The sequence below is a fragment of the Balaenoptera borealis genome, assembly GCF_965194805.1.
Source record: "Balaenoptera borealis genome assembly, chromosome: 3".
Classification (NCBI taxonomy): Eukaryota; Metazoa; Chordata; class Mammalia; order Artiodactyla; family Balaenopteridae; genus Balaenoptera; species Balaenoptera borealis.
Window position 1 is genome coordinate 121,666,218 of NC_138866.1, and position 69,250 is coordinate 121,735,467.

General features: G+C 53.3%; 3 protein-coding genes across 5 annotated transcripts in view; 1 reads left to right on the plus strand and 2 right to left on the minus strand.

The window, feature by feature from the left end:
- Positions 1-8,947: 8,947 nt before the first annotated feature.
- SEMA7A (semaphorin 7A (JohnMiltonHagen blood group)) lies at positions 8,948-33,349 on the minus strand. Its single transcript, XM_082386769.1, has 14 exons — positions 33,144-33,349; positions 18,839-18,990; positions 18,283-18,324; positions 17,846-17,938; positions 17,547-17,631; positions 17,286-17,396; positions 16,489-16,628; positions 15,673-15,857; positions 14,638-14,746; positions 14,355-14,553; positions 11,593-11,720; positions 11,235-11,389; positions 10,974-11,035; positions 8,948-10,651 (listed from the first exon to the last, which is right to left on the minus strand). The coding sequence occupies exons 1-14, from the start codon at positions 33,310-33,312 to the stop codon at positions 10,290-10,292; spliced, it is 1,992 nt and encodes a 663-aa protein (XP_082242895.1). The 5' UTR covers positions 33,313-33,349; the 3' UTR covers positions 8,948-10,289.
- A 10,566-nt stretch (positions 33,350-43,915) lies between these two features.
- Positions 43,916-57,346, minus strand: UBL7 (ubiquitin like 7). Of its 3 annotated transcripts, none has more exons than XM_082386770.1 (11): positions 57,248-57,346; positions 55,415-55,627; positions 53,859-53,978; positions 50,344-50,426; positions 49,494-49,578; positions 48,885-48,942; positions 48,019-48,152; positions 47,709-47,758; positions 47,295-47,462; positions 46,577-46,699; positions 43,916-44,165 (listed from the first exon to the last, which is right to left on the minus strand). In XM_082386770.1, the coding sequence occupies exons 2-11, from the start codon at positions 55,596-55,598 to the stop codon at positions 44,028-44,030; spliced, it is 1,143 nt and encodes a 380-aa protein (XP_082242896.1). In that variant the 5' UTR covers positions 55,599-55,627; positions 57,248-57,346; the 3' UTR covers positions 43,916-44,027. The 3 variants fall into 3 exon arrangements, with proteins under 3 accessions (XP_082242896.1, XP_082242897.1, XP_082242898.1); XM_082386771.1 differs by having other exon boundaries at positions 57,158-57,248; XM_082386772.1 differs by lacking the exon at positions 55,415-55,627 and having other exon boundaries at positions 57,248-57,309.
- A 7,880-nt stretch (positions 57,347-65,226) lies between these two features.
- The window catches only part of LOC309626252 (ubiquitin-like protein 7), a 5,988-nt gene continuing 1,964 nt past the window's right edge, over positions 65,227-69,250 (plus strand). Inside the window, exons 1-4 of the mRNA XM_082386773.1 lie at positions 65,227-65,308; positions 65,569-65,618; positions 65,865-66,032; positions 66,628-66,750. Of these exons, the coding sequence (XP_082242899.1) occupies positions 65,278-65,308; positions 65,569-65,618; positions 65,865-66,032; positions 66,628-66,750 (372 nt within the window). The 5' untranslated portion in view covers positions 65,227-65,277. The remainder of the gene's footprint in view (positions 65,309-65,568; positions 65,619-65,864; positions 66,033-66,627; positions 66,751-69,250) is intronic.

Consider the following 69,250-nt stretch of genomic DNA (forward strand, 5'->3'; position numbering starts at 1 on the left):
AGGAATCTGCTTCACAGGGTAGGATGAGGTATGACAGAGCCTGAGACTGGGGCACCATTCCAAAGCCCTCTCCCTTGGCTTGCATTCCAGCAGTGTATGGACCAGCAGTTGGGAAGCACTTCCTTTGGTCTGACTGCTGTAACCGGCTTGGAGACGCTAGTGGGCAGAGGTTTCCACTGAGTCAGCCTGATTCAGCCTTACTCAGCTTTGGGTGCCCATGGAGGTCCCTGTGCTCAAATGCTCACTTCATGTTGATGAAGCAGGATGTGGGCTCCCCCCAGCCCCCAAATCAGCTGTTCCCTGAAATGGTTGCAGCCAAGAGAAGGCTGATCTCCTCCCCACCCTCCTGCGGCAGCCCTCTAGCCAGAACAGAGGGGTTGGGACCCCACGAAACCTGCCTCTAGTCCCTCAGAGGGTAGGTTGGCAGGTGGCCCTCCCCTCACTGAGCCTTTTAGAATGAGTGGTCCCATTATCTTCCTCTGATGTCCAAGCATCAGGTCTGAACGGATGGCGTGAGACGAGCCCTGGTCCCCTGGGGCTGAGTCTGCCCCAGGCCTGATCTCTTTCATTTTGCCAGATTGACCCGTCCACCTACCAGTATGCTCACCTCTGCCTCATATATCCCATATGTCAACCACAAGCCCAGCAAAGAAGAGGAGCTTAATAAATAACTACACAATGAGTGAATGAGATCAGATAAAACAGCCCAAAAGCCCAGTTTTTTGAGGACAAGGATTAATTGCATTTTTTTTTGTTGTGAAGTTTTGGTAAACCGCTTACCCTCTCTGTGCTTGAGTTCCTTTAATAAAATGGAGACAATGATAGTATCAACCTCATAGGGCTGGTGAGAAAATTGACTAAGATGATTCATATAAAACTTCCAGAACAGTCCCAGGCATATGTGTGATGATCTATGGTGTACAGTCACTATTATCACTATTTGTAATATTGCCCTCATAGTCTTGCCCTTTGAAGACCAGCCGGGTGGCTGGCTGACCGACGCCTTTTTCTGGCAAAGAGAGTGGAGATCAGTGACACCTTTCAGGAGATCTCTGGGCTCCTGCTGGGTCAGCCCCAGTCCCTGGAGGACCGTTAGCTCTTGCCCCAGTGGTGGTATGTGCCCCCTCCCAGGTGCCCGGCCCCGGCTCCTTCTGCCCCTCACAAGCCTCCTGCACGCAGAGCCTGCACTCAGGTGCTCAGTAAGTGGGCTGCTCTGAACAGAGGGCCGGTCATGGGCTGAGGGTGGTGGACAAGGGGGCTCCAGGGACCACCTGAGCCCGGATGCCAGGGCAGGGCAGGCCCTCGGTGTCTCCAGGGGCTTCCTGCCTGCACAACCCCCCTCTTCCAGTGAGATCACTTCAACCCTGGGAGACCAGGAAGTTTGGTTATTCCAGGGAAATCCTGACCCACCCAGGAAACCCAAGTACCTGGCGTGGCCTCATCTGGCCCATTGTCCTGAAAGGGTGGGAACAGAAGCCTCTGTCACCAGGACCCCCTTCCCGACCGCCAGGGACATCCAGCCCCAGCTCTCTGTGGGCAGGATACACGCAGAGTCAGCCTTCCTCCCTGCAGCTACCTCCCCCTGGGGCTTCCTGTGGTCCAATTGTCCTCTGTCTCCAGCTCCCAGATGGGTCATAGAACATCTCGGCAGGACCACAGGCAGCGTCTAAAACACCCTCTGGGCCAGGGCATCAACTCCACATGGCACCTTCCTGTTCCACCTCCCCTGCTCACCTCCTTGGAGCCCTCTCTCTCCCTATCTTTCTCTCTCTACAGGTCCTGTTGGCCCAGGGAGTCCCCACTAAATTCCCCAGATATCAGTGGGGGTCCTAGCCTAGGTCTTCAAGCTCCCAGTTGCCAGTTCCAGGGAGGCAGGGACAGCTGGGGAATTAGACGTGGGTCTGCCCTGAGCGTGCGGACACACAAAAAGAGAGCTTCACAACCCCCCCGCTCTCTGAGTATGTAGGCAGGACCCTAGGAGAGGGTTCTGTGGGTGGGTGCACATGTGCACATATGTGCATGTCTGCGTGTGTGTACATGTGAGCAGGTAATGTATGTGGTCCCATGTGCCTGTTATGTGTATACATGAAAGGCATAGAGGTAAAGAATCCCGCAATTCCATCGTCCCTGGTGAGGGCTGTCAGGGACATGACTCTTCTCTCATTACACTGACACTCTGCCTGTGTTTCTACTCATGACCTGGGGTAGGGGTGGGGGTGTCTCCAGGGGAGGTGAGTAAGCAGCAGGTGGAGTTCAGGAAAAGGTGTATCAGGGCTAGGATGTCAGCAATCCCACACCTCCTCACTCACGGGGCCAGTCTTGGCCTTCTCCAAGGACTGTAGTTTCCTCAAGCTGAGAAATGGGTCTAAGGTCCCAAGGATGCTATCCAGGGCACAGAAGAGCTCCAGGTGGCTCTGGGTTCCTGAGGTGGCTGGGGGAGGGGAGCACCTCTGACAGGCCCCAGAACCAGGAACAAATGTCCTAAAACTGTCTGACACTTCAAGGTGGCCTATGGCCACAGAGAAGGGCTTCCACCTTCTGGGAAATGAGGGGAGCAGTAGGGGGTGAGAAAACCTCAAACATATAAATAGCTCCTTCAACACCTTCACCTTGGCCAAGAAGCATCTAGATGACACCCACCCCTGCTTCCTTGGGGGAGGGTGTTGTGTGGGAGCAGGAAGAGGTAAGAATCCGGGGTTTTAGGCCAGGCTCTGATAGGCCAGGTAGCTCTGGCTCCCTCCCCCTGGCCTCACCAGCCCATCTCTCTGCCGGGGGAAGCTAATGCCCACACAGGCTGTCTGCCTCTCAGGGCTGTGGCCAGGCTACTGGAAGATGTCAGGGCAAGAAGGGGCTTTGGTAATAGGACCCCTGGCACCAGCTGGGGAAAGAACTGCTCCATGACCTCAGCATTTCCCCCACATTCGCCCCCCACCAGAAGACGAAAGTGACTGTGACATCCGCTGGCCCCACTTCCTGCAGCTGGGACCCTGCTCAGCTCAAGCGGGGAAACCGTCATGGGCGAACAGTGTCACCTGCATTCTCACTATTGCCACCAGGAAGGCCCCCCACAGAGGGGGGCCCCAAACCCCATTCTTTAGACTCAGACCAGGGTGTGCCCCCAACAGTGATTACCCAGCCTCAGAGTGAGGGGATAGGTCCCAGCTGGGCATCAGGGTTCAGAGATTCTGGTTCCAACTCTGCCAGATGCTCCAGATTGCCTTGAGTACCTCCTCCCTCTTCGCCTCAGTGGAGAGCCCCCGCTGCCCACCTGCAGCCCTGATGAGTAGGCAGGGACCCCAGAAGCTCAGATCTGGAAGGCACCAGGGCTTCCCACAAATCATAGATATGGAAGGCCCATATGGGGGAACAGGGCCCTGACACTGAGCGCTCCCCCTGGGCTCTACACACGGTAGGGACAGAATGGCAACAGCCCTATCATGGGCTGCCAGATGTAAGAGGGACAGCCCCCTCCCCATGGGGCAGGACAGAGACACCTGAGGGACCCATGCCTGGGAGGGAGGGAGGCAGCAGATCTGCCCTACTACCTTCCAGCCCCACCGCTCCATCTTGTTCAACCAGCCCTTCCAAACAGTTCACCCTTTCCCGTGGTCTCTCATACCACTTGGTTTCACATGTGCTGGTTCCACTGCCTGGAACACCCTCACCTGCCTCTGTGTCTGGCCAGCATCCCCTCAAGAACAGGAGAGTGAACAGAGCACGGAGTCTGGAGGTCCAGGGGTCCAGGGTCCTGTCTGCTAGGGCGGGCAGAGCAGTCGGCAAACCCTCACCAGGCCTGACAGTGGGCACACTGAGCTCAGGGTCCCCAGGGGCCAAGACAGACCAAGGCCAAGGAGACAGGGGTTGGTAGCTGGGACAGACCTTGCAGACAGTCTGGGTTGCGGAGGAGCTGGTGGGCACAGGGCCCAGCTTCGCGCGGTTGGCTGTGAGGGAGGCTGGAACTGCAGACTATTTTTAGGCTCCTGTTGGATTGGAGAGACAAGGATGCTCCAGGCTACAGCCCTTGCTCACTGGGGAGAGACTAAAGTGGGCCCGGTTCCCCTTGTAGCTTAAGGTCTCCAGAGCTTTCTCTTTTGTCCTTAGAGACCAGGAGCTGGGGTCAGGAAGTGAACCAGAATCATATCCAGTACCCCCAGACATGCAAACACCCACGAGGGATTTCCGTATCATTTGCACACTGCCCTGCTTCCTCATCAGAAGGAACAGAAAGGTCCCTTTCAGAGGACCGTTGGTGGAGAAGCACACTCACCCGAGTCCACTTCCAGCTGCCCCTCCTGGGTATCAGGAAAGTCAGGAGAGGGTGATGAAGCTCTAAAATCAGAAAGCACAAACAGGGGATTTTAGCAGGGTAACAAATATGTTCCATCTGATCACTCAGTGGTAGCTCCCTGAAGAACAATGTTGACAAGGATTCATTCATTCAATCCACAGATAATCATTTGAGTATCTACTGTGTGCCAGACACTATTCTAGGTGATGGAGATTTAGCTGTGAGCAAAAATGACAAAATGCCCTCACGAAGCAGGAATTCTACAGCAGTGTGGCCCACAGGTAATTTTAACTTTTCTAACAGCCACGTTAAATAGGAGTTAAAAGGAACAGGGGAGATGAACTTTTACAATATATATATATATATATATATATATATATATTTTTTTTTTTTTTTTTTTTAATTTGGCTGCGTTGGGTCTTTGTTGCGTGGCTTCTCTTGTTGTGGAGCATGGGCTGTAGGCACGTGGGCTTCAGTAGTTGTGGCATGCGGTCTCAGTAGTTGTGGCTCGTGGGCTCTAGAGCGCAGGCTCAGTAGTTGTGGTGCACGGGCTTAGTTGCTCCGCGGCATGTGGGATCTTCCCGGCCCAGGGCTTGAACCCGTGTCCCCTGCATTGGCAAGCGGATTCTTAACCACTGTGCCACCAGGGAAGTCCCTACAATATATTTTATATAACCCAATCTATCCAAAACGTTTTCATTTCTATGTGTAATCAATATGATAATTTATTAATAAGATAAATTATTTTTTATATTACATCTTCAAAATCCAGTATGTCTTTTATACTTCCCGCACATCTCAATTCACTTGAGTTACATTTCAAGTTCTCAGTAGCCCTTGGAGAATGCAATTCTAGAGGAAATTCCTCATCTGAGCGCAGGAGAAAGGAATGCCACAATTGATTAGTGATGTCTGCTATGGACCTGGGCCGGTCCCCTGAGCTGGATAAAATTGCAGGCCATGTGTTGGCCTCTGTGTTATAGGCCCAACCCCAAGCACGTGTTCATCTCTACCTAGCCCTTTTGAGCCCATTCACTTTGCCCAACCTGAGAAAACTGCCATCTGACTTCTGGGACTTTAATCAGGTGTAGGTCCAGTAGTTCTGGCATGGGCACCATCCTACCAAATGGCACCAGCACATCAACAGGACGAGGGCCTCCTGGGTGTGGTCCTGTGCTCTTTCCTCTTGTGTGGGCTGGTTTGTGGCCACTGGTGACACTGGGAATGCGGGTTTTGCTTTTGTTTTTTCCCCAAGTCCTCTTCCTCCCAAAGCTAAATAATATCAACATAAAAGTGTTTCCTGAGCCTGAATTAGCCATTTCAGGGCCACTCTACCAGCCCACACCCACAGACCTCCTGACCAGAACCCTAGCTGGGAAAGCCCATCCCAGACTCTCCACTTGCTTTTCCAGACAATGAGAAGCTAAAATTGGGCCATGGAGACAGCTGGAAATGCCTGGGGATTGGGGGAGGGGGGAAGGGGGGGAGGGGGGCAGGGGGCAGTGGTGAGGTTGGAGTGAGGGAGGCAAGGATAAGGTATGAGAAAAACTGGATCTCAGGTCCACATCATCCTTACCATCATTACCGTCATCATCCACCCCACCCCTGTTCAAAATCCTTCAATGACTCCCTAGAACCTACGGGATAAAGATCTAGGGCCTTGGCCCCAGGAACTGGCACTGATGGGGTAATTTAATCTTACTTCAAGAACCTCTCCCCCCTTTCACCTTATTCATTCATCCAACAAGAATGTATCATAGGCACTGTTCTAGGTGCTAGAGATGCAGCTGTGACCAAAACTGACAAGTGTCTCTCTGCCTTCCTGGAGCTCACATCACTGCAACTAATCCTATAACACCCCAAGTCTTCGCACACCCCTAGGCCTTTGCAAATGCTGTTCCCTCTTCCATTCTTCGGTGACTTCTCTACCTGGGGGGGCATCTACTCATCATCCAAGGCCCACTCCATGCTTTCCCTGACACCTCCCCCAAAATGGGTTGGTTCCCCTCCCACCTAGGACCCTCACAAGTATGGTCACCATCCAGCCCCACATCTGCCTCCCCTACCAGGATGCAAGGGCTTGAGGGCAGGGCCTGTGCCTTCTCTCACCAGGACCCCAGGACCCAATTCTGGGTGCACTCCCCCTAAAGCTCCATCTTCCCCACAGCTCGGGACTGAGCAGGAGAGACATGGAGTCCAGGTGGGGTCTAGGACTCCTCTGAAGAATTCAACGTCATTCTGAAACCTCTGCCTGGGACCATCTTACTCCTGGCATTCCAGGGCAGAGACTTGGAGGAGCAAAGGCATAGACTGTTTCCAGCAAAGGAAGGTGGAGGACTAAGGGGAGACAGGGATAGAGAAGACCAGGGCACTCAGGACTGTGCATGCTGGGAGCTGTTAAAGGGTTTCAAGCAGCAGAGAGATGAGATGGCAGTGGCCTTCCCCCAAGCAAGACAGGATGGCAGGACACTGACAGATGAGGGTAAACCTCAGTGGCCCTTAGGATTATGAAGTAGAGGGAGGCCTAACAGAATGCCCCATCCCCTGCCAGCTTCTCCAGGAGAGCTGAGCTTCGGTATTTCACAGTCTTGTTCTCTCTTTTGTGCCCCGCTGGGGAGGGATGCACAAGACAGAAGACAGAAGGACACGCTTGGTTCCTGTCCCCGGCGTGGCCCCCAAGAGACTGGTGTTGGTGCCGTGATACTCTGTGGATCTCCATGCCCCCCAAGGCCCAACTTAATGGTCCTCCCACCCACCACCCCCAAGGCCCACTGTGCTGCTTACCTGTCAGGGGAAAACAAGGCAGCAGCCTTGTGCCCGGCCTGCCCCCTCCCCGCCGGCTCATTTACATGGGATTTACACGGGCTCATTTCATGCCTCGATGCACACGGCTTCCCGCCCGCCTGCCCGCCAGGCCTCTCCCGGTGCCTCCATGCAGACAAAGGAGTATGTTCTGTCCCGCATGTCCCCTGCCGTAGGCCCAGAGGGGCACCGAGAGAGTCCCCTTAGGAAAGAGGGGACTTCCTGGGGTCCAGAGAGAGGGCAGGGACCTCACTGGAGGCTGCCCAGCGATCCAGGCAGGGCCAGGACTTGAGCCCCACTTTCTCCACTAGCGGCTCCCAGAACCCACGCCTTCTTGCCCTTTCCCCCACCATCGAGGGGCTTGTGGAGGGGGCCGCTGCTGCCGCTGCTGCCCAGCTGTGATCTGGAAAAACTGATTGACCAAGTCATTGACTCTGAGCTCCTTCCAAAGACCAAATTAGTCTTCGAACTCAGTACAGTGTGCAAGAAGGGGCCTCTCAGAAGCCCGGCCAAGCCTCTTCCTCTTCCACATGAGGAGAATGAGGCTCAGGAAGGGCCAGGTCTGCCCAGGATCACGAAGGGTCATGGTGGCCCCAGGTCTCTGCCCCCAGCCCAGAGATCACTGGGGTCCCCCAAACTCTCAGACTCCTGGCCTGAGCACCTGCTGCCACCTTGGTCACCCTGGGAAGGCAGGGTGTGGGAGAGGAAAGAACCAAGGAGAACCTTCAGCGTGGGGTTGGCCCAGGAGAGCACAGGGCAGCCTGAATAGGAGGGAGCGATTCCACGGCTGGGGGCGATTCCAGCCCTGTGGGGTCTGCAAGCCAGCCAGAAGCTCGGCTCAGATTCAGAGAGGGGAACTGTCCCAAGTCTGCCACATCCCTCTCCCCAGTAGTTACTGCTTGGGAAAATCTCCCAGCAAATCTCAAAAGGCCTGGATCCCTGCACAAGGGGCAGGAGAGAGGGGAACAAAGGGGAAGGGAGAGAAGAAAGTCTGGGTTTCCCTCTGCATCTCCCCACAGGATGCCCCACCCTCCATCCCTGGTCCTGTCCTAGTTCTGTCCACCATCCCCCGAAGAGCCTCAAGCTCCCCTCCCCACCTCCCACACCTACGTCAGGGCTCCTTTTCACACACCTTTTGGGATTCTAAATCTATTTGATTTGCTTTACCTTGGAGGGAGCTCAAGAGTTTCTAAGGCACAAATCCCACCTCAGCCCTGTCACTGCCCTGCGGGTTGAAAAGCCAAGCTCTGGGACTAGCACACAAAGCCTGCCCACTGGTCCCTCCTTGCTCTCCAGCTGTTCCCTCTGCACGCACACTGACCCCTGCCCTGCCTGCTGGCCCTACCTGGAATAAGGACCTCATCTCCACTCAGGCACCACCACCTCCCCTGCCCTCTAGCCTCCTGCCCACACACTTCCATCGCCACAGGTTTATCCCGCAGGGTCTTATTTGATCAGCTTTCCCTCCCAGAATGGACCCCTTGAAGGCAGGGAGGCCCAAGGCTGTTTCTAGCATGGCCAGGCCTACCAGGGGAAATGGTCACGGGGTGGAGGCTGGGAAGGGGGAAAGGCCCGCTCTTGAGGTGTGAGGAAAGGCGGGGTGCAGGAGCTGTCTGGGCTCCAGGGTCATTGCTTGGCAGGCAGAGCACTGCTCAGGAGCTGTGGGTTTAGATCCCACTCCTGCCTCTCACTAACTGGGAGCCCTGCTGTGTGTTTCCTTAGCTCTAAGGCTCTAAGCAGAGGGCCAGTGAGAGTGTGTGATGCTCACAGGGGCAGCAGGTGCCGAGTCTTGAACAGGAACCCCTTCACCCTCACCCCCTGACCAGAAGGGCTTTAAAGGCAAGCAGCAGACACAGGTAAATAAATAGCTTGTTTATTAGTAATATGTTACATTATTAAAGTGCATTGAGAAGAGATGCAGGGGCCGAAGCTGGAAGGCCACTAGCCCCAGGCCCTGCCCCAGGCTGGCTGGACACAGCCAGAGAAGGGCCCAGCTCTCTGCTGAAATTCATGGACAGGACTGGGGGCAGAGCCGCCCACCTGGAGAGCTTGGCCCAGGCTGTCCCTACAGGAATTCACAGTTTAGCCTAAGTTATAACATGTCCTGAGCTGAAGGTGGGAGGCTAGGAGCATGGAAGCACAGCCCCTGGGGAAGGGGGCTGAGGGGAGGGGAGGGGAGGGTGGCCCCCACCCCCCCGCCCCCCAACCCCCAATGCCAAGGGCAGAGTCCCAGAACCTCCCCCTGAGGACCTGGCTCCTCCTTCAAAATGAACACGGTGAACCTAGCGCTCTGTTTTCTCCTTCATTCTACCCTGTCTCCCTCATCCCACCCCCTCCCATAACCACCCCACATCAGGGGCTTGGACGACGTCCCCTTCAGACTGGGCTCCCAGGGCAGAGCCAGCTCATGCCACTCTCGCCAAACCCACGCCCATCCCTGGACTCTTATCCCATCCCCGGGAGCCGCAGACTGGGAGCCCCCCGCCCGTGACCCATCCCTTCCCCAGCCCCTCCCTCCCCACCCCAACCCAGCACGCAGTTTTGGTATTTCATACGGATGCAGTCAGAAGTAGCTATACATGAAATAAGCCTAACATAAAAATAGAGCTTTTTCCGTCCTTCCGTCCGGAAAGCAAACATCCTTCAATAAACATGCAAGGCAGCTGCCTAGTGAGACCCAGGGCTGGTGAGGGGGCCACAGAGGGCAGCCCTGGGCCTGCGGGAACACTAGCCACCCCCAGCCATGGCAGGAGGGAGGATGAGGGGGCAATTTGGGTATAGAGAGTCCAGAAGGACTCAGGCCTCAGCCCAAAGGTCCAGAGATGGGGTCCCAACTCCCCTTTTTAAACCCCAGTCTCTGGGCCACAGGCTCTTAGGCCAAGAGCATCACTGCATTTAGTCAGTTTGAGGAGGAGTTTTTGAAAAATAGTCTCCAAAAGATAAAGTCTTGGGTCAGCAAAGCCCCAGCTTCATAGTCGGAGCCTTCACTCTCTGGCCCACACCCCCCCGCTGCCCCACCGGGGCCCAGCAGCCGCCTGCGGCTGGCCATCTCCAGGCCTGGCGTCCCCCGTCGGGTTATGCAGTCCCCCTGGAAGAAGTGGTGGGCAAGGAGCTCCCGGGCCCAGCCGGTTCTGGGAGTGAGACTTTTCTAGTGCCTTGGGGCTGCAGAAGCCCGCAGCATGCCCAGCCCCAGGAGGCCCTAATGGACCAGCAGGCCGAGAGTAAGCGTGGGCAGGACACCCAGCCAGAGGGAGGCGGCCAGGGCGCGGGCGCGGCCCAGCAGGTGCGAGGTCACGGCGCCATCCTCGCGCAGTAGCTCCCAGTGCTGAGCCTCACGGAGGTAGGAACCCTCCTGGGCCTCGCAGTAGTAGTGGCCGTACTGGAGGTCCGTGAGGTTCTCGATGAACAGGATGCAGTTGGGGCTCTGGTGGCCGGGCTCACAGCTCTGCTCCACACTGTTCTCGTGGCGCCACGAGTAGGTGGCGTGGCGGGACTCCATGGGGCAGCTCAGGTAGTAGCGAGAGTTCTGGGCCAGGGAAACCTTCTGCAGTGGGGCTTGTTCTGGGGAGGGATGGGGAGACAGCCATGAGGAGGGGCTGAGGGCTCCCAGGGCAGGCTGTGTCCTCCCCCACTGATAGGTCGCCAAGGCCAAGGCTTCTAAATGAACGCGGGGAAACCAGCGCCCAGTCTCCTCTTGACTCTCCCCTGCTGCCCTCACCCCACTCCTCTCACAACCACCCCACACCGAGGGGGCTCCCTCCACAGGACTGTCCTGCCCCATCTGTCTGGAGCCCCCAGGACCAGACCAGGCCTCCCTCAGACAGGGCAATCGGGGCACGGCGGTACCACCCTAATGGGACGGGGGGAGGGCGAGGTCAGGTACCTGGCTTTGGGTTGGGGCACCCCTTGTGTGGCTCGGCTGGATTGATGGACTGCAGCACTGGCCTGGAGTTGGAAGGAGGAGAGAGGCTAAGCAGACAGGAGGCCACGGGCCTGGCCCCTTCCCTGTCCTCCTCCCCACCCAGCATCAGCAGTGGTGCCCACCCAGAGGAGGGTCTGGCCAGAAGGGCCGCCTCCTGTAGCCCACCAACCCCCACTGCTGTGTTCGCTCTCTCCTAGCGACAAGGGATCCCGGCCAACATACTCTGGGGAGCTGTAGATGGAGACGCAGCGGTCCTGGTTCCAGCCGCAGTAGGGGTCTCGGGCCATGAGGCAGCCATGGCAGCCCCCACTGTAGACCTCACACAGGTCCAGGGGCACCTGGCTCACCTCCCACTGGGAGTTCACATACAGTTTCCGCTGGAAAGAGAAAAGGACTGAGTCAGGTCAGGGCCCCCAGCCCAACTGAGTTCTCAGCCCCTAAGCTGTGGTCCAGCTGCCTGGCAGACCCTGGGGCCCAGAGACCCTGCAAAGGACATGCAAATCACACGCAGAGGAGCTCTGTCCTCACCTGGCCATCCCTGGGCAGCCCCACAGGGCAGGGGTTGCGGGGGGAGGCTCACCCGTTCAGCGTCCAGTGACATGGCCTGGATTGTGGCCGGACGGCGAAAGGGTTGGATCTCCAAGATGCTGAAGACAAGGCTGTGTTCCCGTTTCCCCGACTCCACCACCTTGTGGATGGTGCCCTTGTCTGTAGGTGAAAGGCAGAGGGTCAGCAGGCGGGAGTCCCACCACAGAGCCAGGCAGCCTCCCTCTGGGCTGAGCTGACCAGGAAAGATGCCGGTGGGGAGGGCTGGAAAGTCATGGCTCAGGCAAGGGTCATAGGACTGGGGTGGGATGGGGAGAGGACAGCATGACTGGGGAGGGTCTTAAGAGCCCAAAGGCATCGCAGGAAGTTTCCAAGGCTGGGCCAGGGAGGCCATCCCAGGAGGCCCTGGGCTCCCCAAGGCCACAGGGGAAGCTGGAGCATGGATAACAGAACCAGCAGTCCCACGTGCCCAAGCACTGCTAAGCCTCCAGCTACATGCATTAGCATTACTTCGTTTAATCCTCCACACTGCTGGGAGGGGGATATTATCATCCCCACTTCGAAGATAAGGAAGTGAGGCTCAGAAAGGCTAAGCAACTTGCTCAAGGTCACACAGCTGGTGACTGGAACCCAGAGGGGTCAGAACTCTACCCCTCAACTTCTTCTATAAACCCCTCTGCTTCCTGGACTCTTTGGGATTTGTTGTCTTTAAAATAAACTTTTTATTCTGAAATAATTTCAGATTTACAGAAAAGTTACAAAGATAGTACAAAGAGTTCCCGTATACCCTTCGCCCAGTTTCCCCTAATGTTTCCTCTCAGATAACTGTGATCTTTGTCACAGCTGAGCAGTTGTCACTGGTACATAATTATTAACTCGACTACAGACTTTACTGGGATTTCACGGGTTTTTCCACTAATGTCCTTCATCTGTTCCAGGATCCAATCCAGGATCCCACATTGCAAGTAGTCTTCGGGGATTTTTTAATTTTTATAAAATCTTAGATCTGAAAAGGACCTTAGGTTCAGCATAGGGGAACCCAAGGTCACATTCTAGGCTGCCTGCCTCAGAGGCCAGTGCTCTCTCCATTCACACTTGTCGGGGACTAACGGGCATCCTGTCCCCTGGGTCCTCCCAATCCCACCTCACAGGCTGTTCCAGTTTCTAGAATAGCCTACCTCCCTTTCGCTCCCTTCCCAATTTCCCAGGGTATCACTTGCCCCAAAAAAGCAGTCAGAAGATCAGATGATTGCCTGCCTAGGACCCTTCCTCTATGTGTCCGTGACCCCCCTCTGCAGGCTCTGGGATGTGGCCCCTTGCGCCTCTGGCCTGACAAGCTCCCAGCCCAGTCACTACCTTCATAAACACACTGCCCTTCACCTCCTCCACACAGCGTGGTGACAGCCTCCCATCGCTTCTCCCAGCCGTGAGAGCTTCCCATTCTCTGCAGAGGGCTCAGAAAGTTCTATTTCATATCTAGCCCCAATCCTTCCTGCTTCAGACTCCAGAATAGTATCTCTCTGATGGCCCTCAGGGAGAACAGAGACCAATGCCCTCATCACTCAAGTGCACTTGGCTCTCAGGTCTGCAGAAAGGGAGCCCACAGTTCCCCCAGCCCAGGCCCAGGCTGCCTTGTCCTGGTTCCTGCTCCCAGTCCCATATCATGTGACCCCCTCCTGCACCCGAGTGCTCTGTTGTCCCCGTGGCTGGCCACAACAGCTAGGCCAGCCGCTGCTGGAGCAGAGCAAGGACAGGGGCCAGTGGGTGGAGCCAGGATGAATGAAGGAGTGAAGAGGCGGATCTCAGGCCTCACAAACCAGACCTGTTAATGGGAAATTACTCTCCCCAAGACTCCCAGAAGCCAAAAAACCTATAAGGTCACCATGACCCTGAGAACACCCCAAGGTGAAGCAAGAGCAGGAAGTTACATGGGTCAGTGTGAACAATTAAGGGCAAAACCTGAGGCCTGGCCTATGTAAGCCCAGAGGTGCAGGCACCTGGGGGAGACAGTCTTCCTGATGGCACCACCACCCAGTCTTAAGGAAGGCCTTAAGCACTCCCGTCCCCCAACGCTGATCTCCACGCCCGCTCCCAGAGCTATCTCTGCCCACAGCCTGGGACAAGGAAGTTGTTATAAAGCCAGCACAGGGCTGGCTCCTCCATGGCCAGTGACTTTCTGGGATGCAGGCGCCTCTTTCAGAACATTCCACTCAGCTGCCGGGGTCAGCTAGACCCTGATCCCCAAGGGGAGCCCCTCTAGGGAAGAGGAGGTGCTCCGGCAGTCCTCTGCAAGACCTGCAAAGACCCTGCCATGTGGAAGTCCTTCCTCACATCTCACTAAATTCTTTGCATTCCACATCAAAAGTTTCCGCTCATCTGCATAATTCCAAAGACAGGGAGAGGGTCCAGTTTCCTCGCTCTGCCTGGCAGAGGCCCACAGGACACCCTGGACCAGGTCCTTCCTCCTGACTTCCACATCTTTTCCTACCATCTTCAGGAGTCAGACAGCTGGACCAAAGCTATACCCAGCTTTGCTCAGACTTACAACATTTCTGCCTCTGAATCCTGGCACCTTCTAGCCTATGATGCCTTTCCCTCTCCCCTCTGCCCCACCTCCTCTGGGAAGCTCTCACTGCCTGACTCTTCCACAGCCACACATATTAACTCCTGACAGCTCTTAGTACTCAGTTCTCCCAACCAGATGTTAACTACATTATTCTTTATACCCATTTTTACAAAGCAGACCAGGGGCGAGGCGGGGGGTGCTGGAGGGGTTGGTCCCGGGTAGCCCCTCACCTGTGGTTAGGTAAAGCACATGGAAGGTCTCCCCGTTGCTGGCGTGCATGCGCTGGACAACCACTTTCTGGTAGTGGTACTTAGAGTGGAACAGTGGCGTCTTCAGAGGCCCCACGGGCTCCACCCTCTGCACCACCTCAGGGTGACTGTCGGCCACCTGGAAGGTCTCTGTGGGTATCGGCTGCCGGTCTGGGAGGCACTGGGCAAGGAGAACAGGTCCAGATCAGTGGGGTGGCTGGGCGATGGGGTCGGGGCCTGGGCCATGGTGGGTGTCACCGCTCACCTTGCCAGGCCGTGGGTTGGGAAGGTCTGAGTAGTAGCCCTTGAGTGAGGAAGTGCGGAAGACCTTGTCAATGTCACCGAGGGAGTACACGCAGACGGCAGAGTAGTTCCTGGGGGACACACAGGCCACCTCAGTGGGATGCCCAGGACCCACCCACCTCCACTCACCCAGGCGAGCCCAGCACCAAATGGGGTACAACTGCAGCCTTCCGACCAAGCTCCCTGGCCTTTGAGCTCCATGAGGGCAGGGACTATCCTGGGGGCCAAGGCCAGTGCCAGAGTATTACCAAATACCATTGAAGGAAGGAGGGAGGGAGGACGGGAAGAGGGAGGGAGGGAAGTGCAACCTAATTTCTTTATGTTGCAATGTAAAACCACAACCTGTATTCTGTCACAGAATCACTGAGTTCAGAGGCCAACCCCAGGGCAGGAGAAATCCCAACACGTGCATCCTTGGAATGCTGATGCCCAAGGAGGCCAGACCTCCATTCCCTTCCCAGACTGCTGGGTCCATGCACACACGAGCCCCAGAGCAGGGTCTTGGCTTCCCTACCCTGCCACCCACCTCTCCCCACACACACCTGACACTTTTGCCTGCCTTGTTTTCAATCAATGAGAGTGATTAAGAGGTGTGAATTATCAGGCGCAGGCAGTGCCTGAGCGGGTGTGATAGCACCCGGCACCCGGCACCCGGCACCCGGCACCCAGCACCCCGGAGGCCGCAGCAGCCTTTTCCCAGGGCCCAGCACCCGCTCTGAGTACACAGCTGGCAGGCACACAGGCACAGGTGCAGCCATGAGCATGCATATGGCGCATGCGCACACACCCATGTGTACAGACTCACAAACACACCAGCACACACATCCCCCTGAGCACTGTGTGTCCGCCCACCCCAGGACCAGCAACAGCCTTGTCCCTTGAGCCGGGGTCCCTGCTCTTGCCACACCAGCCATCCCTTGGGCAGGGCTCAAACCCTCTGATCCCCACTGGACACTTAACTAATGCCAGCCCCAGCACCAGGACAAGGGCCACTCACCAGGGGTTGGAGAAAACGCCATAGACCCTAGTGTCCCTCCACTGGCCATTAGGGTCAGGGAGCAGGAAGACATCCTGCAGCCTGTTGAAGTTCTTGTTGCTGGTGGCGTCACTGCACACCAGCATGGCTTTCAGGAAGGTGTTCCACTTGGAGACCGACAGTGAACTCTCGCCACCCTGGTCCCCCTGGAAGGGTGGAGGGGAGAGGAGGCCCCTCAGCACCTGCCTGGGCTGCCCCACACACCCGGGGCACCTGCTGCCGGGAATGCCAGCACCCAGGCTTCTGAGGAGGAAGGGAGGCCCTGAAAGGGGTCGGGACCTGCGAGGGGACGAGGCTGAGGTACCCCACCACTCAGGCCAGGTTCTTGGGCCAGGCTCCAGGAGGCAGGCCTGGCTGACCCAGGGCACAGGGCTCACAGTGGAGACCTGCAGGGTGCGGGTACCAGGCCCCCACAGAGCACACCGGCTCAGACGCACGTCTGCCCACTCTCACACGTTCACGCTCACACACACGACACAGACCTGCACAACCCAGCACCTCCACACAGGGGAAACACACACACGTCAATGCACTCTCATTCTCACGCACACGCTCACGCACACTCTCCACGAATACACACATTTGCACACTATCACACATGCACGTGAGCCCAACCATCTTTACCCACTCACAGGTGCAGGGACCCTCCTGTGCACGCACACTTCCTCCCACAATCCCATACAGACTCGCTTGCACATTTGCACACAGGCAGTCACACACTCACTCGCTCCTGTTTAGGCACAGACACACACTCTTGCCCACTCAGCACTTGCTCACCCTGCACAGCTGGGCCACTCGGGACACGTTGAGAGGGGCCTCGGGATTCTTGTCAGGGTTGTCCTCTCGGAAGAAGTAGTAGATCTTGTCATCGTAGGCCTGGTCTTGGTGCACAATGGTGGCCTTGATGAACTGCGGGTCTACCGGGGACAGAAGTGAAAGGGTGTGAGGTGGGGAGCCTCTCAGAGGACCCACCCACACCCTGCCCACCCCCTGAGTCTGCACAAACAAACCCGACTCAAATCACACCTGGAATAAACTTCAGAAAAACAGGTCCAACACCCCAAGGGGCCTGAGACTCTGCACTCCCACCCCACACCTGTTTTGACCTCTCTTACAAAGATGTCATTGGCCCAGGAGCAATGACTTCAGGCCTAGGGACTGGGGGGAGAGCCCCAGGGGCCCCTATGTCACTCTGCCTAATTGGCAGAGCCCTAACGAGGAGGGAGTGGGTGTTGCCCCCGCGTGAGCTCAGCAGAGGGATACGCTGTGGCACCCGGGGACTCCACACTGGGTCTGGGGTTTCCTCTGATTTGTTCCCAGAGGGTGTTGGGCCCATCCTGCCTCCACATCTTTCTCTCTGCTCTTCCCCTGCTCCCTGCCAGGCCAACCTCCTCAGCTCTGTCTTCACAGGGCTGTACCAAGCTCCCGCTTTCCTGACTGGCCTGTGGCCCTAGCGGCCCTAGGGGAGCCTCCCCATAAACATGAGGATCCCACCTGCCGCCCTGAGCATTCACACCGCCTCATCCAGCCCAGCCCAGCCCAGCCCAGCCCAGCCCAGCTGGAGCCTGACTCACTTTGCATGACAGTATCACTGGTGTACAGCTCAATCTCACCCTTGATACGGCGGAACCGAGGGATCTTCCCATTGTATTCCTGCTTCCGGATGGTGGAGTACACCTCAGAGCCTGGGCACAGTGGGAGGGGCACGGGTAAGGGCACACAGGCCCTGGAAGTCCCTCCCCCGGGCCTGGGTCACCAGGCACAGAGCTGACCACCCTCCCCCAGCCCAGGGCAGCAGCCCTCTGGGAAGCCTCCTGCGCCAGCCACAGCCCTACCGTCAAACAGAACCAGGGAGTTCTCATCCGGGCTGAAGGGGGCATAGCCTCTCCTCTCACCAAGCAACTCTGCAGTGTCATTCACCTGGGGGAGACCAAGGGGGTCAGACTGCCATGTGACCCCACGGTCACTGCCTCCCATGGGTGCCAGCTGCCCAGCCAGGGTCCCCCTCCTCCCAGGAACTCTGTACAAGGTGAGGCCAGCCCCAGAGTCCCCCCACCTCCTTCCCACCATGGGGAGCAGAAGCCCACCCAGACAAGTGTGAGCTGACCAGGCGCACGGGGAGGGGCCTTCTCACCAGGGTCCAGCAGCTGGGGCGCCGGGCATTGGTGCCGCAGACCAGCAGCCCCTCACCCTGCTTCTCCAGGAGCGTGATGTAGTTCTCACAGCCCTGCTCGGGAGAAGGGGAAGGAGAGAGGTTGGTTGGTGGGAGGCCCTGGCAGGCCTAGCACTGGGACCCTCGGTCTTGGGGAAGAAGGCATCAGAAGTCTGAGCACAGAAGGCAGCCTCTAAGGAGGGCCCAGAGCGGGTGCAGCTGACTCCAACCCCTCCAAGAACAGAGGAAGGGCCTCAGGGAAGGAGTGTCTCCTCCTCAGACTGGGAACCCTGGGGCAGGGCTACTTCTCTCCTCCCAGACTGGGGCTCCCAAGACAGGGCCAGGCCTCCTTCCTCAGACTCTCAGGAACCTCTCGAAGGGGCCCAGCCTCCCCTCTGCACTCCCTCTCCCCCACTCACCTGCTTGTCCCGGCAGGACCCCTTCGTGGAGCCAATGTTCACCTGGGGGGAACAGGGGGAGCATCAGTCCACTCTGCCAGGGGCCAGATGCCCCCGTAAGTGCTTTCCATGCATCCTCAGGATAGGCTCATTTGACAGATGAGTAACTAGGGCTCTGAGAGGAGTGATTTACCCAACATCACACAGGCTGCTCAGCCTGATACCCGGAGCCAAAGCCCAGAGCTCACGAGCCAGCCCAGAGATCTCAGAAGACAGCGGCCATGGGGTTCTGGAGCCCAGCTTCCCGCTAGGCCTCCGCAGTCAGCGCTACCCGCCCAGCCAGGCGTGTTAGCTCCGCGCTTCTCTCCACACTGCCCCAACACCCACGCCAGTTGGGACCACCCTCAGGGAGCCTCCCCCAGGGACCATTTATGGGATATAATAGGGGGTTGACCAGTTCTGGAAGAAATGCCAGTTCCCCCGGATTCCCTGAGGCTCCTCTCCAAGGCCAGAGGGGAGATAAGAAAATGGGGAAGGGGGAAGAGAAAAGGGGGTCGGGAGAGGGGTCCAGGCTCACTGTGCGCATGGAGGCATTCCTGTCCTTGGAGAAGTCGAAGACATAGACCTTGCTGCGTCCACCCACCCACACGGAGGAGCTGCCCGGCTCGTGGAAAAGCACCGTGTGCGGCTCGGCCGGGCCAAAGTCCACATGGTCCTGCCCTGCATGGCCTAAGGAAGAGACAATTGGCAGAAACGTTGAGGCTGGACCCTGGGCTGGAAGATCCTGGCCCGCCCCCCACATGCATACCGGCATCCCCCAAGCAACTAGTGCTTGGATCTGGCTAGGGCGACGCCTGGACTCAGAGCCGTGAGCGGGAGAAGACAGGGGTCCTCTGGCGGCGTCCAGCAACCAGATGTCCTCACCCCAAAGTCATGACCCCTACCCTACAATATGTGTGACCTCAGAGTGGGGGCAGAACTTAGGGACCCCTGGGGAGAACAGACCCCCCCCCACCACCACCACACACACACACACACACACACACACACACACACACACACACACACACACACACACACACTGCTGTTCCTAAGGGGCTGGGCTTGGGCAGGAGGGACCAGGGCCCCCAATTCTGCTCTGAGGCTCTCTGCTATCTAGGCCAGAGCAAGCAGCCACCTCCACCCCCTGCAGGTAGCAAGGCCTCTAAGAACCCCACGTACAGTTCAGGTTCCCAGGAATCACTTTGCTCAGAACCCTATACCCTCCTTCAGGAAGCCCTCTCTGACCCTTCCCAGCCCACTCCATCCCCTTAGTGAGCAGGTCAGTATAGATCAGAGCTGGAAAGGAATCTTACTGTCCACTCTCTCCCATTTTACAGATGGAAAAACAAAGGTCCAGAGAGGGGCAGCCCAAGCTCACATGGTCAGTAGCAGGCCAGGAACCAGAGCTCCTGCCCCCAAGCTGGACTCTGCATCCTGGCCTGCCCTGGCCTGGTTTCACAGAGATCCCAGCTCACCCCGGGGGGAAAGATCAGCCCTCCCTCCCCAGCAACTCTGGGACAGGGGGCCCTTCACAGAGCACAGCCTGGGCCTTTAAGTAGAAGGGCTGACCGGGACAATTTTGCCCAAAAAAGAAACTGTCTGCAGCCACTGCCTCCGGGGAGAAGATGTCTCATCTCCGGTGACATTGCTGAGGTTGTCCTGGTTGCAGGGCTAAATTACAGGAATGGGACAGCCTGTGGCTGTGCCCCCAGCAATCAGCCATCTTCCTACCTCGGACCAGCCTGGGTCCTCAGCCTGACCACTGTTTACTCAGCTGCAGCAAACTCAGGGGCAGCCAACTTAGCAGTGCCATCCCAGCAGGACACCCTCCAAGCCCAGAGAGAACAGAATTGCCATGTCCTTGAGTTTGCCCCCAATTCCCCTTGGTGCCACTTGAGCCATTCCTACTGATGCTGCATTCAGCAGGGACGAAGAGCACTACCTACCATGCGACCCCCACCTTCATTCCCTTTCCTTAAGATACATCCCCGCATGGCCAGGTCATCCCTGCAAGTGGGCTATTCTTACTCTCCATCTCAGCTGTGGCCCAGCTCACTGTACAGAGGCAGAAACTGAGGGCCTTCAGGGATACTCTAGCCCAAGGTCACACTAGGAGGCAGGAGAGACTGGCTCATCCAGACTGAGTAATGGTTCTCAGGTACGTTCAGGGAGATGCCAGCACCGCAGGCCACAGAGAAGTGCTGAGCTCACTGCCCTCGGGTTCACCTGGGTCTCCTCCGGTGCTCCGCAAATAGCCTGACAGCTTAGGATGTCAGGCCTCCCAGGACCCCAAGTCTGCGCAAGGTGGGAGCTGAGAGCCCACTTCCTGCTGGGTGGTAGGGGTGTGGTGCTGGCCAAGGCTCGGGCAGGGCTGGCAGGTCTCAGGCCCCAGGCTCCCCCTCCCCACCAGCTGGGATAAAATTAGAGTGCTGGGGACAGACACAAGGCCTTCCTGACTCAGCTCCATGGCTCCAGCTCCCCTTTCACCCGCAGCCTGAGCAGCGGCCACTGTCCCCACAGCCTAGCCCGGAATCTAGACAGTCTGTAGCCCCAGCTCCCCACCTACTCCCCCAGACAGCCAGGCGGCTGGGAAAAGCTATATGTCTGTGTCTGAAGATGTTGGGCTGGGGCCTGAGATCTGAAGCCCTCCAGAGGCCACAGGGGAGGAGCCCCACGGCTCAGGTCATGCTGGCCACCTCCAAACAGTCACCTCGGCTCACATCAAGGCCACAACCCCAGGCCTCAGAAGAGGGGCCTGCACAGCCAATGCACAGCTCTAGTGGTGGAGAAAGGGGTACATGAAGGGGCCCTGAGGGAGCCCTTGTCTGGGGTCACCGGGCCGTCAAAGTGAGGAGGAGATGCAGTCCTGCCCTGGGAAGTCTAGTCTGATGGGAGAGACTCAGCCTGGCCCCGGAGAGCAAGGCCTGAGGGGGAGGCCCGGCCCTACCGTGGAATCCAGTTGGAGGGGTGAAACAGCCACACCAAAGCAAGCCTCCGTACCACTCAAGCAAAACTGTGTTGGTACAGACTCCAGAGCTGCTCACAAAGTATTGCTGAGAACACAAAGGGAGGGTGAGGGCTGCCTGCTGCCAGGTGCAGCATGGGGGGCTGCCCGACCAGGACAGTCCTGCACAGCTCTGCAAGTTTGAGCCCTGTTCCCCTCAAATCCTGGCTGTGGCTGCCAGGGTCAGGATTTGGAGGGAGGAAGGGACTGCTCACCTCATTTTGCAGAAGAACAAACAGGAGCCCAGGAGCATTGCCTCCCTCGACCCCAAAGAACCTGCCCCTCCCGGCTCTGTGCCTGGTGATGTGCGTGGGGGAGATGGCACCAGCTCGGCCCCAGGACAAGGCCTTGGCCCGTTCTCTACCCCAGCCCCAGCCCGGCTCCCGTACTGCCTCAGGCCCTCAAAGGGCCTGATTGTGCAGGGGAAGTGTCAGAGCGGCAGCAGCTCAATGAATACATGAAAGGAAGCTTTGTTCAGGTCACAGGAGCCCGGGGCTGGGGGCTCAGGGGCAGGAGGGCTGCCTGGAAGTGAAGGCAGAACCAAGCCTTCGCGGCCAGGATCTGTGGCCCCTTGGCACCAAGAGGGGAGGTGGTGGCATTCAAGGCTCCACCCACGCAGAGGCTGAGCAAGGCTGGGGGCTGCTCCTAAAGAGGCCCAGCCAAGGGAGCAAGTGCCGCATCCCTAAATGCGTCTTTTTGCTTCCTTAGGAATCCAAAAGGATGGGGAAGGCGGACCAAAGCAAGATGGGTCAGAAACAGGCAGGAAGAGAATTCTGGGCAGTGGAAACAGCCTGAGCAATGGTGGGGAAGCTGGGGAAGCTGACCGTACAGTGGGTACAGAGACCTAATGAGAGAAGAATCAGGAAGGCAGGCTGAAGCCCCGAGTGTGATGGGGGAAGGGAGCTGCAGCGGCCCAAGGATACACCAACCCACTGCCTGTCAGTCTGCGGAGCTGCCCTCTCCTATCTATGAGCAGGGCCAGGATCCAGAAAGCCTCCTCTCCTCCAGCATCACCCCCCAGGTCCCCCTGCCTGACCAGCCCCCTCTGCTTCCCATCCTGGATGTCTAAAAGGAGCACCGTCTGGCACCGTGTCTCCCCCCTCACTCCCCGGCCTGACGCATTAGTGGCTGACTAAGTGGGAGCTAAAAGCTCCCAGAATAACCAGGGGTTCAGGCAGGGGAGGGGGCTAGGGACACATGGGGTGGGCATGGCCCCAGGGGCGGGCCAGGCACAAGCTTCCACCCCACCCCCATGTGATTCTGAGCCAATCCTGGCTCCTTCTGGACCAAGAAAGGGCACAATCAGGCTGCCCCGTACCCAGCTAGACTCCATGGCCCCCGAAGCCCCCCACCTTCCTCACAGTGGCAGGACCAACAAGGCCCAGCCCCAGGCCCGCCAGAAATGAGGGTCAAGAAGATGGCTGGGTGTGAGGGGCTGTCCTCCCCTATCACAGGCCCCCAGCCAGGCCATCCATGGGGCTCTGATCCTGTTGGAACGAATCAGACCTTCCTCTCGTGCCCCCCACCCTCCCAGCACAATCCCAGCAACCGACTGGCTGGGACAAGTGTGAACTTCTGTGGAGTGGGTTTTCCTAAAGCAGGCCTGCCTGGTGGGGCATCATTCCTCCTCATCCACTCTGGGTGCTGTCCCCATCTGGTCCCCGCCAACCCCATATCCTCATTACTTGTGAAAGAGGGCTGCTCATGGGGAGGGTGGAGTGGTGGCTAGGATGGGGGGCAGTGTCGTCATCTGTGAAGGGAGCAACAAGGGACGGGCCCCATAGTCTGCTCTGGGCAGGGACAGCCTTCCAAGCTGACCCAGTGACCTGACGGGCCTTGAATGCTAACCTCAAGGAGCCCTTTTTTTTTTTTTTACATCTTTATTGGAGTATAATTGCTTTACAATGGTGTGTTAGTTTCTGCTTTATAACAAGGTGAATCAGTTATACATATACATATGTTCCCATATCTCTTCCCTCTTGCGTCTCCCTCCCTCCCACCCTCCCTACCCCACCCCTCTAGGTGGTCACAAAGCACCGAGCTGATCTCCCTGTGCTATGCGGCTGCTTCCCACTAGCTATCTATTTTACATTTGGTAGTGTATATATGTCCATGACACTCTCTTACCCTGTCACCTCTCACCCCACCCCCTCCCCATATCCTCAAGTCCATTCTCTAGTAGGTCTGTGTCTTTATTCCCGTCGTGCCACTAGGTTCTTCATGACCTTTTTTTTTTTCCTTAGATTCCATATATATGTGTTAGTATACTGTATTTGTTTTTCTCTGGTGAGGCGGGCTCTGAGAAGGGCAGGAATGCGGTGCCCAGCAGGGAGTGCCTGAGTCAGGCAGCCAGGGAGGCCCGGGCATGGGGCAGGAGCCAGGCCAGCCTCAGACTGGAGGCCCAACCACATCAGGCAGGAGTCTCCTCCCACAGTCGTGCCCCACCTGAATCACCAGTGCCCCCTCACAGCCTCGCCAGAGGAAGAAGAGGGAAGGCCCGTGCGGGGCCCCAGGAATTAGCCTGCAGCCTCGCCACCCTTTGGAACCCCACAGGTCAAGGTGGAAGGGAAGGGAATAGTCACTAAGCTGAGGGAGGCACGGAGGCCAGAGAGACCGTGCCCCTGGCCCAAGGCACAGAACAAGGGAGACAGGGGAGTTCCCTGGTAGCCTGGTGGTTAGGATTCCAGGCTTTCACTGCCGTGGCCCGGGTTCAATCCCTGGTCGGGGAACTGAGATCCTGCAAGCCACACGGTGCAGCCAAAAAAAAAAGAACAAGGGGGACAGAAGCTGAGCGAGGCAGCAGCTCAGGCAGGGTTTCTGGTGCCCATCACCCGGCTCCAGACCAGGACCACAGCCGGGACTTCCCTGAGAGCCTCCTGATCTTCAAAAAGCTGTACATCACCTTCTCTCTACTTCCCTGTGTCATCTCCTGCTCTCCACCCTATGCTTTCTTGCAGGCCAGGGGATAAGTCACTGACCTGATAACTGAAGGGAATCAACCACCCACCAATCTTCCAGGTAGGACTCTGATCTCCAGGAGCCTTTAGCAATCAAAGCCTTAAACTCAAAGGAATGACTAAGTGTGGAACTCTGCGTGTGTCAGATCGGTGGACGGAAACCTTTCACTGGAGGCGGGGGGGGGGGGGGGGGCAAAGGAACAAATGTTTCATCGATGTTGCCTCTCGCAGTACGGCCAGGCATGAGGGCACGAGCAGCCGCTCCTCATATCCAGAAGCCCAGTTTCCGGGGTGGCACGGGCCTGTGCTAAGGAAGGGCTGTGCTTGCTGTTGGGGTGCTGGCGACACTCAGCAGGGCAAGGCTCCAGACACAGCTGCCTGACGGGCAGAGCCGGTGTGCTGGGGCAGGTGGCGGGTCCTTGAGGTGGTACTTAGCTCATGGGGGTGTGGGAGGTGTGTCTCTCTTTATCAGCCATGGGAACAGTGAGCTGTGCGCTGGGCTGAGGGGGAGCATCTTCCCGCCCAGCAAGGTCAGCCGTGGGTGGGAGGGGAGCATATCTCAGGTGTGGGCTCAGCCCTGGTTCTAAAAAGCTTTGTGCTCCCTCTCTCAGCCAAGTGGCTGGTTGGCTGTGACTGTGACCAAGAGCTGGGCTTTCCTGAGTTTAGCTTCCTCCTCTGTGGACTGGAGGGGCTAAGGTCTAGGTTTTATGACCCACCATGACTCTTGGAACAAAACAATCAGGGTTAAGTTCGGGGGCGTTTGGGGAAAGCGTGGGGTTGTGAGTACTGGATAAGTCAGAGGCGGCTTCTTAAAGATGGAGGCAGCAGAAGAAACCATATCCTCATTGGCTTCCACCAACTAGCTCACCAAATCCCCCAACCACCCCGTAAAGAAGGCAGGACAGCATCTGCATGCCCATTTTATAGACAGGAAAACTAAGGGCCTTCAACGCCAGCAAGGGCTGTGTGCTCTCTGCACTGCGCCACTGTGCTCAAAGGACCAGAAGGCTTGGCTGGTGGGGAGACCAGCTGGGGCAAAGGCTTGTGGGTAAGAAGCAGTGTGGAGAGAAAGCTGAGTGTGTCCTGGGGGCGGGGCCGAGCTGAAACAGATTTGGGGGCTCAGGGAGGGAAGGCTGGCACAGAGGCCCAGCCAGAGAGGGGAGGAGGCTCCAAGCCCAGGGAAGGCAGGAAGCCACGTCCGGATTCTGCCCATTCTTCAGCTCAGCAGGTTCCAAAAGCCCTAGAGTGAGGCAGAAGTCAGCGGGTGGATCCTTCAAAGGAAAGGATGGGCAGAGGTGCAGGGCTTGCCCTTGTGCCCAGAGCCAGGGCAGGAGTCAGGGAGAGGGCAGAGGAGGGCTAAACCACCCCAAGTAGAAGGACGCAGGCAGGACAGGAAGACTGTTGAGAAACAGAAGGTTCCTTAGCTCAGCCTTAGCCTGGGCCAGTGGGGAAGGAGGGAGGGGTCAGAGAGCAAGGGCAGTCAGCCAACATAGGCAGTTAGGGAGAGCTAGCAGGGGCCGGGCTGCCAGGGCTGCATTTCAGCAGAAATCAGAGATGCCAAAGGAGGAGGATGATACTGACAACGATGATATCCCCACCCCCACCCCGACCTAACCGTTCCATAGCATTTACTATGTGCCGGGCACTTCTCTGAGTGTCAGGTGTATTAACTCGTTCAATCATCACTGAACTCTTATAAGGTGGCTTCTCTTATTATGCCCATTTTACAGATGAGGGCAGCCGGACACAGAGAAGTTGAGTAACTTGCCCAAGATCACACAGCTAAGTGGTGGTGTGGAGGTTGACACTCAGGCAGACTGACTCTGGAATCTGTGTTTATAACACTGTGCTCCATAGATGAGCCCTTGGAAGCTTCTAGGCCAGCCTCTCCCATACAAATGAGGAGACTGAGGCCCAGAGAGGGTGGAGGCTGGTCAGAGGCTGCTTGGCCAATGAATGCCTGACCTTCATCCACGATGCCCGAAAGACAGTGTGTGTAAGTAAGCGTGGGTGTGCAGGCCTGAGGCGGGGAGGGGACTAGGGATCTGGGGGTGTAGTGCGGCACTGAGTGCTGACCAGCGTACAAGTATCCCATGGTGTCTGCCCAGAATAGAAGTGCTGTGCAATCTGGGGCAGGCTATAGAGAAGGGAGGATATGGTGAGACCCTTCTTTACTATCCGACCAGCCAGGTTCCCACCCAACCTGCACTGGCAAAAAACACTCGCTTCTACCCCCCTGGCTCCTCAGCTCAAGAACCCACCATGGGTCCCAACTGCCTGTCCCAGCAGGGCCCGACTCCTCTACCTGGCAGTCAAGGCCCACCCGTCTCTGCTCATCTCTGCCATGGCTGAGTCCCGCTTCTACCCTTTTGCTTGTGCTTTCCCTTCCCCTGACTGCCCTTTCCCCTTCTCTCTAGGCACGTGGCCTTACCTGTCCTTGAAGATCTAGCCTCAATCCCCCTGGCTTCACGGAGTGTTCCAGACTGCTCCAGCCCTCACAGCTCCGTCCTCCCTCTGACCTTGTGCTATACACCATCTGGCACACACTATCTTCTCTCAGATCACACAGTTTTGGTGGAATTTCACCTGGATTGTGGGATCCTGAAGGTGAAGGCCAGCCCTCCTCCTACTCCATGGTCCCTGGGCCAAGCCACGGCCAGGACTGGGCAAGTGGGGGCAGCTCAGAGCGTAAGGAGGAGCAGGCCTGGGGTAGGCCAAACCCCCGTGTCAGACGCGGAGACACCTTAGAACAGGTTCCTGGGCCACTGTTAGGGTGCCGAGCTTACCACAGTGACCTTCCTCCCTCACCAGCCTGGCCCAGAGCCCTGGGCCCAGAAGACAAAGAACACGAGCAGCAACTTGTGCCGCGTTCTGCCCCACCCCACGTCCCTGCCTCTCCCTCTAGCCTGGCTCTGCCCCCCTCCCCAGGAAGTCCTCCCCGGTGGCACCGCCCCACACTGACCCTTCTGCTCTCACTTCCTGTCACAATCCTTGGCTGCGCGAAGCTCCTGACCTCCCCACGTGCCCTCTCTCGTCACAGGCAGCAGGCCCACCTCTCTAGGCACCAGCATGCGCCCCAAGGGCAAACCCAGGGCTTCTCCTCTTCCCTCCCCCAGAGGAGCTGAACACAGACCTAGGCACGGGGCAGGGACTGGCTGCCCTCCATCGTGAGGGCTGCCCCCAGGGGTGTGTTGGCTCAGAGCCCCAGCCCCTGATTGGAAGAAGGGGGTGCAGGAGGCACGACAGTATCAGCCTAATCCCAGGCTGCTGTGACGGTTAAACCCAGATTAGCCCAGGCCATGACACAGATCAACCTGCCCCCGAGACCTGAGGCCCAGCCGCCCCGAGGAAAAGACCAGAAGAGTGCATGGAGCTGGCCCACATTTAAGGTCCTGAAGGGAGGACGGTCATGGCTGCTGGGGCTCCCGGGAGCAGACAGCACCGGGGCAGGGAGAGTCAGGGCTCAGCTGAACTGGCTGAGGAGGAAATGGGCTCGGGGAGCCATAAGCCTGGGGACAGAGCATGAAGACAGACAGACAAGTGGAGGGAGGCCAAAAGCTAAGGCCAGGACAGGCTCGGGCAGAAGACATAGCCTGGTCCCAGCTCTGCCTGTCTCACTGGGTGATGTTGGGCCAGTCCTTGTCATCTCAGAGCTCAGTTTCCCCATCTGTGGAATGTTGGCCCAGCTGATCTCTGACATTTGTTTTCTGACATCAGGCTGTGTGAGTTACAGTCATCCAACAAGGTTCCTTGGAGGAAGTGAGATAGAACTGGCAGAAAGGAGGAGGAGGGTGAGTTGGGTACATGGAGGGATGACCGGTAGGGCAACGACCTGCAGGGCAATGGCCTTGGGGCAGGAAAGCATGGGGAGCTGGGGAATGGTGAGGGAAGAACTGTAGATCAGGTGGGCTGTGTGCTCCAGCTGGCATGCTCAGCACAGTGACCCAGAGGGACGCAAGGGCCTCGAGGAGGCCAGGGCACAGTCCTGAAGACACAGCAGGGCCCAGGCCAAGGTGGGGCTGGGGGTGGAATAAGAGGCTTGGAGGCTGATTAGACCATAGGGGGCAAGAAAGAGATGGATCAAACGGTCCCTCACTGCCTGGGCTGGCTAGGGAAGGGAGAAGTCCATGTTCTCTGATGGGGTTGCCAAACAAGGGGCCACAGTCCCTGCTCTAGGAGGACCCCTTCCTCCCCCCTACCTCCCCCCAACCCCGCCCCCGCAAGAGAGGAAGGGCAGCCAGGCCTTGCCAAAAAAGGAAACCGAGAAAAGGGGAAGCTTTCTGGCCCCAGAGCTGTCAACCAGAGCAGGGGAAGCGTGGTCAGTCTCTTGTGACATAGCTAGACAGCCCTGCAGTGGTTGAAATGGGACTGGGGGTGGAGGGTAGGACATCAGGTGAGGGCTGAGCTGTCAACTCCAAAGCCACCCACTCCTACCACTGCCCCCTGTAGGCTGCTGCGCCCCACCCCCTAGGCTGAGCCTCAGCTTCCCACCTGCACATTAGGGGCCCTGGCCTGGCCCTCCTCCAAGAAGAGTGTCCAGCTCTCCCTGCTTCTCCCAAGTGCCCAGCCTGGGTAGTGAACCACCCTTGCTGAGGTGAAGGTTCCTGGAAGGGGAAGCTAGGCAGAGGAAGGCCATCTGCCCCTCCCACACCGGCAGGGCCCGGCTGATGCTGGGGGAGCTCCTCACCCCATGGAGAGTCTCTGCTGAGGACTGGGCCTCCTCACCTGGAGAACTCCTGTGGTCAGGAGTCAGGCGGAAAGCCCTGGTGTCCCTGGACCCAGCCCCAGATTTCCATCAGGGAGCTGTGACACTGGGGAGGTCTTCCCTGCCTGCCATGGTCCTTCCTTCCTACTGCTGCGCTGGCTGTGGAAGGTCAGGTGGCATAGCTCAGATATTCCTTCCTGTATGAAACCCTCCTGGAGCCCCCAGGCCCAGGCTGACTCAATGTCTCCCTCTTGGGGACCCCCACACACCACCTTTCCTCTCCTTGGTCCTAGTTGCAAGTTCTGGGGTCTGAAATCCTGTCACACCAGGGTACTTCCTCCTGTCCCTCTCCTCCCCAAGCTGGCTCCTATTCCTCTTGCCATCCTGACTTATCACCTCTTCCAGGAAGCCTTCTCTGACTGTGCAGACTGGGTTAGGTACCTCCTAGACCCCCACAGCTGCCTCTGTTACAGGCCCTGACACATTTCACTGTAACTGCAGGTTGACCTGCCTGTCTGTCTCCCCATCTACACGGAGAAGCCTAGGGACACATCTAGTTTCTCATCTCCGGTTCCCCAAGCCCAGGACCAGCACAAGGTTGGCCCCAGCAAATGATAAATGTCAAAAATGCTGAATTACTATGCCCACCCTTGAGGTCACAATCCGAATGAGCCATTTCCTCCAACTGATCAATCAGCCTTCGCTTATAAGAGAAAAAGAAAGGCAAGAACATGAAACTAAAAGATTTCCCCGACTTCCCAGCTTTCAATTACTCCTCACTGCTAGGGTTTGAACAGACCACTGCAGCCTCCACCTACTCCAGAGAGGCAAGGGATTAGTGCTCTGATAAGTATAAGCTCCTCCCTGTACCTGCTTTGGAAATTTGAGGAAACTGAGGCTCAGGAAAAGGCAAGCACTTGCCCAGAGTCACACAGAAAATCAGCAGAGCTGGGTCCAGAACCAGGCTTCCAACTTCCCATCTCTTTCCTCCACACCGTGGTCATCTTGGGCCTGTGCCAGCATCTACCTCACCCCAGCCTGCTCTTAGAATCTTCACTATTCAGGACAGAGGGGCCACAGAGCTTGGCAGGAAACTCCTGGTGACATCACCAAGCATCTCTCCCATCTCTCCCAGCTTAGAAACCCCCCTCCTCCTGGGAACTGCTCCCCCACCCTGCCACCCTGTGCTGCAGGGGGAGTTCACCTTGAAGGTGATGAATACATCTAAGCTCCCAAGGGGGCAAGGATTTCCACTGGAAATGGTGATGCTTGGAGAGTCCCAGCTGTGACCTCATCCCCTAGAGGAGGTGACAGCAACCCCCTGCCCTGGGGATCGGCCCCATAATGGCTCTCCCAGCAGCCACCAAGTCATCAATAACGTCCTGTTGTTTAACTGGACAAGGGTGAGGCCAGAACCAGCTGGATAAGTGGAGACTGGGCTCTGTTTCTTGCTGTGGACAAGCTGGCTCACCTCTGACCTTGGAGGTCAGGGCCTTCCCGGGCTTCTCCATCTCCTCCAACCAGGGATGGAATGGGAGAGGGGTATACAGCTTACACAAGCATGCCAACCTCCTGCCCTTACCTGCAAACCACTCCCCTCCAGTCCCTGCTGCAGGGAGGTCAGGCCCACAAAGTCACATCCTTGACTGACCCATGTGTCAGTGACAGCCCTGGGGGGACAACCTCCAGAGCCCTGGCAGGCTCTGAGGGTCAGAAACAGGTACAGAGCTCAAGGGTACCTGGCAGGTCAGTACTAGCACATCCCTCTCTCTGTCCAGAGCTGCTCTGGGCCAGGCCTTCATCAGGCTAGAGAGGCATCAACCTCCCTGAGAAGGGCAGGCTGGGACCCTCCCAGAACTCTCTTATCTAATCTTTCCCTAGATCTTATAGGTCCAAGCAGCAGAAAATAAATGATGGAGACGATCCCTCCATACCCATTCCAGTCCCCACACCTGTCCTGTCTTATAACTAAAAGCCCTGTCTAGGCCTCATGGAGAAGCAGCTCCAGAACCACCATTATCCTTGATCTAGTCGTTCCTGGAGGCCACCATCCCCATTCCCTCAACCCACTGGTATACAGGGACCTAGGCCTACAGCAAGGGTCCTCTTCTCACCCTACTCCTTCGTTTGCCCCGCCCAAGCCCATTCCTGTCCGACTGCCATGTGTCACTCCACAGGAACTAGGAGGCAGCTGTCAGCTAGGCATACCATTACCAGCTGGTGGTCCTGGGGGACAGGTGGATGGCAGGGTCTGTCTGGCCAGTAGGGTGCCTGGCACTGGTGAAGAAGACCACAGACTGCCCTTGGACAAGATAGGTGAGGGGCTGGCACACCCCAGTGGGGGTCAATAGTGCATTACCAAACAGAAGGCATGGCCAGTGTGACTACAATAGTGAACTGTGTGCAGGGGAGACAGCACTTTGGAAAGTGGGTAAGAGGACAGAAAGCAGTTTTAAATAGCCTCAGGGTGGGGACTAAGTGCCCTGAGATGGGGAGGCAGCATTAGGTGCTAAGAGGTGGGTGTGCATTAAGTATGTGTGTGGAAGGGTATCTTGGGAAGACAGGGGATGTGGACAAGCAGAGCCCAATGCAAAGGTTTGGCGCAGAGGGAGATTCCAGAACACTCAGATGTGGCCATTCATCCGCTTCAGAGTGCACAAATGCCGTGCTGCCCAAGACGGCTAAGGGAACTGAGGCAAGGCAAAGGTGCTGGGAAGGCAGAGGAAGCTCAGACTGGAGCTGATATGACTGAGGGGTGTGTAGGTGTCCACCATGAGTAGATAGATGGCCAGAGGTCCAGATGCCCTGCTCCACTTCCACCAGGAATACCTCTGGCTGGGTAGCAGAGCTGGCCCCCAGAGTACCCTCTTCATGGCCAAAAAATTGCCTAAATCTTTCTCCACTTCCTAACCCAGAACAAGCACTGGTCCTGTGCCAGATCAGAGCCCCCTGACTGCACTGTGAGCTCACACAATGCAGAGTGACCTTGGGCAAGTCACATTCCCTCCACTGCAGCCGCAGTTCGGGCCACTCGCTTTTTGAGCGGTTATTTTTTTTTTTTCCTCTCTCTGCTAAGAATACCTGCCCCAGATAATGCTCAGGCTCCGGCAATCCCTGCAAACCGCCTCAGGCATCAAAGGGCTCCCGGAGGGGCCAGACCCCCCCACCCCCCACTGCAAGGCCACCACCACCACAGGGGGGCCCAGCGCCGCCAAATTTGGGGACAGAGCCCAGTCAGCCTGGAGGTGGGGAAGCATATGTATGCATTGCAGGGGAGGGGAGCTCAGCCCCTCGCGGCAGAAAAACCTCAAAACCCACCCAGCAGGCTTTCTGACCCATCGTACAGTGGTCTAAACTGAGGCGCCCCTGGGGGAGACTCCGGTCCCCCAAGTTCACATAACCACCAGGGCCTAAAAGCTGCAGCCCTTCCCCAGATCCTCTGCCTGGGGGTCCCAATGGCCGCGCCCCACCCAACGGGCACTGCCCCCCACGCTGGCGCCGATTCCTGGTGACAACTGCCACGTGCGGACAAGGAGGGAGCGGCCTGTCCCGGCACTGCAGAGGCAGCGCCCCGGTGCCTGAAGCCTCCGCACCGCACCACGTCCCGGCTCACCACCGGGTGCCCACCCCCTTTACCCGGTCTGCGCTCGGGGCCGGGGCGGGGGCGGGGGGCAGGCAGCGGGGTCTTTGTTCCCGCAGCCGGAGCGCGGCGGCGGCGGCGGCAAAGGGTCCGCGCCCCCCTTGCCGGCCCAGCCTGCGCCCCGCGCGACAGCGGAGCCCGCAGCTCAGGAAGAGAGGAGCTGGGTGGGGGTCCCGGCGGGAGAAAGGATCCCGCACAGAGGCCCCGCCGCTGGAGGACCAGGAGCGCCTCGGGGCGGAGAGAGGGGCCCTCTCCCTCCCCCCTGCGCCCGGGCGCTGCGGCTCCCGGCTGCGGGCGGACTTGGAGTGACTTAGCCGGGTCTCCAGCCCCCGCGGCTCTCTCGCCGCAGCGTTACAGCCCGCTCCAGTGCAGCAGCGCGCACATTCACACACTCACCCAGACCCACACGCTACCCGCGGGGACAGCCCAGGACCCGCAGAGCCGCGCGCACGCACTCCCTCCGGTGCCGCACACTCCGCACCCGCGCCGCGCGGCATCGGATCCCGCGCCCCGCCGCTCGCGCGGCGCCACTACCTTTCCAGACAGCGGAGATGCGGGGTCCGTTCTTCGGGTGGCCTTGGGAGGCGGCGGCCGTCCAGAGCAGCAGCAGCAGCCGCAGCGGGAGCCCGGACCGAGCCAGCGGAGTGGGAACGCGGGCGCGCGGGGCGCCGAGGGAGGCGCATCCGGGCGGAGGCGGTGTCATCCCGAGGCCCGGGAGCGACAGCGGAGAGCAGCAGAGACTGAGCCAGCGCCCGACAGCAGGCAGAATCAAGCGCGAGGAGGCGGAGTCAAACGCCTGACCCCACTCCGCCCCTCCCCCGCCCCTCCCCCGCCCCTCCCCCGCCCCTCGCAGCCTTTCTCGCCTCCCGGCTGGCCAACGGGGGCGCAGTGACCGCCGCCCGGGGAACCTTCACCACCTCTTCCTGGGCAACTCCACGGGGAGAACCCGGGTGGGCGGGAAGCAAGACAGACTTGTGGTCTTCTGTGATCGGCTCCAGGTCCTGTCCCCTCTCAGGGCCTTAGATTCACTCCCCCCACCCCATAAAGGGATTGGCCTAGAAGTCAGGGAGGACCTCTCCTGAGGGCACAACCTCGCTAATGGTCAGTTAAGTGTTTGGACCCTGAAGGCTGTAATGCTCAGAGGATGGACTGGCCTGAGTGGATAACAGCTCCTCTGAGCCTATAAGCAGGAGCAAGATGCTTTTCCCTAAGGAGGGGGCGTGGGTTTCAGGCAGAGGGTCAATAACCTGTGGGGAGCACTCAGAGCCCCATCCTTGCTCTGCTGTGAGAACACGGAATTTTCATCTTGGCCTGGCTCCCTCCCCTCCTTTCTCCTCCCTTCCCCAGCCAGCAGCAGCCTTCTGGGCTGCCTCCCCCCCAGCCAGCTGGTGTATGCTCAGAAAATCCAAACTCATTTCCATGTGAGTGGAGGGGGATATAATTAAGAAGGCCCCTTCCCCAAGTAGAAAGAGAGGGGAGCATCCTGCATGCCCAGGACTCACTGTTGGGGAGGCAGAATCAGACCAGCTTTAAGGGATCTCTGCCCACAAGATGCATAGGGCTCAGCTGTGCAGGCAACTTGATGACCTGGTGGTGACCCCCGGCAGGGTCCGGCCCAGTCCCTCTGCAGTCATCTGAACAGCCCCAGGAAGATCTGCCGTCAGCTCATCTTTTCAGAGCCATGTGTCTGCCCTTTGTAAAGGAGTCTCCTCTCCCTCAAACCAGAGAGGGTCCAGACCCTCCATCTCTCTTTCGGCCCAAGGTAACCATGGATGGGAAATCCACTTATCCAGTGCTTACTGGATGTCTATCCCCAGGGGGACTGCACGGAGAGAAGACAGGTTGAGGAGGAAGGAGCAGAGGTGTATTGGGGCCTCCAAGACACACACGCCTAGCTGGACTCGATTCACATACTGCAGACACCACCAAAGACAGGGAACAGGCTGCCCTGGCCCCAGCCCCAGCTCCAGCCCTCTGCCCAGCTCCAGAGCCAAGAAAAGGTTATCACCAGGAAGTTCTGCCTTACCATTCCATATTTTGTTTCCAGCTATCCCCTCTTTCTTCCCTAAGTGCTCCTAAGATACCCCAACAGGCCAAAAGGTGAAATCAGGATGCCTCCAGAGATAGTGTAGGACTAGGTTCCTGACCTGCTGGGTAGGGCCAACAGCTTCATGATGCCCAGAGGTACACTGCCACAAAGAGAGGGAGGCTGTGGACAGTCGAACGGCCCCTCCCCAGTCCTATACCCAAGCCTGTGGCCCTGAAGCCAGCAGCACGTCCTGGCCCAGGCTGGCCTCCAAGACTGACACTCTGTTTCCAGCCCAGGGCCTCACCTGCTGAACTTTATGACCCCCAGTGTCCGCCCTCTCTGCAAAGGTAAGCAAATTAAGAAATTGCCTGCCCTGCCTTTAAGAACTGAGAATTCAGAATTGATGATAACACTGCCCACGTGCACAGCAACTCACAACACACAACCCACTTCCACCTACATTCTCCCTGCCAGTCCTACATTCTCTCCCTTAGTGAGCGAGAGAGCACATCCCTATATTAGAGAAGGAAACTGAGGCACAGGGACGGAGAGAGACCTCCCCAAGCTCAGCTGATGGAGCCAAGATGGGAACCTGGGTTTTCTGACTCCAATAGCAATAGCTTATGCTGAGGTTACTATGCACCGTGCACGTTTCATAGCCTCATTTTAATTCATTTCATCTTCGCAAGCTTAAGAGGTAGGTGCTATTATTTGGCTCCTTTTGCAAACATGGAAACCAAGGTACAGAGAGGGGATGAGATGTGCCCAAGGTCACACAGCTCATTAGTGAAGGGCTGGGATTGAAGCCCAGGCAGTCTCTCTGGGGCCCACACCCTTATCTTCTATATCGTAATGCTCTCAATGCATCGCACCCTTCCGCTACTGCCTCCTGTGCGTGGCTGGATCCAAACGATCCTCAGAAAGACCCAGACAGGGGCCCAGGTTACCAGGTGCTAAACAGGAGGGCAGGTCAGGGGCTGGGCTCAGCCTCCCAACAAACAGGGCAGCAGATGGAAACTGGGGCACGTGCCAGGGAACTTTTTTCCAGGCTGGGGTGGGGGTGAGGGGGTAGTGCTGAAGACTGTCCCACCTCATGTTATAGGGAGGGCCTCTGGCTGGCCTCCTCCATGCTCATCTCAGCACCTGCTTCACCCCAATGGACACCCCGAGCCAGCCAATCTAAGGGCAAAGGGCCAGCGCCAGATGGCAGCCCACTCCTGGTTGGCTACAGGCAGCCAGGGGAGGTGAGAAGCGAGCCCGCGGAAGTGATTTGGGACAGTAACTCCGTAGCGGAAGAGTGCCGCTGGAGGAAGGGCGTGAAGGAGGACAGGTACCCAGCGTGGGGAGAGCACAGGGCCAGTGTTTGGCGTGGACTTGCCTGCCTCAGGTAGCACAGGGAAATCAAATCGGAATGGTGTAGGTGGTGACAGGAGCCCGCCTTCTTCACTGGGGCCCAAGGCTGGCTTTTGGGCCTGAACCAAGGACAGGGGCACAATCCACACTCACAGTCAATGATGGGAAATGGATCAGCAGAGGAAACAACAGATGTGGATGCTGACAGGTCTGAGGGGGAAGCACACTCCTGCCCTCCCCTTCCCTGCCACTCCGCGTGGGGGGAGCAGGGGGAGGAGGCTGTGAGAAAGAAATGATGCGGGGGCTTCTATCTAGGGGAAACCTACCTCGTAGAGGTCTTCCCTGTGGGCAGTGGAGGCACAGCCAAATGCAAGAAGCCCCTTGGGGAGTCAGAGAAATGGACACACGTAGACCTGAGGTCCCAAAGCCGCAAGAGGCCCTGGAAGCCTTCCCCAGCCTTCCAAGTAAGGCCTTTTAGGGCCATACTCAGAACATTCCTCACACTCCAGGCTCCCTCCGACCCGTCCACAGCCCTGATCCCATGGCTACACCTGGTCTTCAAAGGAGTGACCCACCCCTAACAAGAGGCCTGTGGGAGGTCTAAGGAGCCCAAGCCCACGACAGCCCCTTCATGAAGCCTCAGAGCTTGGTGCCCACCCAGGACCTGCAGCTACTAATAAGAGCCAACTCTTCCTGTCCCCCCATCACCACCACCACCCACTGCAGGGGCAGAGAGACCAGGGTGATCTGTCTACAGGGCAGCTGTAGACAGCTCCAGCCCTGGGGGCCATGGGAAAGTACACTCAGTATGACAGACAGCTGATTTTTCAAAAGAAGCTAAAAATGAGTTTTCGTTGAAACTCCCAATTTTAAAATATTTGCAAATAATTCAAAATTAAGATATTGATGGTCATGTAGGCCACATCTGGGAATTCCAACTTACTGTGTGCTCATGGTGTGTAGGCCCCTGACTATCTCACAGGCACAGGCATGGTCATAATAGCCTCAGCTACCACTGGACTTGGCCCAACTCTTGGAAGACCATGTCAGGGCTCAGGGCTGGACCAAGCGAGGCATGTAGAGGAAACCTCCTCGGCTCATACAGATGCTAATACCACATCTCACCCTTCCCTCAGTGGTCTGCCCACCCCTAAACCTCTGACAGGATGTCCCCTCAAGTGCCTGCCCCTCCCCTCCTACCCAAGGCTGCCTCTTCCTTCTAGGCCAGCTCAGAGCCACCCTAAATGAAGAACTTCTCAGAATTGCCACCACCTTTCTTAGCTCTGAGGGTCAATACTTCCCAGCAGCATCCCATTCCTGGATCTCTGTTCTCTGTCCTAGTCATTCTAGATGCATTTTTATTTGACTGGCCCTATCCTAAACTGCTAAGATCGGAGTCTGGCCAGCCAAGTTGAGAGACAAAAAGTAAAAATCCACAGGGGGATATTCAGTGATGAACAGGAGACTGGCAGAGGAGAGACCTTTTCTCCTTCTGTCAGGGCACTCAGCTCACTCCAAAACATGGTAAGTCCTCCCATGGCTTCCAAGGGCAGCCCGGCATCCTTAGCCCCAAAACTCTGCCCTTATGGCACTGAGCTTGTGGCGGGAGTGCCACCTGGTGGCCACTTAAGAACAGAGTCTTAGCAGAGACCAAGTGTGTAGGTAACACAGTTGACCCTTGAACAACATGGGTTTGAACTGCGTGGGTCCATTTACACGTGGATTTTTTTTTTTTTTTTTACTAGAAACTACAGTGCTACACAGTGCTATGCCCGGTCAGTTGAGTCCTCGTATGCAGAACAGCAGTTTCCGAGGGCAGACTGTAAGTTATATGTGGATTTTCGACTGCACAGAGGGTCAGCACCACTAACCCCGCTTGTTCAAGGGTCAACTATATATACTCCCAAGCCTTTCTGGAGACAAACTCCTCCCTCCACTCCACCCTACTCCCTCTCCTGCCCGCCTCCCTCAAAATCCATCTCTGAGCCTCCATTCTCAGTGCCCAAGGCCTGAGGCAGAGCAGGATCTTGTGGGAGTCATGCAGAACCCATCAAGACTAACAAAGTCTCCTGACCAGACATGGCTGGGAGGCCCAAAGATCAAGCCCCAGCTTGACCACTGACCCAAGTTAAGCAAGACCCTACCCCAGGCCAGGCCTCCATTTCTTTGTTTACAAAGTGAGAAAAAGGAGCTAAACCAGCAGTTCTTCTATCTCCTATCTGGACCAGAGTAGACAAAGCTTTCTCATTCTATCTTCTGCATTTCCTTCTTGTTTGTAGGCTGAAATAAACATGCTTTTAAATCTCTGGAGGATGGAAGGCATCGCAGGGCCCACCCAATTCTGATGTGATCCTTGGGCCTGCTGGGGCCACCTGAGTGAGGAAAAGAAATGCATGCAGACATGTGGTTTCCCACAAACAGTTCACTTTCTTTCATGGATACCGTGATCCAACAATCCCAATTCTTGGGGTCAGAAGTAACTCTCAGAGGTCATTCAGTCCAACCTGGGAGCCCCTCAAACAGCCCTTTTGGACGCCATGTAGCCTCTGCTTACATACCTCCAGTGGCGATGAGCTTTCCCCCAAGGCAGCATTGCCCCTCTTGTTTAGCTCTGACACAAAGTCTTCTTCCCCAGTGGAAGACTTCTACCCAGCGGTCCTAAATCTATCCTCCAAGGCTACACAGACCACGTCTAATCCCTCTTCCTGGAATAGAGCCCTTCAGGGATTTCAACACAGAGGTCATGTCCTTCTAAATCTACTTCTTTCTCAGGGTAAATAACCCCAGTTCCAACTAGGTCCCTCGTGGGGCTTTGCTTGGTCTCTCTAATCCTGGTTGGTTCCTAGGACATCATCAGCCAGTCATTTAACAAACTTCTACTGAGACTGTCCTAGGTGCTAGGCAGTCTGGTTTGTGACCATCTCCTTCAAAGGTCGGTGTCAGATCAGAACACAGCACTTAGAAGAGAGGTGGAGGAGTAAAGGGCTGGAAAGACTTCTTTGCTCCTATTACAGCCCCTCCAAAGGCACTGCCTCCTTGGGCTGAGACACCAGGCTGTTAAATCCTGTTGATCTTAGCCTAGGGTCATCCTTGAGCCATTCCCATCTATCAGCAGTGGCTTTCTGAGATACTGGCTGAGAAAGATTGAGTCTGAATCTGGGTTCAAGAGGGGAAGAAATGAGACCCCATCCTGCAGAAGAGCAAATGGTTTTCTAGTCCCCACCGCAGGACCTCAGTGTCCCTGTTCCTGTCCCTCTTGCTAGGGATGCCTAATTGTCAGGATCCTGACTCTTTCGGTCATCTAGAACATTCACCAGTCCAGCTCTGAGTGCCTTGGCATCTCAGATAGACACGTTGTCAACATCCACTTATATAAATTGAGGGAAAATATCAAACAGGACACAACTGAGGCTCCAAGAGGTTAGGTTCTCTGTGGAAAAGAGACCTACAGCTCAGTCAGTCTGACGTAGAAGCCTGATTTCCCTCCAGGACTCAAGCTGCCACTTCCAGGAAGGATGAGTGGTGAACAGACCCTCAGCCCCTCTGAGTAGCTTCCGGCCTGCCAGCCAGGCACAAGGTCCCAGGGGGGTGCACTGATGGAATCGTGCTGATACAATCCCACCCAAGTCCTAGAAAGACCAGTTTCCCAGCACAGTCACGTCCGGTTAACAGGAAGCACTCATCTGTAAATGGGGATAATAATGTCTACTTTTCAGGGTTGTTACGAGGATCAACTGAGATGGCATATTGATGCCTAGCTCAATGACTGGCACAGAGAGGGTGCTTGATAAGTGAGCACCATTGCACTGTACTGCTGTGAGCCGCTTCTGCCGAGGTAGAATAGGGCAGTGCCTGGGTCTCTGCAAAAAGCATTTCAAGCATAGAGGAGGCCGAATTCTGTTACCAGCAACTGCAGAGGCTACAGGAGCCAAACGCAGCTGAGCCCAGGGAAACCAGGGGCACAGCCAAGCTGACCCGACCCCAGCCCAGGGCCAGAGGGCGTTTGCAGAGGCTGGGTAAGCAGGTAGAGGGAAGACTAAATACCACCCCCCCACCCCCACCAAACATTCACTGCCAAAGTTTGTGGCAGAGGCAACAAGAGGCCACCTCAGGGTAGGACTCAGAGCTTGGTTGGGGGCCCAGGCCATATGGGGCTGAGGCAAGGAGCAGAACCAGGGCCCATGTGCCCAGCAAGCTGTGCCAGCCCAGCCCATGCCAGCCCAGCCAAATTTGAGTTATATCAGGAGAAGGGATCTGTTCAAAAAACTCACCCATCTCTGCATATTTGCATATTCTATTTTGGGGTCTCTTCCTTTTTTTTCCCCCTTAGCTTCCTAGAAAAGTTCTCGTGATCAATTCCAACTTCACCTCTGCTGAACTGCAAGAGCTCACTCTCAATCCCATCTCCCCTCCAACTACCCTCTCACTGGAAAGGTACTCCAGAGTTCTCTGCCCTCCGTGCCTCCACTGCCCCCACCTATTCAAGGCCTCAACCCCTGCAACTGAGCTCTGTGATACATCCCCAAGGTCACCATGGCTAAAGGAGTCAAGTCAAAGGTCAGCCCCTGGGTTATGACGTTTCTCTGTGGCATTCCACACCACTGACCATGCCCTGCTGTCCAGTTCTCTGCACTCCGTCAGCTCTGATGACCTCTGCTCTCGCCTTCCCAGAGGCAGCACATCTCCCCCTTCCATGCCCATGCCCATCAGGCACTATCTCCTGGAAAGTCTAACTCCTTAGTGGGCATCCCTTTTCCTCTACCTTTCCCCGGAAAGTTGGATTCCCTTTGCACTTGACACAGGCCCAGCCTTCAACTTGAAACTTCCTGATCATTATCTCCAGCCTAGAAACCTCCACCTGTCTACAAGACATCCCCACCTGGCCGTCCCATGGCACCTCAAGCTCAGTGTATCCAAAACTGGTCTTGCACTCCAGATCCCAACCCCACTCCCTCATTCTTGCTGCACCACCATCTACCCATTCACATCCTGCCTGCCCCCCAGATCTAGTCCTTCACATTTCACCTCCCTCTCCTCCTCCCAGCTCCCCCACTGCAGCTCTAGTCGAGACCCCCACTGCATCCCATCTGGAGGCAATGGGCCTCCTAGCTGGTCTCCCACTCCGTCTCACTTCCCACAAATCCAGCCTCCACGCAGCTGTCAGATTCTCACACACGAGTCTGGCCCTCCACTGCCCGGCCTAGAGCCATCCAAGGGGTGCTCTTTGCCTTCAGGATGAAGCCCAAGCTCCTCAGCCTGATGAGACCCACACACCTCCTCCCACTTCTCTACACTCAGAAGCCACGGGCAGCAGTGGGAAGGGTGCCAGCTCTGGAGGAAGACAGACCTGAGTTTCCAAGGCTGATTTGCCCACTGCCCCACCATGAGACTGTGCACAGGTGATCTCACCTCTCATCCTCGGTGTCTCCATCGGATAAATGGAGCTAATCATAATACACTCACCTTTCCCAAGATGTGCTATCAACACTAACTCCTTAAGTCTCCCCTCCCCCCCACTCCTCTCCTCCCCAGCTGCCACACTGCCTGTCACACACTGTCAGTTCTAAGAGGATCACAGCTTCCTCGCTGGTCTCCCCTCAAGCTCGCCTCACTCCCCATCTATTCACAGAGCAGCCAGCGGCCTTTCTAAGATGTAAACCTGACTCTCTCCCCTGATTCAAATTCTCCTGTGACTTCCCACTGTCCTTAGGATAAGTCCAAACGCCTTGCATAGCTGAACGTGATCTAGCCTCTGCCTACCTTGAAGTCCACCCTCACACACAGGGCTCCAGGAGCTGTGTCCTCTCCGCTCCCAGCCCACTCTGTACGTACACCTCCCTGCCCAATTCCTCCTCACCTGCTGCAGGTCTCAAGTCAGATGCCACCTTCTCCAAGCAGCTCTCCCTCACACACAGCCCCACCCTAACCCAAGTGAGCGCCCCTTCCTATGAGCTCCAAGCCCACAGGGCCTGCCTGGCCCACTCTCATCAGGCTTTAGTGTAAACATCTGTTGGTCTGTCTTCCCAATGGCATGGCTCTGTGAAAGCAAGGACCTTGTCATGTTTACCTGGCACAGGGCAGAGACTGAATGTTTGTTTGTTGGAAGGGTAAAGCAGACAATGGCAAGGAAGGAGTCCTTGGCCCATGGAAAGCCCCAGGCTCGGTGGAGGAACTTACCAGACTCAACATATATTATTTAAAACATGGCTACAGGAAGCAGAGCCAACATGCCAAGACCCTGGAGGAAAGAGCTGACAAAGAAGGGAAAGGGAAATCGTGGGGACAGTTCAATTCTGGGAAACAGTGTAACTGGTATTTGGGAGTCAGTTCCAGGGACAGGGCAAGGTTACCCAAGAGTTCCCCAGCATAATGGGCTGGGGGAGTTAAGGAGCCCCAGCACAGTCCCTGGGGGCAGGGTGCAAGTTGCCACAGAATGGAAATCAGCTCTAGGCAGGCTGTGTCATGGGGACGGGAAGGGCTGTGTCAGCCCCATTTGACCACGGCAGGCCTGTGAGGATGGAACTGGCCTTTGTTTCCATCACAAACCAGAGACATCAGGTTCAAAGACAGAGCTTCCTGGTCTTTGCTCCCGACCACGAAGAAGCAGCTGGGCTCCAGGCAGACCACTGAGGAACAAAGAGGCCTGGCACCAAGAAGCCTGGTGAGCTCTGAGTCTTTTCAGCCAATGCAAACACCCCTCAACATTAACTCTAGGATGGAGAGGGAAATGTGGAGACTTCACATTTTCTGGCAGGCCACTATTCCAGATATGGCCTGCCGTCCAGGCCATATCTGGAATAGTGGGGCCTCCCAAGTACCTCTCTTTAATAAGAGTATCACTGATAGATTGGTGGTCATCCAGAGAGAGGAACAGGACGTGCTGGGGACCAAAACCAGGAGGACAGGTCAAAGGGCAAGTGAATTCCTACCACTCTCCTGAACTCACGGAGCCCAGCTCACAGAGCAGAGGGAGCCAAGGGGTAAACGCTCTGGGGAACAAAGGACAGAGTAGGCAGTCCTTATCAGTGGTAAACCTTTTGTCCCAGGAGGTGACAAGCAGAAGACTAATGACCGTGATTGTGGAGGCTGTGGATGAAACCTCTGGCAAAGGGACACAGCAGGAGCAGACTTCTGAGCAACTTCCCACCGAAACACCAGCTGAAGGGTTTTCTTCCTGACAAAGTATTCAAAGCACATGAAACCCACTCGCTCAACTTGGACATGTCTGCGATGCGCCAGGGAACACTGTGCCAGGGGAACGAGAGCTCGGGCAGATGGAGCAGCAGCTTGGGGGTTCGTGCCCTCTCTTCAGTATGAAAGCTGGGTCCTGTTTGTGTTGGTGTTGTTGTTTAGTATTGTTATTTAACTGCTCTTGTATTTACACCTTCAGGAGAGAGAAGAGGGCCCTGCCTCCTGGCACGGCTCTGAGGCCTGGATTCTGGCATCATTACAGAACAGGCATCAAAGAGTGCCTGGTGAGACTAGGCCAGGGGAGGGACAAGGAATCTTTTGAAAGTCTTTGGAAGAGGGAGCGACGTGGAGGGTGAGCTTCCCCGACCTGCTGCCCCGGAAGTCCACCTGGCCCCTCCTGAGACCGGTCACCTCAGAAGCACAGCCTCTTCTGGACACAGCTGTAACACAGCAGCCACAGGGAGACTGGGCAGCAGTCCTCGGGCACATCCTGAGGATGCCACACCCAAAGCACCAAAGGCTCTGGGGGCTATCACTGGAAACTTCTGCCAAAAAACCAGTGTGGGCATCACGCAGCATCTCAGGACATGGATCTAAAATTCTCTACCCAGGGCCCAGAAGCAGGGGCCAGCTGTGCTCCCTGATGCCACGGCACAAAAACCTGCACACCATGCTTGCCCCACTGCCTCTACCAGCTCAGATCAGCCAGAAAGGCCAAGCACTGGGCAAAGCAGAAGGTCGACCATCAGATGTATTGGGGAGAGGAGGGATGGGGCACCTTCAAGAGTGCTTCCCATGGGCAGCGGCCTTGGCAGTTTGCTGGGGGCTCAGGAGGAGCAGGGAGTTCATGGGGCTCCTCCGGCAAAGATGAGCTCCAGGGCCGCTTGGATGTCCCCCCCGGTGGCTTGCAGGGCCCGCAGGCTCAGCTCATCATCCTGGATGCCCATGTCACGCAGCTGCTGCAGCTGGGGCTGCCACTGGCTCTGCAGAAAGACAGGACAGGCAGAAGCTGTTAGTTAGGCTCCTACGGGGACTTGCTTATGTCTGTCCTTTCAGGGGGAGAGAGAAAGGTGGGTTCCCCCAGCAAAGTTGCTGATGTGAAGTTCCATACAACACAGTGCTTCTAGGAGAACTATAAGAGAGGCCTGAGGGTTTACAGAACAAATTACAGTAAAAGTTTTTCCAATAAAACAGGGGAAAATGTAACATAAGGATCAAAAGAGAAATCACAAAGTACTCAATGTCTAAATTGCAAAAGATTAAGTTACTTTCTTTCTCCTGCTGTATGTATACACACACACACAAACACAAACGGGTGGGGGGTACACTTTTAAACTAACTTCGCTTTTTACTATGATACACGGTGAAAAGTCTCACTCTCATCTACTCCCCTCCCCACCCCGATAACCTATTTTATTTTCTTTGAAGAAATATGAATATATATTCCTATATTTACCCTTTGCTTATACCCCTCTTTTTTTCTTCCAACATATTAATGTATCCTAGAGAGCTCCCTAGGCCAATACATAAAGAACTTTTTAATAACTGTATAACATTCCAACTTGTGGATGTCCTGAAATGTACCACAATTGGGCTGTTCCCAGTCTTTGCCATTACAAACAACACTGCAGTGACTGATTGTTACAAATGTCATCCTCTACATGCACATACATCTTCAGGATAAATTTCGAGAAATGGGACTGCAAGGAATTACACAGCTTTAAGGGCCATCTGTACTTCCTTCTTCATGAATAGTCTGTTCATGTCTTTTGCCCATTTTTCTATGGCGTTCTTGGTCCTAAACCACAAGAACTTCTATAGTTCAGGGAGGCTTTGCCCTTTGTCTGATACGTGCAGATTTCTTTCCCAGTTTGTTATTAGCTTTCAGACTTCGCTTGTTTTTTTTGTTGGTTGGTTGGTTGGTTGGTTGGGTTTGATTTGCTATGCAGCAACGTTCACATTTATTAACTCAAAATATCTTTTACTCTTTATACAATGGTTCCTCGATTTTGACTTTCAGCTACAAAAGGCCTTCTCTACCATAATGATTTAAAGAAATTTCGTATTTTCAAAGCTTCATCAATATCTCTATCCCATGCAGAAGGAAGTGCACACCTGAGGGAAAAGGCTGTGTTCACACTATGGGAAGAAGAAGGCAGTGGGGATGAAATGCAAATTCAGAGAAGCAGGCAGGCAAGGGTGAGGATGTGCTGGGCTTTTATAAAACCACATAAACCAACTCAAACTCATGTTACAGGCCAGGGAGAGACATGAAAGCTTCTGAGCTGGAGAGCAGAGTGAACAGGCAGCAGGATGGGGCAGATGCAGGAACGGAAAGGACCAGCTGCCCATGGGTCCTGCTCCCGCTCCCCTCGCTGTCCACCAGGGCCACGCGGACTGGCGAAAACCACACGGGCCTGACCCTGCCTCTATCACTTAATGGCTTGATGACCGTGGACAAGCTCCAGAAATGACTTTCATGCCCCAGGCTTAGGAGCAAAGGAAAGAGAGTGAAGCAAACAGCCTGTGCACAGAGGCATGCAGTAAAACGTGAACCCCTTGGGTCATGCACTTAGCTGCTAGCTAAGCTTCCACATTCCGTGACGCAGGGGAGATAGTGTCACCCACTGCTTAAAATCTTCCACGGCTCCCTGGTGACCACAGGACAAGACTAATCTCCTTACGCAGGCGCTCAATGAGGCCCTCACACTCAGGCTCCTGCTCTCCTTTACTCTGGCTCCATCTCAGGATCTTCCGCACAAGGACACCGCCTTCTGGTCTTGCCTATTTGAGTTTGTCACCTGTACCTCCACATTCACTCAAACAAGTGGCTGTGTCTGCCTGGACACCATGTCCCCTCAACCAAACACCCCTTCCCTGCCTGGCTAACCTCTAACTAATTCTTTGACAGTCAGTCCAAACACCCCTTCCTCAGAAAAGCTTTCCCTGACCTAGGCCCTCACCTCAAGCCTGGGCTGGGCTTCTCGCCCTGTTGCTCCCTCACTGCAGTAACTGCCCGGCGTCCTTCCATGGCAGGGATGAGCACTGGCTCGTCTCTACCCCAGGAGCTGGACCCAGGCCTGGTATATACATGCTCAAGGCTCAGTCACCGCTCACAGAATGGGTGAGTGTCTCTTCAATTAAAACTGCCACAAGTATTCAAGCCAGGTGGTCAGCGGAGCCAGGCCGTGGTCACTGGGTGCAGGAGTGGAAGCCACAGGGACAACTGCCCGTGCTGGGAGCATCCTCTCCTGTCACACTGCCACGCGCCAGCTGCTCCTGGAGCAAAGCAGGCCAAGTGGCCAAGTGGGAAGGGCCTCCAGAGAGCAGAAGAAAGCTCAGTGTCCAAAGTAACTAAGAAGCCACGTGAACATCAGGAGTGGGGAAGACTGACCTGAAGGCTGGGCTGTCCGGAGGCCTGCAGCGCATGCTGTAGAGCTTGGCTGAAGAGATCATTGGTGATGGGCGTCCCTGACTGGACGCCAGATGACATTGGGGAGGTCCCTGAGGAATGGCCCTAGAGACAAACCAGGGTCAAAACCAGGGTCAGTGCCACGCTCAGAGCCACCTCAGTCTCCCAGCACATACCCACTGCTGTCACATCACCCCAGGGTGCCCCTGGGTGCCCAACGACTGCCTCCCAGCAGGGGCCTGCATGAGACAACCACACAGAGGTACCCAAAAACTCTCGATGTGGGCAGGGAAGGTTCTGTTCTCTTTTGCTCCAGGGAGATGGAATGGAGCCCCTGACCTAGCCTAGGACCCAGCACTGGGAGAGATGGCCTTGGAAGCTGGAGTGACTGTCACCAGGAATGCTTAAGCCTGTGATGTTTGGCCACTTTCAGGGACAAGGAAGGGTATATTATGTGACGGGAGGTTCTTCCAAAGTGCTGGCAGGAGTTAATCAGGCCCGTGATGAACCCCAGACTTCTAAGCCCTAAAGGCTGGTGAGGGGAGGTCGCCTGAGCTGCAGCGGGAAACCCACCAGGGCTCCAGGTAGAGTTCGGCTCAAAGCAGATCTAGCACCAGGATCAGCAAAGGTAAATCCATTCTACCACTGGGACCTTCTCCCTTAGGGGCCTGGCCTTCATCTTCCCGCCCTCTCTCCATACCTGGGTGCCGGGAGTTGGCGTGTGAGAGCTGCTCTCCGGAGTGCTGGCCAGGGCCAGGGCGGTGGCCAGCTCGCTCTGGGTGATAGGCCGGGGCCCGGCAGCTCCACTGTACCCCAGGGAAGCTGGGCGGGAGCTGGGTGTGCTGCTCGAGGGCGTGGACCTGGCGCTCTGAACAGGAGAGGCACCAAGAATCAGGGAAGCAGCCCTGTGACATTCTCAGGTGAACCCCACCCCCGCTCCACAAACAGCTCTTGGGGAACCTCCCCAAGCTGCCAGGTTCAGACAGCAATAGTATGACATAGCTGGGTCACCAAAGGGCCTCCGATCACCTCCCAGCTGGGGCGTGCCAGGTCCCAGGGAGGGGTACATCCCCAGCACCAACTCCCCCAAATGGCAGGCAGCCAGGCCACTTACTGGGTGAAAGTCATCCTCATCATCAGAGAGCCCTTCAAACAGGAAGCCACCTGGAGGAGGGAGAACAGATTTCAGGAGGAGGAACAGAAAGGCACAGGCGCAGCTCCAGAATCTCAGCTCTAGTTACTCTCCAAATTCGTATTTTCATCTCTCCGCTTGGAAAATTACAGGACAGATGCACTCCCTGACTCAAACGGAGAGTTCCCGAGGAACGCCCTCTGCCAGCACTGTACATAGCTGCTGAGTAAAGCAACCCCCGGACCACTGCCCGCTCCCGAGGGGGCCTGCGTTCCACTGTCCTGGGGCTCACCTGGCATATCCCGGTACGAGCTGGAGGGCATGCCCCGGGAAGAGGAGTCGGCCCCCGGCAGCGGGGTGCTGCCTGCCACCGAGTGCAGAACCAAGACAATGGCATTGACCAGAGCCGGGTGAGCAGGCACTAACCTGAGATGGGGCAGGAAGAAACCCAAGGGTGACTAAGAAGGAAAGAGCACCCTTGGCCATGACAGAATTCTGGGTGCCCCTCACAACAATCAAGTTACCCACGCCTGCCCTTCAATTTCCCAGTCTTCAGCACCTCCCTCCAGTCGGCTTGTGCTCCTGCTGCTCTGTCCCCAGCAACAGCAAGGCCTTCGCCCCCGGAACCCCCTGCAGATGCTTCACCTTCCCCTCCGGCAATGCATGATGGGACATGCACAGCCCAGGAGGCTCAGGGGTCAGTTTCTGGTCTTGACTCCACCACTACTTCACTGGGCAATCTTTGACAGGTCCCTTCTCTTTCCAGGCTTTGGCTGTTTTCTTCACTTGCAAATAAGGGGACACAACCTCTACTATCCCTTCCAGCTCTAAAATTTTGGGGTGTATGTACGTATACCTGTTTCTTTCCCAGGTTAAAATCCTTCAAAGGCTCCCTAATATCTACTGAATGAGATCTAAACTGAGCTTGGCCTGCAAAGCCACCTCTCTCAGAACCCTGCTTCATCCCAACATCTCTGCATGCCCCTGCCCTTGGGCTTTGTCATTCCCCCCATAGCCCTTGCTCCTTCTCACCTCCTGACACATTTAGAAGACAGATTTGGGGGATGGGCTCCAAGAGCAGAATACAGGGCGACGATTAGGTTTCTGGCCCGACCATGAGGAGAGATAGGGTCCCCTTAATAAGATGGGTATACTTACGTATCAAGCATGTTGGGATCAGCAAAGACAGAGAAGAGGTCCTTGTCCTGGAGAACCCCTGAAGGAGAACAGGGCTCACCTCAGAGACTGGAAATTTAGCCAGATCCAGTGGGGAGAAGAGACTTCAGGCCTCAGAGCGACCGGCTTAACAGGGACAAGACTACAAAGCAGCCCTCACGAGAAGCGGGGGACACAAAGCCCCAGCAGCACAACCACGTGCTCTCCATCTTGCTCCCTACTTGCCCCCCGCACTTAGGTTACACGCTGTGTACCACTACACCAGCCTCTTTTCCCCTTATCTCTGGGTTCTTCCCTTATCCATCAAGGTGTGCATGAAGTGTTCCCTGATGGCTGTGGTTTGGGCTAACAGCTGCCCTCACATGGCTTCCTCATAGTCTCATTTCTGATGTTAGTTAGGCCATATTTTCGCTGCGGGACTGACAACTCTTGGAGGGCTGGGTGTATGGAATCCATCTGGATTACTCCCCCTCCAGCCACAAGACCAATGATTCTTCACAAGATGGTCAAAGGTTCCTTAAGGTCATTGCCTCCTCCTGGTTTCTCCTTCTCCAACAGCTCCTATTTCCTTAAGCTCAGCCTTGCACTTACCAAGAGCAATGGGGTCACTGCTGAGGCCTGGGGTGGCCACAATGATCTGATCCAGAGATTCCTTATTGCTGAGCATCTTAAAGACCTGCAAGAGAAGTGGGGAGGGCTGAGCACTCCAAGTAGCTCAATGCACTCAGCAAATACCCACGCTCTGCTGAAGTACTTCCTCCCTCTAAGTGCTTGCACATACACCACCGCAATGGGACAGTAGCCCCAGGAAACAGATGAACCTCTTTTTTCTCTGAGATCATGGCTTACTGGAGGAGAAACAAACAATATAAAAGCAAGATCACAATAAACCTTCAATCTCTGGTCTTTTCCCCCATTTACAGTTCTAGTGCTTCCAAAATAAAAGCTCTCATTATAAGCCCAATAACAAAGGTTTCTCTAGATCCCAAAAGTCCTTTTCAATCTCCACACAATTACATATATTGGGAAGTTTGCAGCTGTATTAATCTTGCTTATCGACTCTCCTATAGAAAGACATCAGTGCATTTTCCCAGTGAGGAAATCCTGGTAAGGAGTGGGGGGCAGGCAGTTCAGCCAAAGTCAAAGAATGAGGCCCAGCAGAAACAGTACATGCATCCTTTGCTGTAACCATATTCATTCCATGAGGCCAATGTCAGGAGAGGTTGTATCATTATCATTAGAGGGAATCAACAATGCCTAGCTGAGAGCCTCTTTGGGGGAAGATAGGGCTCTACTGAGACCCACAGACATGGCAAAAACTCCCCAAGGAACTCTTGGGAGCCATGGCAACCGGCTTCCAGCTCCCTCTCTACACCACTCGAGTTCAACCCTTCTCCAGCAGGCCTGGCAAGCATCTCGCAGGGGCTGGGCACATACTCACCGCCTCCCTGTAGGAGGAGCTGCTGTGCAGGGCAGCGTGCAGCACCCGGAACTCCCGCAGGGCAGCCACTTTGTCCACAGGTTCTGGGGACAAGACACTCAGTTACCCTACAACCCGGCCCTGCCCCTGCTGCAGACACACAACATCACTTCAGCAAGTGCCCAGATGCAGGTCCCCTTCCCTCATCACCCCACTAAGAATGGGCACCTGATCAGAAAAAAACATTTACGCCACAGATGTGAAAACTGCACTCTCTTTTAAGCATCTTCAGTAGATAAAACAAATTCAAGTTCCAGCAGAGGGGAATCTTACCACATGAAAGAGACTGTTCTGATCAATATCCCACTGCAAGAGTTCTAGGCTTTTCACATTTGAAAAGGAGGAGGGTATAAGGAACTCAGCAGACTTTTGTGCAGTGATTTAAAATAAGTGCTGCAAGCCATCTGAACAATATGGAGCTATGTTGACACAATATGTTAAGAGAAAGAAATAGAACATAGTTGTATGTGCATTCTCTAGTAAAACTTTGTGATGTGTGTCAGTGTGCACGTGGGCCAAGGCTGGAAGGGGACAAGCTAGGGTGACAGGATCAGGGGTCACTCTTTTCTTTTGGATATTTTCTTTCAGGCCTCTGTAATATTATTTTGATTAAAAAAAAAACAAATACAAGAACGACCAAGAAAACACTGTACTTCTAGGGTTCTTAACCAACTCATCACGTGTCCAAAAACAAGCATGTCACTGGGACTCAAAGCTCCTTTTTGATCTTTGGACACAGTGACTCACATATATGGGAAAGTTTAGCAGTTGTCTTAGTTTTACTTGGTCACTTTACTATTTAGGACATCAGCCCATCTCACAGGTAAAGAAATTAGGGTAAAAGAAGGGGGAGTAGGCAGGAAGTTCTCCCTGGGTCACACTTTTAAAAGTGTGGTGACCCTCACCCAAAACGGCTACTTGTGATTGCATGGACTGCGTACTGCCCAATTGCAGACGCACCGTTCCCAGAGCAAGGTGAACAGCACCCCTAGGGTTCAGTGCGGCAACCCCATCCTTACCTATAGCTCTAATCATGAGGGATGTCTCTTCTGAAAAATACTCACCTCAAGTAAATTACCTAATTTATTCATTCAACAAACCTGTGCTAAGCATTTACTCCATGATTTTGGAGTAAATCTTGTTTTGTGCAAGGCCCAGGAATACAAAAAGTGAGAGTCCCTGCCATCAAGGAACTTAACAGTAGGAGAAATGAGACTGGATTAAACACACACACACGATTACAAAATACCCTGCTGAGCACTTCAACAGAGGCATGGACCACAGCGAGGGCATTAGGAACACGGAGGCAGACAGCTATTACCGAGAGGGAGGACCACAAAGAGCTGCCTCCCAGAAGAGAACGTTCGAGAGGGGTATTTAAGGTAAAGCAGATGTTTACTGGGAAGAGAAGATATTCCAGGCCTAAGTGAGAACGAGTGCAAAGGCATGGAAGAATGTAAGAGGTGCTTCGAAGGAACAGTAAGTCGTTCTTGGTGGCTGGAGCCCGGGGTACACACCCCTGCTCAAACAGCAGGCCTAAGTGAGATCCTAGAGGGATTTGTAACCCTCTGCATAGAACCACCAAAAGGATCCAGGTGGGAAGGAAGAAACTGACACCTTCTCCTCCTACAGGATCTCATCTGGTGGGAGATAAAAGAAATGTGCTTCCTTTTGGAAGAACACTCAAGGATAAAATACCTAAAATGCTGTCACAAAAGTTTCTTTTCAAATCTAAAAGTTTATTTTCACCTCCCAATAAAAAGTCCGTTTGTTTCAAAAATAAATCTCCAGGCAGAAGGAGGGATGAAAAGGACTCAAAATCTTAAGCCCACAATCAGCTAAGAGTTATGCTTGTCTCTTTAACATCTGTGAACTAGTTTCACCCTTTGGAAGTGAGAGGCAGCCAGCCCAGTGGGAAGAACATGGGCTCTTGAGCCAGGAAAACCTGGATTCACATGCCAGCTTTTACATTCATTTTCTAAGCAGGTGACCTTGAATAAATACCCTTCTAACCCTCTTTTTCTTCATCTATAAAATGCTAATGCTGTTACCCAACCCTGCTGAGCCACTGTAATGATTAAATGAGATATCAAAGAGAAACAATCTGGCTGGAAGCAGCAACAAATGCTACTTTCTTTCTGTCAATCCCCTCCAGCCAAAGATCAGAGGGGCACATCTACAGTTGAGCAAGTTGCGTTTACTGCTCTTACAGAGAGAATGCCACCACCAGAACCATGGGGCATCTCAATAAGAGGGAGTCAGAAAGAACTTACAGGATTTGGGCTTTGGTTGGGTGACTTGGAGGGAGAAGTTTAAGGAAGCAGGGTTTTGGTCTGGATTGGAGGCTGTCAGGAAGTGGGGGTGATTTTATGATCACATATCTTAATAATTCTTATCTAGAAGGAAGGAAAACTAGTGTAAGATGAAAGCTGTAATTGGTAAAGAAGCAGCAGTCACTCATAATAGCCAGGATAGAGGGATATTTGGTCATTTTTGTGGTTTGGACAATGTTCATGTTTTTGTCTCTGTTCAGAAATGAGAAGAATCTTGTTTTTGTCTTGATCCATTACAGACCCAGAGTGAGTGTCCTTGTAGATGTTGGTGACTTGTGAAATTGTTCATGTTTCAAGGCCTAGCTGAAGGCCAGGCCAGCCCCCAGATGTCAGAGACTGCCTTTCTCTTTCTCACTTCCCATCAGGGTACAAAAGAAGATCTTTTTGTCCTTTATGTTTAGAATTGAAAAGAGGGAAAATTTCAAGCTGATAACCAGTCAAAGCAATCGTGAACATTATTAAAATATCAAACTGCCCATTTTTAACAAAGCTAATCTCTTATACAGCTCAGCTTTATCTTTGGGGAGGCTTTTAAAACACAGATGCAAAATTTAAATTATGAATTCCAAGCAGCACCTTTTATTAATAAGTCAAAAAAGCATTAGAGGCTTTGTATGTTTTCTCCAAGAGCTACTTTCATACCACTCGAATATTTTCAAGCTTCAGGAAAATAAATTATCAGTACAGCAGGAGTGAGGTGACTGAACAAATCACCGCCTGCAACAGCTTGTGGGAAGATTTGCTAACATGAGAGCACACTACAGCATTTAGAGGAAAGCAGGGAGTTTCCAGCTTTCTTCTAATGAGAACAACAACAACAATAACAAAAAGATACAAGGTTCACCCCCTAAAGGAGTTTAAATAGACACATCCTCCCCACCCCATTAAAACAGTGGGTAATGAACTTAAAAGTAGAGAAACAAATCCCTTTCTGTTAGTGGTGTTGGCAGCAAGAAGATCAAAATTGTACTCTGTTAATCAATGTGGTCTAATCCAATAAGTAATACAGATATTCTCTATTATCATCTCAGGAAATCACCCCTTTGTTCCACCCAGGCCCTTGCCTCAAGAACACACACAGACCCTCCTTCCTTTGTAGGTATTACAGAAGCCCTGCCTGTCTAACAGACAGCACTCTCTCACCCGGTTTCTGATCAGGCTCAGGCCAGGACTTGCGCAGAACATGGACTGTGGACCCAGGCTGAATGCCATAGAAGTCAAGGGTCTGATCATCTTTTAGCTTCCGGCCACAGTAGATCAGATCTAAAAAAAAAAAAGAATTGTTCATTTATATTTTATTCCTCAAAACAATTTAAATGATTTTTGTCCCCTAAGAACCTTATCTTGATTGGACAGATAGCTAGAGAATGATATATGTTTTTAAAAGTACTCTTACTTAATAAATACATTTTATTTTTTATTTTTTTTATTTGGCTGCGTTGGGTCTTCATTGCTGCATGCGGGCTTTCTCTAATTGTGGCAAGTGGGGGCTACTTTTCGTTGCGGTGCGCAGGCTTCTCATTGCGGTAGCTTCTCTTGTTGCGGAGCACAGGCTCTAGGCGCGCGGGCTTCAGTAGTTGTGGCATGTGGACTCAGTAGTTGTGGCGCACAGGCTTAGCTGCTCCGTGGCGTGTGGGATCTTCCCAGACCAGGGCTCGAACCCGTGTCCCCTGCATTGGCAGGCGGATTCTTAACCACTGCGCCACCAGGGAAGCCCAATAAATACATTTTAATAACAATTGTTAGCAAGCACAAATTGATAAAACACAGAATCTACGCGGGAAAACTCTAGAGCTTAACACCATGGAGACTGCTCAATTTAAATAACGGAAAAATGCAACAATATAAAAGGATGAACCCCATATTTTTATGACTGAAAACACACTTTTTGCCAGCTTATACCATTTTGTCAGTTTATATGACATTGTGTTTATAATATAATTTAATTATATTCACTTTCACTGCCGGGGCCTGGGTTCAATCCCTGGTGGGGGAACTAAGATCCTGCAAGCCACGCAGGGAAGGGAAGGAAGGGAGGGAGGGAGGGAGGAAGGAAGGAAGGAAGGAAGAAATTATATTTAAATTCCTTCTTCCTCCACCTAGAATGCCCTTGCCATCTTTCCTTATTCACTGCCTTCCCTCTAACAAACCAACCAAAAATCCTTCTAACCACCCCTTAATACCCAGCTCAAATGCCATATGCTGAGGGGCTTTCCCTAGCCAGCTCCTCCTTCCTAACCTAAATTCTTTTTTTTTTTTTTTGGTTGTGCCGGGTCTTAGTTGCAGCATGCAGGCTTCTTAGTTGGGGCATGCGAATTCTCAGTTGCGGCATGCACGCAGGATCTAGTTCCCCGACCAGGGATTGAACCCAGGCCCCCTGCATTGGCAGCACGGAGTCTTACCCATTGGACCACCAGGGAAGTCTCCCTACCCCAAACTCTTGCTCTATCAGAGAAAGAATTCAACAATGTCACAGTTAAGGAATGGCGTGATAAAGTAGCTCAGTATAACGAACGACTAAAATGGCAACAACAGTTTCATTATGATTTGTGTTTCTATTCACCCAACAACAATCACTTCCCTGGAGTGTTAACATTAGGAGACAAATCCCAAACTCTTAATTTACCCTTTAATTCCAGAATTATTCTCCCCCAAAAGAGATCAGAGCAGCAGCCCATCCCTAGTCCACAGAGACTCACCGATCAGTTCGGGGTCTGGAACAGACTCCTGGAGTTTGCCAGCAATGAGCTGCTTCAGAAATGAAATACTATAGCCTCCCAGTGAGTATTCTCCAAGCTCTGTCTCTGGCAACCGAAGAATAGATTTGGGGGCAAGTGGCTGGTCAGCCAGCTTCACCGCCAGGTGCCAATCTGAGAGAGACATCCTCTCTCTTTCGCGCTCTCTCTTTCTCCCTGTAAAGGAACAAAGCCTTAGTGGTTATAGGACAGACCACCACCCTACACCGCCCCCACCCCACCAGGGGGCTGAATGAGAGGTAATTCAGGGTGACACTTGGAAAAGTGCAAGATGCAGCATCAGGAGGCCAGAACCTGGGGCCCTCTCTTCACTCATCCTATGACAGACAGCAAGGGACTTCAGCTCTCTAAGTCTCAGTTTCTTCAGCTTTAAAGTGGACATAAAAATGTCATGCCAGGGGCTTCCCTGGTGGTGCAGTGGTTGAGAATCTGCCTGCCAATGCAGGGCACACGGGTTCGAGCCCTGGTCTGGGAAGATCCCACATGCCGCGGAGCAACTAGGCCCGTGAGCCACAACTACTGAGCCTGCGCATCTGGAGCCTGTGCTCCGCAACAAGAGAGGCCGTGATAATGAGAGGCCGGCACACCGCGATGAAGAGTGGCCCCCACTTGCCGCAACTAGAGAAAGCCCTCACACAGAAACGAAGACCCAACACAGCCATAAATTAATTAATTAATTAATTAATTAATTAAAAAAATGTTATGCCAGCTAATTGGAATGTTGTGAGGTTCAAATGAGATCATCCAACACTCTCCCTTACGTACACTCTGTGTTTCTTCATCAACTCTTGCTTTAACTACCACACAGCTTTACAACAAGCTCCCTGCCTCTGGTCTCTCCCTACCAAATATCCATGCTGCCACCCAAGCCATCATTTTAAAACACAGATCTGATCAAGTCACTCCTCTGCTTAGAATCCCTCCAATGACTCCAGACCACCTCTATGAATAAGTCTAAACGGCACAGCCTGGCTTTCAAAAACATTCACAACTGTTCTCTCTGCCAGCCTTCCTCCCCAGGAGCTCTGGGCTGCCCCGCCCTCCCCAAGCCTGGATTCAAAACAAAGCTCTCCCCCACTTTATACCTCCGCTCATCTGCTAACTCTGCATGTAACTCATCTTCCCTCTTCCATCTCTAAGCAAACTCCTATCAAGACCAACTCAAATACAACCTCTCCTGTCCCCTCTCTCTTCCCTCTATTGTTGTCATATTCCCTCATGGCAAAGGGTTACAATTATCTATTTACTTCTCAATCTCCCCAGCATCCCATTATTAGAGACTCTGGAAAGCAAAGACCAGAATTTTTGGTCGTTACTGTCCCAAAGCCAAGTACTTATGGGTGCCCAGAAAATGAATCAAAAACCTGAGGGGAGAAGAACCTTGTAAGGCAAGATAAGCCCTTGCTATAATCATTATTATTTCCAAAGTGGCTTCTTTGTAAGAGGAAAGAAAAGGCTTCAGAGGCTGACCAGCAGACCCTAAGGCATCCTCAAACCGGCCATCTCCAGGTTTATGGCAGGGAAGGAAATGGGGCTTTTAATCTACCATATCTCATTTAATCCTCACAACTGTTCCCTGAGACAGGAATTCTCATTTACATACTACAGACAAAGGAACCGAGACTCAGAAAGGTGAAGTCAGTGGCCTAAGGTCACTGATAGTTTATATTGGGACAGGGACACTACCTCTTGGATAACGACCCCACCGCTCCCACGGGACCAGCTAACTAGTCAACACACGTCGAGCCCGCGTGACCCATGACCCAGCGCCCTCACCCGTCCCGCGGAAGGAACCCGGCCGCAGGGCCGCCGGTGTAAACACTCACTCACGTCCTCTCGCCGGAAACAGGAAGCTCCGCGCTGCATTCTGGGAGTTGCAGTTCCTACTGCGGCCCCCGCCCCTTTATAATTGGCCAGCCTGCAAGTGGCGCTAGTTATAAAGCTTCCGGTTCCGGGGAGGGCGTAGCTTCTCTGCGGTTTGAAAGTTCCGGCGCGAGAGCGTCTTCGTGCTTTCGTCGGAGAGGAGTCCAGAGCTGTCAGTGTTTCAGGGCGCAGGTCACGAGAGCGGGGCTTGGCGTGAGGTTTACAGCCCCGCGATTCCCCCACTGTCCTGGGACGCATGCAGAGTCCTTCGGATACTCCGGGTCCTTACAGCGCCGCAGGTGGGAACTCCCACTGCCGGGCTCTTGGGCACATCGCGGACCCCGGATCCCCTCCCGCCTCGACCCTTCGCTCCCAGAGGGCCCTTTCCCGAGCGGCCTCTTCAGACACGCCTCAACCTTGCAGCCCTCACCAGAAAACGGCCTGCCTTCGGGGGAAGTCAGCCTCTTTTGTGCTTCTCGCCTTTGGCTTCTCGTGGCGACCCTACCTTTGAGGGCATACCAGGAACCCAACGATGACTTCCTCCAAAAGTTGGTTCGTTGAGAGAAGTTACCAAGCCGGGTTCCTCTTACGCCCCAGCGTGCAGTGGTGGGAATCAATTCGGGGAGGGCAATTTCCGCTGAACTCTTAGAGAAACTGCATACAGTCGTCCCTCGGTATCCGCGGGGGCTTTCTCCCAGGACCCCACCCCCACCCCGTGGATACCAAAATCCGCGGATACTTAAATTCCTTATATAAAATGGCATAGTACAGTCGGCCCTCCGTATCCTCGGATGCGGAGCCCGCCGGTACCGAGGGCTGACTGTTAGATGCGCGATTAGAATAGATGGTGTTTGCACAGAGGTTAGGATTAGCCAACTATTCTGATTGGACTCTACTCGAGGAATTAATTCAAGGACTAAGGAAAGCAAAAAACAAAAAAAACACAGGTGAATAAAAAAATAATGGGGTTGGTCCTAGCAACTAAAGGCTGATCCGGTGTGCACAAACGTAAAAGCATGACTCTGCAACGTCCCAATGTACAGCCTGGGACTAAGGCAGCAACTGTGAGCAGGATAGCTCGACTGAGGAGAGCAGATAAACTGCAGGGTCTCGGAGGGCCTGACGCTGGAGGCTAGTCACTCCTCTGCTCTTCTAATACGGGAGATTTTCACGAAAGTCTGTCACTGTCTTCTTGCTGAACCCTAGGTTCCTCATAGTTGTCCCCAAAGTAGCCTCTCCCCCATCCTACCCATTTTTAGATATAACCTCTCTTTCAGAAATCCTTCCTAACTATCCAGCCCTCTTTAAGCTCCTTCTTCTCTTATCTACTAAGGTACTTGCACCTGAACCACATACTTTAGTGTTTTTTTAAACTTTGTTCAATACTGTGCCTTGACTGCCTGCCGGAGAAGACAGGGATGCTATCTTCATCTGGTGTTGCTCATAGCAGAACTGAATATACTAGGTGCTTATTAGTTTCTTGTTTTGATTCATTTCATTATAAGCTCCATAGGAGAATAAGCAATGACTATCTTACCCTCCACTTTATCTTCAGCAGTTGACCAGGACCTGGCACATAGTAGGTGAGCAATAAATATGTGTTGAATAAAGAATTCATCTACCAAATGTGGCTGTCTTGCTGTAGCTTGTTGCCCCCAGGAAAGGAGGTACGCATCTCTGAGTTCTGAATTGTACATTGTAATGATAAATTATTAAATGAATAAATGAATGAAGGAATAACCGAGGACCAAACAGGTTCTTTGGGAACCAATTTACCAAATAGGTGCGGTGGTCAGATTCTAGATAAAATTAGAAGTCTGGACACAAGACAAATGACCAGACATGGTAAAAAAGAAAGTGTCCAGGCCCAGTCCTTCCGTCAATCCATATTTGGAGACATATACCCTCATTAGCTTTCTCTGAGAAAGTGGTGGACAATTTTTCATTAAACCTTCAAAAGACTATTTGCCCAATCATTTGCTATTGGAAAACAAATTATAAGACTGCACATTTGGGCTTCCCTGGTGGCGCAGTGGTTAAGAATCTGCCTGCCAGTGCAGGGGACATGGGTTCAAGCCCTGGCCCGGGAAGATCCTGCATGCCGCGGAGCAACTAAGCCTGTGCCACAACTACTGAGCCCACGCACCACAGCTACCGAAGCCTGCGTGCCTAGAGCCTGTGCTCCGCAACAAGAGAAACCACGACAATGAGGAGCCCACGCACCGCAATGAAGAGTAGCCCCCGCTCACAACTAGAGAAAGCCCGCTCACAGCAAGGAAGACCCAACGCAGCCAAATATAAAAATAAACAAATAAATAAATAAATTTATTTTTAAAAGTGCACATTTGCATTTTTAAAATAACTCTATAAAATTAATAAGGGGGTTTCTGGGTCTGGCAAGACAGCAAATGAAAATCATCTGTAAGTACTCCTGCTACAAACAAAAATGTATAAAATAATACATCTATTAAAAATCACGTAACTGTGGTCACAGGAGAAATGGGAAATCCTCAGATGCTAGAAATGAAGGGGTAACTAGAAAAAAGCAGTGAGCTTTGGAAGCTGATGAGCACCTTTCCAGAGAGAATAGTGGTCCTGGAAGCCTTGCTTGGAGATTTTTCTTTTAACACCAAAACACTGGGCTGGGCCCTTGAGCAACTGAAACTGATACCACTACATAAAGTTGAAACCTTTAAAAGATTTGCATGGTGGTCCAGTGGGTAAGACTGCACTCCCAATGCAGGGGGCCCAGGTTCAATCCCTGGTCAGGGAACTAGATCCCATGTGCCGCAACTAAAGATTCCACATGCTGCAACGAAGATCCTGCGTGCTGCAACTAAGACCCAATGCAGCCAAATAAATAAATATTTTTTAAAAACTAAAATATTTGCCTCCTAAGTAAAAGGGCAGAGTACAAAAAACCAAAAACCCAAACCCATGCATCAACACTAAGAGAAGATAAGAAAACTCTGCTTGGCTGTGAAGGCAGGTCAGTGAAAGGGAAGTTGACGTGTGAAAGAACAGTCTTCCCTGAGAATTTGAAACCCTAGACCTGTATTTTGTGTAAGTTTGTGGCCAAACTTTCCCAGAGACGTCCAAAATTGGTCCCTGGGTCTGCATTTTAACATACAGTTAAACTAGGGCATTCTATTAAGAGATGAAAGATTCAGTGGCAGGAGGAAATGTGTAGTGAGTGACTTTTGGGTGAGTGAGGTTGACTAGCTGGTCTGCTTTTTTATTAAGGGGGAAAAAGGCAAATAACATGTCACTTGAGGTCTACAATTTAAAATTTTTAATCCAGTTCATTCTTTTACAGAAAGCAACAAAAACCAGATCTGTATGAATAAAAAATATAAAAACTAAAGACATGAAAATAAAACAAAATAATTAAGTTAGCATGCTCAAAGTGTTATCTTTGTTTTGTTTCGGCCATGGTGTGTGGCATATAGAATTTTAGTTCCCCAAACAGGGATCAAACCCGTGCCCCCTACAGTGGAAGCATGGAGTCTTAAGCACTAGACCGCCAGGGATGTCCCTCAAAATGTTATCTTAGGTATTTTCTCAAGTTTTGTTAAGTCAACTTTATTTAGAAATAATTTACATACAATAAAATGTATGCTTGGGACTTCCCTGGTGGCGCAGTGGTTAAGAATCCGCCTGCCAAAGCAGGGAACTTAGGTTCAAGCCCTGGTCCGGGAAGATCCCACATGATGTGGAGCAACTAAGCCCATGTGCCACAACTACTGAGCCTGTGCTCTACAGCCCGTGAGCCACAACCACTGAGCCCGCGACCACAACTACTGAAGCCCACATGCCTAGAGCCCATGCTCCACAACAAAGAGAAGCCACCGCAGTGAGAAGCCTGCACACCGCAATGAAGAGCAGCCCCCGCTCGCCGCAACTACAGAAAGCCTGTGCGCAGCAACGAAGACCCAACGCAGCCAAAATAAATAAATAAATAAAATAAATAAATTTATTTTTTTTTAAAAAAGTACGCTTAAAAGAAATTGGTCCTGGGGTTCTTGGTAAAGCAAATATAAATCCTTTTTGGAGCAACACTACCAAAACTCATGCCATCCAACAGGCAAGGAGAAAGCTAAACTGAAGATTTCACAAGAAGAATTAACAAATATTCATGGAAGAGAAAGCAGAACAAACAAGAAAGAGCAGAACAAACAAGTCACAACACCAAAAATGTTAGATATTAGGAAGTCAATTAAAAAAGAGATGTAAAATAAGCATGAAAAAATTTATTAAAGTCACTGAAGAAGCTATCAGGACTTTAAGAAAGAATAACACATGATAAAAAAAGAACAGGCAGATTTGAGAAGAACCAAAAAGAACTTTTAGAAATAAGAAGTACTGTCACTAAAATTAAGAACTTAACAGATGTAGGTCCTTGTCAAAAATGTATATTGTGAATATCTTCTCTCAGTTCGTGGGTTGTATTTTTATTCTCTTAATGGGATGTTTAAAGAATTTCTTGAAAGTCTAATTTACGAAATTTTATTTTGATGGGTAGAGCTTTTTGTGTCCTATTTAAAAAATCTCTGCCCTAATTATGAAGATATTTTCCTATGCTTTCTTCTGTAAATTTTATCTTTCACATTTAGGTGTATGATTAATTTCATATTAATTTTTATGTATAAAGTGAGATAGGAATCAAGATTCTTATTTTCCATAGGGTATCAATTGATGAGAAGTACTTTTTTTTTTTAATCCCATCCCCACTGAATTTTACTGGCAGCTTTGTCATAAATAAGGTGACTGTTATCTATTGGTCCATTTCTGACTCTATTCTGTCCGACTGATGTATTTTCATATCCTTGTGCCACTAACCGTACAACTTGATTTCTGTAGCTTTAGAGTAGGTCTTGGCATCTGGTAGCATAAGTCCTCCAAATTTATTTTGCTTTAACATGGCCCTATCACTAATAGATGACAATTGTTAACGTTTTTAATGTTTCTAAAAATGTAATTTTATTGAATTAAATAAATTTTGTATTCAACAAAATTTAGATTATACTGCATATGTTAATGCATAATTCACTTAACTTGAATATTTCCCCATGTGCTCAGATTGTCTTTGAGAATGTGATATTTTTATTTTAAAGTAGTTTCAAGTTTACAATAAAGTTGCAAAAATAGTATGAAATAATTCCCTCTTAACCACCCAAAGTCCCCAACTGTTAACATTTTATAACATTTACCTTATCATTTTTTCTCACCCTCTCTCTATATATATTATTCTCCCACCCCCATCCCCAAGCTGTTTGAAAGCAAGTTGTAGATATGATGCCCCATTACCCTTAAATATTTCAGTGGCTATTTCCTGAAAACAAGGACACACTCTCCTATCTACCACAGTACAACCCATTAGAATCAAGAAATTAATACAGTTCTACCATCTAATCCACAGATGTAATTTAAATTTCATCAACTGTCCCAGGTAGGTGGAGACTGATCACCTCACTGCTGTTTTCATAAATTATTTGGGAGATTTTCACAAAGTTTGTCATATCAGTCATTAATCCAAACAGTTTTGGTTCCTTTTAGTGGTGAATAATATTTAGAATCCAAGTCTGGGTGTGTTTATTGTCACTGAGATGTCATTATTTCCAGTTCCTCTCAGTGGATAGACCTATGAGATACATATTTACACACAAAAACCCATTCATCTATATTTCTGTTTCATATATATGTTACATATATGAAATAACATGTATAATGTTCTTTTTTTCATTAATTTTTGTTGGAGTATATTTTATTACATATGTTCTAATACCAATACTTCAAATTCCAATTCAACCCTACATATTCTTTTCTAGTCTTCCCCTCCTCTATAATTTTACCTTTCTTCTCCAAAATGGCTCCCATTTTCCACAATATATTTACCTGCATTTGCTTATATTGAAATCCATGGTAACCATCACAGTGGAGCCTCTTCAACTTGTGGCTGAGGCAGTTTAACACTTAACCTAAAATTTTCTGATTATTGCCTTACTATCTGGCATGACAAGAGTTCCAGGCTCATCTTTACATTTCCTGCCCCAAACACAACAATGAGCCATTTCTTCAAAAAGCTCAGATGGGGACTTCCCCAGTGGCGAAATGGATAAGAATCCACCTGCCAATGCAGGGGACACAGGTTCGATCCCTGGTCCGGGAAGATCCCACATGCCGTGGAGCAACAAAGCCTGCGAACCACAACTACTGAGCCCGCGAGCCACAACTACTGAGCCTGCGTGCCACAACTACTGAAGCCCGCGCAACTAGAGCCCGTCCTCCACAACAAGAGAAGCCACCGCAAGGAGAAGCCCGTGCAACGCAAGGAAGAGTAGCCTCCACTCGCCACAACTAGAGAAAGACTTCACACAGCAACGAAAACCCAACACAGCCAAAAATAAATAAAATTAAATCTTTATTAAAAAAATAAATAAATAAAGCAACTATAGGGCTTCCCTGGTGGCGTGTGGTTAAGAATCCACCTGCCAACGCGGGGGACACGGGTTCGAGCCCTGGTCCGGGAAGATCCCACATGCTGCAGAGCAACTAAGCCCATGTACCACAACTACTGAGCCTGTGCTCTAGAGCCCATGAGCCACAACTACTGAGCCCACGTGCCACAACTACTGAAGCCCGCACGCCTAGAGCCCGTGCTCCACAACAAGAGAAGCCACCGCAGTAAGAAGGCCATGCACTGCAAAGAAGAGTAGCCCCTGCTCACTGCAACTCGAGAAAGCCCGCGCAGCAACGAAGACCCAACACAGCCAAAAATAAATAAATTTATAAAAAATAAATGAAGCAACTATACCCCAATTTAAAAAAAAAATTTTTTTAAAAGGGTACAGTACACTAAGAGGTCCAAACTGAATTGCATTTCCAGGTTCACATGTAAACAAACCTTCACCCCTCAATGAACCAGAGATTCTAGGGATCCAACAGGCTGAGGTTAACCCAGGGCCAAATTGAACGTTCAGGGCAGTTCTCAAAGTATTGAGCTTCATAGCCTGAGCATACATCTCTACACTTGGATTAGAGCCTGATAGCTCTAAAGGGGACGGGGGGAGGGGAGGAAAATTTTTTTAAATGAAAAGCTCAGATGGGTTTTAGTGGGAAATTGAATTTCAAGACCACAATCTGGGCACTAGGGATGCTTATTTCTACGGGATTGGTCCTTACTTCTAAGCTGCTTCAGTGGAGAGAGCTAGGCAGAGACCTAGATCTATATCTATATATAGATCTATGTTTATAAAGATAGAAATAATTTATACTGCTACTTCAAATTCAAGACTACAGGGGTTTATGTAACCTTTTGTATATTACATGTTTCTTTCCTTTTCCACACTGAGAATCCTAGTTCTCAAGAAAATAGGGAATTCCCACTAGCTATCTATTTTACACATGGTAGTGTACTTATGTCAAACCTAATCTCCCAATTCGTCCCACCCTCCCCTTCCACCACTGTGTCCACATGTCCATTCTCTACGTCTACGTCTCTATTACTGCCCTACAAAAAGTTTCATCTGTACCATATTTCTAGATTGCACATATATGTGTTAATATACGATATTTGTTTTTCTCTTTCTGGCTTACTTCACTCTGTATGACAGACTCTAGGTCCATCCACATCTCTGCAAATTGATATTTTGTATACCAAATTATAAATATATTTTATACTCTGCTATCTGGAAAGGTAGGAAGCGTGGCGCAAGTGGCGGGGCGCAGGATTAGATGCAGCCTGGGTGAGTGAGGAGTGTGCGGCGCCACAGGAAGTGCGTGCAAATGGCTCTGTGGGTCCCGGGCTGTCCCTACGGGGAGGGGAGCGTGTGGGTCTGGGTGAGTGTGTGAGTGTGCAAGCTGCCACGCCAGAGAGAGCTGTAAGGCTCAAAGTCTGCCGGCAGCCAGTAAGCACAGCACAGGGCCGACTCCTCTTCCGGGGCATGCCCTCCAGCTCGTACCGGGATATGCCAGGTGAGCCCCAGGACAGTGGGACGCAGGCCCCCTCGGGAGCGGGCAGTGGTCCGGGGGTTGCTTTACTCAGCAGCTATGTACAGTGCTGGCAGAGGGCGTTCCTCGGGAACTCTCCGTTTGAGTCAGGGAGTGCATCTGTCCTGTAATTTTCCAAGCGGAGACATGAAAATACGAATTTGGAGAGTAACTAGAGCTGAGATTCTGGAGCTGCGCCTGTGCCTTTCTGTTCCTCCTCCTGAAATCTGTTCTCCCTCCTCCAGGTGGCTTCCTGTTTGAAGGGCTCTCTGATGATGAGGATGACTTTCACCCAGTAAGTGGCCTGGCTGCCTGCCATTTGGGGGAGTTGGTGCTGGGGATGTACCCCTCCCTGGGACCTGGCACGCCCCAGCTGGGAGGTGATCGGAGGCCCTTTGGTGACCCAGCTATGTCATACTATTGCTGTCTGAACCTGGCAGCTTGGGGAGGTTCCCCAAGAGCTGTTTGTGGAGCGGGGGTGGGGTTCACCTGAGAATGTCACAGGGCTGCTTCCCTGATTCTTGGTGCCTCTCCTGTTCAGAGCGCCAGGTCCACGCCCTCGAGCAGCACACCCAGCTCCCGCCCAGCTTCCCTGGGGTACAGTGGAGCTGCCGGGCCCCGGCCTATCACCCAGAGCGAGCTGGCCACCGCCCTGGCCCTGGCCAGCACTCCGGAGAGCAGCTCTCACACGCCAACTCCCGGCACCCAGGTATGGAGAGAGGGCGGGAAGATGAAGGCCAGGCCCCTAAGGGAGAAGGTCCCAGTGGTAGAATGGATTTACCTTTGCTGATCCTGGTGCTAGATCTGCTTTGAGCCGAACTCTACCTGGAGCCCTGGTGGGTTTCCCGCTGCAGCTCAGGCGACCTCCCCTCACCAGCCTTTAGGGCTTAGAAGTCTGGGGTTCATCACGGGCCTGATTAACTCCTGCCAGCACTTTGGAAGAACCTCCCGTCACATAATATACCCTTCCTTGTCCCTGAAAGTGGCCAAACATCACAGGCTTAAGCATTCCTGGTGACAGTCACTCCAGCTTCCAAGGCCATCTCTCCCAGTGCTGGGTCCTAGGCTAGGTCAGGGGCTCCATTCCATCTCCCTGGAGCAAAAGAGAACAGAACCTTCCCTGCCCACATCGAGAGTTTTTGGGTACCTCTGTGTGGTTGTCTCATGCAGGCCCCTGCTGGGAGGCAGTCGTTGGGCACCCAGGGGCACCCTGGGGTGATGTGACAGCAGTGGGTATGTGCTGGGAGACTGAGGTGGCTCTGAGCGTGGCACTGACCCTGGTTTTGACCCTGGTTTGTCTCTAGGGCCATTCCTCAGGGACCTCCCCAATGTCATCTGGCGTCCAGTCAGGGACGCCCATCACCAATGATCTCTTCAGCCAAGCTCTACAGCATGCGCTGCAGGCCTCCGGACAGCCCAGCCTTCAGGTCAGTCTTCCCCACTCCTGATGTTCACGTGGCTTCTTAGTTACTTTGGACACTGAGCTTTCTTCTGCTCTCTGGAGGCCCTTCCCACTTGGCCACTTGGCCTGCTTTGCTCCAGGAGCAGCTGGCGCGTGGCAGTGTGACAGGAGAGGATGCTCCCAGCACGGGCAGTTGTCCCTGTGGCTTCCACTCCTGCACCCAGTGACCACGGCCTGGCTCCGCTGACCACCTGGCTTGAATACTTGTGGCAGTTTTAATTGAAGAGACACTCACCCATTCTGTGAGCGGTGACTGAGCCTTGAGCATGTATATACCAGGCCTGGGTCCAGCTCCTGGGGTAGAGACGAGCCAGTGCTCATCCCTGCCATGGAAGGACGCCGGGCAGTTACTGCAGTGAGGGAGCAACAGGGCGAGAAGCCCAGCCCAGGCTTGAGGTGAGGGCCTAGGTCAGGGAAAGCTTTTCTGAGGAAGGGGTGTTTGGACTGACTGTCAAAGAATTAGTTAGAGGTTAGCCAGGCAGGGAAGGGGTGTTTGGTTGAGGGGACATGGTGTCCAGGCAGACACAGCCAACCTTAGAAATGGCCTATGTCAGTCCACCTATGACATTCCACCCCTGAGACTAGTTTGAAATCATGGTGTCTGCCACACCCTGGATATTGTTGCTGGGGTTAATAATGAAGCTTGGGGCTTCCCTGGTGGCGCAGTGGTTGAGAATCTGCCTGCCAATGCAGGGGACACGGGTTCGAGCCCTGGTCTGGGAAGATCCCACATGCCGCGGAGCGACTGGGCCCGTGAGCCACAACTACTGAGCCTGCGCGTCTGGAGCCTGTGCTCCGCAACAAGAGAGGCCACGGCAGTGAGAGGTCCGCGCACCGCGATGAAGAGTGGCCCCTGCTCGCCGCAACTAGAGAAAGCCCTCGCACAGAAATGAAGACCCAACGCAGCCAAAAAAAATAAAAATAAATAAATAAATAAAAATTAAAATAATAATGAAGCTTGGCTTAATGTCTCATCCTATACCTAAATTCTCAGCCAGATTTATCACCCTCAGAAAAGTAATTTTTTTTTTTTAATTTTGACTGTGCTGGCACACGAGCTTAGTTGCCCACGGCATGTGAGATCTTAGTTCCCCGACCAGGAATGGAACCTGCATCCCCTGCATTGGAAGGCAGATTCTTAACCACTGGACCAGCAGGGAAGTCCCCTCAGAAAAGTAATACTTATTTTCTTCCTGGTATCATTATCAGAAACCTCTGGTGAAAGTTAATCAGGTCATGAGTCTTAGCTATATGGTCCTAATGTAGCTATGATTCATCTCACTTTCTTTTTTTCTTTTTTTTTTTTTTTTTTGGCTGCGTTGGGTCTTTGTTGCTGCGCCCAGGTGGGGACTACTCTGTGTTGCAGTGTGTGGGCTTCTCATTGTGATGGCTTCTCTTGTTGCAGAGCACAGGCTCAAGGCACGTGGGCTTCAGTAGTTGCAGCTCTCGGTCTCAGTAGTTGCAGCACAGGCTCTAGGGCGCAAGGGCTTCAGTAGTTGTGGTGCATGGGCTCAGTAGTTGTGGCTTGCGGGCTCTAGAGCGCAGGCTCAGTAGTTGTGGCACACGGGCTTAGTTGCTCTGCAGCATGTGGGATCTTCCTGGACCAGGGATTGAACCTGAGTCCCCTGCATTGGCAGGCGGATTCTTAACCACTGCGCCACCAGGGAAGTCCCTCATCTCTCTTTCAAATTGAATGTTGAGGCACTTTCCACCCCAGAATTCCATACTTCGGTGGAATTTGCTTTGCACATTACTTCACAATAGCCAAAAGGTAGAAGCAGCCCTAGTGTCCATCAATAGATGAATGGATAAACAAAATGTGGTATATACATACAATGGAGTATCATTCAACCTTAAAAGGAAGGAAATTCTGCCACATGCTACAACATGGATGAACATTGAGGACATTATGCTAAGTGAAATTAGCCAGTCACAAAAAAACTGTATGATTCCACTTCTATGAGGCACCTAGAGTAGTCCAATTCATAGAGCCAGAAAGTAAAATGGTGGTTGCCAGGGGCTGGGGAGCAGGGAGAATGGGGAGTTGTTGTTTAATGGGTACACAATTTCAGTTTGGGAAGATAAAGAAGTTCTTGAGATGGATGGCGGTGATGGTTGCACAATAATGTGAGTGTACTTAATGCCACTGAACTGTACACTTAAATGGTTAAAATGATAAATTTCATGTTATGTATATTTAACTGCAATATTAAAAAATACATAGAAGACACCCAACCACCACCAGAAAGAGGGAACACATCAAAATTTGAATGATTCCACCCATCTCTCTGTTGGAACTCCTCCAACCCTTCACTTGACTGGAGCCTATTCTGTAATGGAGATTATGAGTTCACTAAAATGATTGTAAAATATAAAAATATGTCTTGCTGCATATGTGGGTCTCTTTCTTCTGCTAGAGCCTGAAATAAAAATGGGCGAAGAAGAAATTACTACCTTTATGGCTG

What these genes read in the sequence shown, in the direction of transcription:
- SEMA7A (XM_082386769.1), bottom strand. Translation starts at nt 33,312, where the DNA reads ATGACACCGCCTCCGCCCGGATGCGCCTCCCTCGGCGCCCCGCGCGCC. An exon ending in CAGTGATACTGTCATGCAAA is followed by an intron (nt 16,629 to 17,285) that starts GTGAGTCAGGCT and finishes TGTCCCCGGTAG; the next exon opens with ACCCGCAGTTCATCAAGGCC. An exon ending in TCCATCTACAGCTCCCCAGA is followed by an intron (nt 11,036 to 11,234) that starts GTATGTTGGCCG and finishes TTCCAACTCCAG; the next exon opens with GCCAGTGCTGCAGTCCATCA.
- UBL7 (XM_082386770.1), bottom strand. Translation starts at nt 55,598, where the DNA reads ATGTCTCTCTCAGATTGGCACCTGGCGGTGAAGCTGGCTGACCAGCCA. An exon ending in TGAGCCTGATCAGAAACCGG is followed by an intron (nt 50,427 to 53,858) that starts GTGAGAGAGTGC and finishes TCTTGTCCCCAG; the next exon opens with AACCTGTGGACAAAGTGGCT. An exon ending in CTCGTACCGGGATATGCCAG is followed by an intron (nt 47,759 to 48,018) that starts GTGAGCCCCAGG and finishes TCCCTCCTCCAG; the next exon opens with GTGGCTTCCTGTTTGAAGGG.